We start from the raw sequence: 60948 nt of genomic DNA, 5'->3' as shown, positions 1-60948 counted from the left end.
CGAAATAGGTTGTGCTATGGTCTATATCATTAACACATGAGAGATAGACCGTGAAACAACCTATTTCGCTAACACATGACAAATAGGTTGTGCTATGGTCTATGTGCTTTGATAACACATGAGAGTTAGTTTGTGCAGTGTTCTAAAATTTTAAACTCAGTGTTGAAATTTTAGAATGCAATGGTGGGAATGAGTCCATTCATTAGTAACTAGAAGGCACTTTAACAGCAGATAGGAGTGAACAAGCTATTAATGTTTTTTTTTTTTAGGTTTTTTTAATACCTTTGTGACACTTATTTGTCTTTTTACATTTTTTAACCTATGGTAACTTTAAACCCTATTTGATCCTTTATTCTTTGTAAGGATATCCTTGTCTATCCCAAGCATGTTTAAATTGCCCTACTGTATTAACCTCTACCACCTCTGATGGGAGGCTATTCCACTTATACACCACCCTTTCTGTGAGGTAGTTTTTCCTCAAATTTCCTCTGAACCTCCAGTTTCAGTGCAATTATGTTTAGTTTCAGACTGTATTCTGTAATGTATCATGTATTATTGCTGCGTGTGTTGTACACTACAGTAAATTTCATGTCTGGAGCTGCAGAACTTTAGTGGCGCCTTATAAATAAAAAATAAATAAATAATAATTAAACGATGGATGGAGCAGCCCTGCAGTCTTAGAATTGCCAGTTGTATTGAGCCTGATTTAAGGCAGCTGCTTGTGGTAGAGTGCAGCTTGGGGAAGGTTTTGCTTCTTTAACCTCCCTCGAAATTGTCGCTGCATAGGACAGTGTGGCTGATTGGAAGGAAGCCACAGCGCCGCAGGATGAGGTGGCAGAAATGAGGTATTGCCCTATACTTTTAATTTGGCGCTTCTTGTACCTTGCAGATGCATTTTATACAGGACAGTGAATTCCAAAGCACATATCTACTAATATAATGAAAACAGTCAGTGGTACAATATGCGTATTAGTCCCGCAGCCCTCTCACGCTCTTGATTTATTGAAGACATAAATTAGGTTAAACTGATCAGTATTTTTGGAGAAGAACAAAAGTGGAAATGAATGAAGGGGTGGTGGTCCTAAAGTGATACTAGGATGGGAGTTTGAAGTGATGTTTTTACCCTTTCCACCATTCTTCCTTCCAACTGGACCTGCAAAACTCGCTTTGCTCTGTATTATAAACAAGGTAGTCAACTAGGGGGTGAATGTATCAAGCTGAGTTTTCCGGCGGGTTTGAAAAACCAATCAGATTCTAGCTGTCATTTATTTAGTACATTCTACAAAATGATAGCTAGAATCTGATTGGTTGCTATAGGCAACATCTCCACTTTTCAAACCCGCTGGAAAACTCTCAGCTTGATACATTTACCCCTAAGTGTTCTAATAATGGCTCCAACTTCTTTTCTGAATGCAAATTATCCTATTTATACAGACTCCAGTTTTAGCGTCACAAATATCGCATCCGTTAACAACCAGAATTCAGATAGCGATCCCTAACATCTAGACACTTATCCACTCTCCATACGTTTACCGGTAAGTCCAGCGCAGAGTACCCCTACCCACTTACCGGTATTTGCTGTTTGCAACCTGACGCGCTCTCTCAGCGAGGTACATTGTACACAATTGCAGGCACCATATTTCAGTTTAATAAATTATTATTAGTTCTTAACAAATCTTGGAGACAGATTTTTCATTTTAAAAGGCCACTAAAACTAAAATGCAGCCACTTTACATAACAGAGCAATCATCGATATCCACAGACATACATACGTTTTTGCAATGTCCTAGAAGTATATATATTAGAGATAAAACTTCTATCATGCTGAAAACTGACAATATAAAGAAGGTACTAATGGCATGTACAGAAATATTTGTTAAGATTCCTATACCTTCTAGAGGTGCACACTGTACTTACATTTACTATGTAGTAGAGTGCAAGCTACTGCTCACTGTTATCAGTCATTTCAAGCTCGGTGGGATTACAAAGATGCAGTTGTGTATAGTAACTAATCTGTCTTGTAGACTATAAAAGGTCTCAAATATATTTGTTTTTTCAACGCCATCAACATGACAGATGCCCACAAACCACTATGCACAAAACAGCAACAGAAGTCATGAGAACAAGATGTTGGTTTTTTAATAACTATTTCACATGTTTTACCATTTTCAAAAGCAGATATTTGTGACATTAGTTGTGACAATCGACAGCAGCATTACCCATGTAGAGCTCACAGAGTCTTCGCCTTCCCACACGTGAAACATACATAGTATTGACTTCATTTTGGCAGAAAACTTTGGTTCACAGACCAATAAACAGTCCACTTGTCATAACATACAGCAACATTCTTCACACACACACGGTACAAACCATACATTAAAAAAAAAAAAGGAACAGCAATCATGTGGAGAGATGGACACTTATTAAATAAAAGCCTACAGCGCTGGTAACAAGATTAACAGACAGAATAATTAAATGCACTACTAAGTAATAAATGGGGAACAGTAACATTGGAAATAAACAATGTTTCAGTGCAGAAAAGACCAGCTTATTGGATTATGGCAAAACATATTTTTCATTTTAAAGCATAACCATTGCCCGTGCAAAGTGGAGGCAGGCGTTCTGTGATATGTACCAATGTTCATGAGGATGGAGAAAATTAAGTCATTAGGAACGGAGGCAGAAAATATTCTGGGGTACATTTCTCAAACCTTCTAAGAAGGAAAAGTGGAGGGTGTTGCCCATAACAACCAATCATGTATTAGATAAATTATAGGTAAAATCTGATTGGTTGCTTTGGGTTACACGTCCACATAGCTCTCAACCGACCTGATTTAGGCGGGACAGTCCCAATTTAAGGGCTCTGTACCGCCAATGCCGATCGGGGGGAAAGTTGGGAGGTACTCTGTTCATTGCTGCTCATGGCGGTGAACTCTTGCCGTGCGGCAATGAAGCGGATTGGGGGGGGAGAATAGGGCAGCTTCAAAAGTGCTAGGCACGTCCCAGCGGTGTGCGGTCCCGATGCTGCCCACCCAAATGTTGCGAGTATGCCTCCACTTTTCCTTCTTTAGAAGATGTGATACAGTTACCAACCCATATCTCATGCCTTAATGTCGTCTCTGGCTCCCAATGACTTCATATTCTCTGGCATAATGGTTCCGCCCACGCAATGGCAAAAAAAAGGCAATGTGTACAATTTGATTACCTTAACGAAATGTTTAAAATTCCCAAAAAACTAAACAGTACAAATTGGTTCACTTAATATATACTGAGCATTTCAAAAGACATTGGTGTTCACAAGACAATTAACTTCCTTCATCCTCAGTCACTAACTGAGCTGGTGGTGATTGTAGACCGACAGCAGCTAGATCAGTGTTGGCTGACCTGTGACACTCCAGGTGTTGTGAAACTACAAGTCCCAGTATACCTTTCCAGCAATAAGCTGCTATATATTGGCAAAGTATGCTGGGACTTGTAGTTTCACAACACCTGTCACAGGTTAGCCAACATTGAGCTAGAACATGGCAATTACCTGGGGTATAGGACATTAGATTAAAAGTAGGACGTATATTAAAACCAGAGATATCATCACCTGTAACCATTGCTGAATAGATCGTGACGTTTGTGCTAGAAAACCAGAGAACAGGCTAAGCAGACGTACACATCATCCTGTATGAATGATGGGAGCTCATTCTGCACATCTGATCAGATATGTTACTCAGTCACTGCAAGCAGAGAGCAGAGTGTGGGACGACATTCACACTGAGTCCTGGGGGTAAATGTATCAAGCTGAGAGTTTTCCGGCGGGTTTGAAAAACCAATCAGATTCTAGCTATCATTTATTTAGTACATTCTACAAAATGATAGCTAGAATCTGATTGGTTGCTATAGGCAACATCTCCACTTTTCAAACCCGCTGGAAAACTCTCAGCTTGATACATTTACCCCCAGGTCTTTGCACCTTTTGTTCTATGCTCTCTCCCAAGCATAGAAAAATATATTATTTTTTTTAACATAATGCACTAGGCACTATGTAAAACAAGTAGTACCTAAAATGTGACAGATTCGCTTAATAAAAATGTAAAAGATACTTAGAAAAAGAAAATAAAAGTTTATCATTTTGCATATTTCAAAGCTCAAACTGCATACAACTCAAAGTTATAGCCGGCTCCCAAACAGCAGCGAGTATTTGGATTGCTCCGGATCAGAACTCCTCTGTGTTCCAGGTTCTCTGCTCCAAGTTCCATTGTCTTCTCAGAGGCCCAAAGTACAGTCAGGCAGCACTGTGCACACACTACATGGTTACAATAGAACAATGTCCTGGGAGTTAGACACAGAAGATACGGAATGGGCTCAGAAGAGCAGCACAGAGAAGTCTCACAGCAAGTTTGTCAATGTCCAAATTGCAGGTGAAGCTCTTGTGATTGTCAGTACTGAAAAGATATAAGGGTGTTGATTTTATATACAAAATAGGACCGGTTCCAAAATACTCTGGTGAAATAGTTCACATATGGAGAGTAATTCATTTTGATTTCATGGCAGAAACGTCCATATTTCGAGTAGGCATAAATATCCCCGTCTTCATTCACCACCTGTCAGCGAAAGAAGAGGTTGCAGAATAATTCATACACAGAATATCATATGACCTAAAGATAGAAATATTCAACATGTGTTTGTATAAAATACGGTTAAGCTAGAGCTGCCTGTAACGTGGGTGGAAGATGTATCAAGTAACTGGTGTACAACACTCTAAAGATAATTTACTGGTATATTTTATGTTATATATTTCAGGCTGTGACAACATCTTAATTAATTTACTGAAAATTATTATGCAATTATGCATAACCAAAATAATATATGCAACTTGTACACTTAATGTCAGCATGTTCGATTGCTCATTTAAATATGTAACCGCAAAAACACTATAGAATTTCTTTTACAAAATTCTTTCCTTACCCTATAGTAGCAATTGGGACAATTACCTGGGTCACTCATACTATAATGTGTTACGAATGCCGTCACTCTGTGTGTTCTGTTCCATGTATGTTAAGGAAAAAAAATATCCACTCCTTTCTTAAATTTATTTTTGTGAACTGACACAAAGTCTAAACTGCATCAGCAATGTGTTATAAACAGCAAAATTATAATTTTTCTCTAATAATTTTCCTTTTAATGCACGATAATATCATGCTGGCTCTGGATGCAGCAAATGGACATCAAGGAGTATATTTACTAAACTGCGGGTTTGAAAAAGTGGAGGTGTTGCCTATAGCAACCAATCAGACTCTAGCTGTCATTTTGTAGAGTGCACTAAATAAATGACAGCTAGAATCTGATTGGTTGCTATAGGCAACATCTCCACTTTTTCAAACCCGCAGTTTAGTAAATCTAGCCCTAAATGTTGCTGCCAAAATGAATACCTACAATAGTACTTATATCCTTCATCATAGATCCACCCAATAGTGTTCTAGCTCGGCTGTCACAGACACATGTTCTCAAGACAGAACCCTGGAGTAGAACACTCATCACCTAAGTCTAGTTAGAGACGGACTCATTGAGAAATCTCTGGACATTTCCTTTTAGCCAGTTTTCTATCCAGTTATGTATTGTATATTCTAGAGCAGTGTCTTATACATTAAGTGCTTGCGAGGCACAATACCACTACATCTACTGCCAACCCTCTTTCCAATATCCTATTCAATTCTTCATAGAATGCATGTTCATTTGTCTGACAAGATTGGTCTTTCATAATTCCATGTTGCTCTTTCTGAAACGTGTGTTTGATTGTGTCACCTAACAACTCATCAAAATATATTTCCCACTACAGATGTTAAACTTTTGGTGCCCTTTAACATCCAGAATATAAAGGACAATACACTTACATGGTCATTTGCTATATCCAGCAAATCTTTTACCCTGCAGCCTTTCATTCCGACCACCTCGTTGCAGATTGAATCTTCAATCACCACATAGTTGGCTTTATAGGAGGTGAGTATCTTGTAGATATCTTCTGCTGACCTCATGCTATAGATTTGGTAAACCTGCACGAAAACAAATATTTCACTTATTAAAAGTGTTCTCAAGAGGACGATATTTTCACTTTGGACGGCCTGTTAAGTCTAGTGAACAGCGAAGCAGAGCTGTCATTCATCCAGTAAGTGATCTGTTTCCCTCTAGTGGACAACAGGAGAATATTCTGCTGAGCCAGTAAAGTGTGTTAGAAACCATTCTTCATGTAGAATATTAACATGACCTTTTTTTGAATGGACAAATGCCTATACCAATCCCCCAAGCAGGGCTGGATCAGCCATAGGCCCCATCGGGAGTTTTCCATGAGGTCATGGGGCTGCTTAAGGTGTTTTATTTTTGTTTTGTTTATAAAGTGTGGTGTGATTCTTGTTGGCTGGCCCGTAGCCCACGACCAGCCACCTTACTGTGCTGTTCAGATCAGCATGACCTGACCCCTTCCTGCTATGTGACTACTGCATGGAATTTGCTTCTTTATTATCCATTACTCTGCTGCTCTATCTGCATGTCCTGTTCAGATAATCCAGGATGAGGCAGCAGCCCCAGTGGGGGCATATAGATGTGGGGGCATATAGATGTGGGGGCATATAGATGTAATTGTTTAGCTATTAATGTAAAGGGGGGTTGGCAGTGGCCATTCATATATTGTAAAGACTTTTAATGCAATGTAGAGTCTTTGTATTAAATGCTAATAATGTAATATCAAGGGACATTACGGCAAATATGTCTATTTGTTAACTGTAAATGCTATTTAATGTTGGGGCTGGTAGGGAGGAAACAGACCTATTTATTACTGTGAATGCTATTAATGTAATGTTGAGGATGGTTGAGGAGAAGAGGCCTATTTGTTAAATTTGAATGCTAGTAATTTAATGTTGGAGCCAGTTGGGAGATCAGTCGTGGATCAGTTTCCCAGGAAGTGAATAGGACTTATATCCCTTTTTCAAACCAGGCCTCAAGTTTCAAGGAACGAAGCAGCGATTCAGCTTAAGACGTCAGCAGTTAAAGCTGCAAGAACAGGTAGGAGAGAGCAGCACAGTCTGACAACTGTCCTGATTCTTGTGGGATAGTCCTGATTTGGGGGGACTGTCTTGCACAGTCCAGACTTTGTCCCAACTGCAGGAACAGTTAGGAGGTATATTGCTCTTCAATCTGCTTTGCTCATGAAGGGTGAAGCCATCTGCACCTAACAGTGGTGCACACAACGTTGCCAGTGTGTTTGAAGTGGAGGGGGTTGGAAGGCGCCAAACATCTAAAGCAATAGCCACATATAATTCTGTGGCACAGCAACACCCACATCACATACACCGCTCCGACTCATGTCACTTGGGCCCAGACGACAACATGAGACCACTTTCACAATATTTTTCAGGGCCACTTTAAATTCCCATTCTGCCCCCAAGTCTGCCGGATCTATTGAGGGCAATGTGAAAATGCAAAAGTATTAACACCCTGGGTGCTGGACAACCTCAGCAGCCAGGTGTCCTGTGCTAAATAAGTACTAAATCTCCATCGGGTAGATTCCCCCAGCTGATGGGGAGATGCTGCTAATTTAGGCCAAGGATTGGGTCTACTCACAAAAGATGGGTAACTTCGGGTAAGTCCACACGTACCTACTTGTCATACCTGCCTTCCCGGAGATGTGGATGGGAGACCTGAAAACAAAAGCTAGGTGCGACTTGTTGACGCAAATCTCGTCATCAAGTGGGCGGGATAAGGCATATATATTTGCGTTAACATAGCTCTTCCCCACCTACAGGTAGGCACGCACCTTTGTTGGTAAATTTGCCTCCTCTTTTGGTCTCCCGCATGGATCGGGAGTTTCCCCAGATATTCCAGGAAAATACGCAACTACTTCTAAATGAATACAAACAAAATGAGAGTGTTGCCCCAGTATCTGGCAGGCAGATGCAAATTTAAACTGGCTTGACCCTGCTTGCATCGCTGATGGATAGACCCAATCAACAGTCTAAATAGCAAGAGCCAATATTTATTTAGCCTGCAGACTCCACCTAGCCATGTTTCTCACTGTTAGGCCCAACCTGGGCCAAAATTAGTACTAACAGGAGGTTGGGGAAGAGTAGGTGGGAGAGACGAGGAGGCAGGGGAGGGGCTTGCAGTAGGGATTAGTGTGGCAAAAGAAGGGAGGATTGCGGCAGAGGTCTTATCTGTCCAGCAAGTCAGGGGTGTCTGAGGAGACCTGATGAGTGAGTACAGAGTGCATCTGTAGGTGGGGTCTTGGGATTGGTAGGTTTATGTGTTTGGGGGACCTGTGTGTTAACCGCCATAGTTTTGCCAAGATATGGTAGGTTATTTACTGTTTACACTTTGAGCTGTATAATATATATATTATATGAGGTTAAGAGGGTAGTCCTGCAGACAGACAGTTGCAGAAATAAAAATGTATACCATGGTTTTTCAATTAAATGTTACACACAATGGATGCAGCCATTTTCAGCCCAACCAATACTGGTCAGAACGCAGCCTATCACATTGTGCCTCAGCAACATTACTGGTTGTAATGAATTTACAGACTACGTTCTCGTAATGATTAGTTGACCATACAGAATGGCTGCAGACACTGCATAGGTGACGGGTACACTTTATAGTAACACTACTAGTGGATGCATTACATTATCTCTTTAAAAAAATAAAAAGTGTGAAAATCAAAACAGATTTGCTGCGTGCACAAATTAGAACAGAAGAACAAAATAAATGTAAGTCGTTAATGCTAGAGGAATGCTTTGTGTTTGAGTGATCATCACACCTGCACTGAATAGAAAGCAGCCAGTGCCAATGTCATCTCTGCAGGTCAACAGCACAATAAATCTACCAAGCTCTTCTATGAGGGAAATAACACCGTTCGTCTCATGCAGTTAGTTTTGGCCTATTGCAACTATTGACTTATCTGTAAAACTAAGTCTCGTATAGTTACATAAATAACAAGTGAACCCTAAGAATTACATGTTCATTCCTCTTCATCAGGTCTTCATCATTGTAGACTGGAAGACTTGTCACCATCCACCCGGTGCAGAGCTTAATTGCACCCATGAGCTGCGGACTTCCGGCAAACACTGCCGCAAGCGGAGCCTGGCCTCTGCGAAACAAAAATGACATGTCATTAATAAATATAACTAAAACCATACTCCTATACTCAAAATAAGCCCAATGACTTTTTGAAGGCACATCAGAAGATGGCTGTATGAAACCTTTAAAAAAGCAGCAATCTCCTCTACAAAGTGTGTTCTCTCAACAAAAATCAATCTGGTTGCCTGTAAGACACTGAATTCTTCTTTTTTCCTTAGTATTTTGATTCAAGCTGCTATTAATGATTTACAGTTTTCCAAGTGTCATGCAATAACCATGGCAACCACAGTCACATTAACTATGATGCAGTGAGCAGAGAAGCTTCGGAACGCCCTCTTCTCAGCATTCATGTTCATAAAATAAAACACAGGCCCCTCCATCCCTTCCTCTGCCATCATGTGACAACCGAGGAGCTTTGTGAGTGACTGGCTCAGACTCTTAGGTCTGTAGCTTGTCCAGTAGGTAGGGAAGAAAGATTTGGTGCTTTGTGATTGATACGAGGAGCTTAGAGTGTTTTTTTTTTTTTTTTTAATATTAAAGTGGAGCAATGTTGAAGAAAAGTATAGATATAGAAAATGTCCTGTCAGCAGTCAGGTACAGATGGAGTAAGTGTTAAACCAAGATTCAATACGCAGCAATTTAACCACACTGCACTTGTTCTTCCAGCAACAATAGACAGGACTGTGGTTCTACCTACACAGTAATTGTTCCACCACAGCGTCTCCTATATAATCCACTACCTTTAATAGTGGAAGGGAATGATTTTATAGCTGTTCCAGCCGCACCTTTAAAAGGACTTAGTCGGGTAGAGGCGATACATGTCTTAAACAAAGTCGTAGCGGGCTCCCAAATCTCCTGCAAAATAGCCTCCATCGACCCGTTATCAAAAGCTAATGAGGATTCTTTTTATTTATTTATTTTAGAGACCTTGGCGAGGGAGTCATCCAATTACTAGTACCAATACCAAAACGTAGTATCTTCTAATTCAAAAAAACACCTGCGCTCCACGTTCTTATGCCAACAGAGTCGTCTTTCAGAATGCTGCCACTAATTCTTAATAATAATAGTACTAGTTCTCTGGTGAACAGAATAAAACAAGCCTATTTTCCTCTTCCAGCCTACTAAACATCTGACCTTGAACAGGCACTACTATGACATTCACATCATGTACAAGGATTATTGATCAGGTTTGCACGGAGGCAATGTACAGTAGATCGAGCGCACGCACAATCATCCAATTCAAGCGCGGGGCATCTCTTAGGTATTTGATTTTAAGCTGAATCACTTGCACCAGCTACAGGGCAGGGAGTGCTGGCTGATAGTGATGATGGACGCATACGCATGCCAAACTATGTGTTTGCAAGTAAGAGAAACTAAATAAAAATGCATTTTATAAACAGTACACATTAAGAACTTGAAAATATGCTTTAGAAAAGTGTGTATGTGGCATTAACCTTTTCTTATTTTAAGTAAACTTGAGATCCACTGAACATTCTCTTCACACTTACTTTATCCAGTTCATGAGCTCTATGGTGTCAGACTCGTAATGTTCCTCCAGTTCCGACAGCTCATTAACTATTTTGGGTAAGAACTGTTGAGGGAATCGAAATAACATGTAACAGACTGGTTAGAATTCTCAGGTCAACCCTGCACATATAATACACATGGTGGAAGATCTGCTTCATACCCTTTATATGATTTCTATTTTATTTTAATATGTAACAAAACACTTGTAAAATACACTTACAGTTAGGGTAAAATCCTCAATTGCCTACAACAGTAACATAAAATATTGTTACATAAGAGAATACAGTACACATTAACCAAATTATGTCTGTCAAATGGGTCTCTAATCTATTATACGGCTTAGGATCTATATACAAAAGGTGTCCCACCGCATGTGTGGTCCTCTTCATACACTCTATGGTGAAGGAAGCACAATAGGAGTTTGACAGTAACTAAAATACGAGTTAGGCTTCATTCACCCATATGTCACTCCCCTCTAGCTTACCTTTCAAAATGAATGTTACTTCTACATAAAACAAATAAACCACTGAAGTCCAGAATGAAGAAGGGGTAAGAGACCTTGTATTATGCAAGCTATTTACTAGTCATATAAATCTGCAAATATGTGTTTGTGAATTAATTCATAGTACTAGCTTGATGTGGTTCAGAGGAACTATGTGTCCAGCCATTCGTTAAAATCTGAAATCTGAATCTAAATTAATGTATTGCTTTAATTGTTTCTAAACTCTTCTGTTCTCCCCTATGAGGTATTTATGGATGAGAGAGACCAGACACATGGCTACAAACGAGTGCCCAGTACCAAATTATGGCACGGGTCGTAAAACTGAGGTCTTTGAATCTCTCCTTAATCTCAGGACATCTCAAGAAGGAGACCAAAGCAGCTGGGATAAGTGTGAATGAATGGAAATAAGGGCACAGGAAAATTCATACTTACAGGAGTCATGTTTGGTATGCAAAGGAAAGGGAAACTTATGACCTGTTGTGTGAAGGTAATATCATCTTTGTAGGACATTCTGGTGATTAGTTAGGCCAATGTAACGAAAACCTGACTTGAAAGGTGTTGGAACAGAGGTCATAAACAACTAATTTGCATTTACACAGACTTTCTAGTTCTGACATCACAGTGTAAGGGGGGCTGTGGGTACCTGCAGCATGTTAAAAATGTCCGGAACTTACAAAGTTGCCCACTTTTGGGTAGTCAATGTTATATCGAGCAGTGTCCTTGTTCTTGTTTCTCCAGGCAAACAGAAAATGGTTAATTCGTAAGATTACCATTTGCGTGTTTTATTCCATATTATTTAACAATAAACAATTCCATCATATCTTTGTATGTCATTTTGTTAATTGTTTTTATCTTAAGCATTGGAGGATTTATTTTTCATATTAAATTACACTTAATAAGTTCAAGTCTCTCTGTTCTTACGAATTCACGTGTCTGAGTTAGCTTAGTACTAGAACGCTACATAGTTGAAACAGAGGAAATCATTTGGCTTATAATAGCGCTGATGAAAGTAAATTGCGATAGATTAGTTTAAGGGGAGACCCGAAGGCTTCCTTAGTAAGAGTGTCAGGTCTTCACAAAAAACCTTGGTGGTGGCATAATTAGACAATGTTAGTGTGTTGCATAGACAGGGAAAGTTTTTATCATTTTCAAACAGACCAGGTGGATGATGAGTGCCGCATAGTGACTGGCATTCAACATAGGGGCCATTTTTTCTCACCTCTCTCCATAAGCTGAAGCCGATCACAGCAGGGACAGCTGCGCTTAATATGAAAGCCTGCAATATATACGCAGAGACAACAGTAAACATTATGCAGCCCTACAGGGATATGCCAAGACTGATACATGGAAGCACACAACGTTTATTTCATGTCTTATTTAGCTTGGTGAGTATCAACCCTCCAAATGGAAGTATGCAGTACACAGGCATCTCTATGCAACACAAAGTTGCACCGTACACTTATAGAATGTTTCTCTCAATTTCCATGCTGCGTATAATAAAATCTTACCAGAGAACCGCTGCTGCCACCTTGTGTACAAAGCTGGAGCTGCAAGTTCAAGCAGTGTACTGCTCTGTGTTGCATCATGAATATTACATACACCCCTTGTATTGTCTCCATGAATATACAGATTTATTATAAAAACAATGTAAGTTGAATACAAACTCTTTTTTTGGGACAAACGCATATCAGAGAAAACTTGTTTAAAATGTATTGCTTGGTCAAAAGTCAAGCATTCTAACATTTGAATACCAATTTTACCACTAGGCTTCCATAGTAAGCCAAGCTAGCATTAAATCTTATTTAATTAAAAAATATATATATATAAATACCTGAAGAATATGGTGGCTGTTCAGAGTGCCTTACACCCCAAATAGACTAAATTTACTAAATATACCAAACCACTATGCTTCCCATAAAGAGCCCAATAAAAGTGTGTGTGTGTGCCTGTATGGCTAGTGTCCTTCAGTGAAATTACTGGCCATGCCAATATCTCTCTCCACAATCACAAATTTATCTCAGATACATGACATAAGCGGATTGCTCACCAGTAAAATTGGATGTACGGTTTTCAGACGTATCCACTTGAAAAGCGTTATCCAAAGTTCAGGGGAGCAAACTCCAAAGCCGGCGAGTACACAGACATAGGGCGTCCACAGATACTTCATTCTAAAATATATACTAGCACGCTTGAGATTCTGTCATACTGAATAAGGATATACCACGAGTGTCCCTGTATTATTTTACATTTTACCACTATACAAATCAGAGATAGACAACCTTTACCTCTACTGTTGTGGAACTACAAATTCCAGCATGTCCTGCCGATCACTGCATAAATCAGAAAAGTAGACCCAAATCCTTGGACATACTGTGCCTTGAAGTTCCACAACAGCTGGAGAGCCAAAGCTCGCCCAAGCTTGATATTAAGTCATTGTCTGTGCTAGTGACATTTTTAAATTTGAAAAACTACCTCAATTGAGGTTATCAATTCTGTTAATTGTAAGCTCACTGTCTGATGACAACGATGACATCAGCAAGATCACAGAATAAAACAAAGAATATGAATTGTATTATTTAGATGCAGGAAATAAATAAAGGAGCACATGTTTTCTTAAGCAATATTTCAATCCTCAGCGTACATACACATCAGACCAAGTTTTAGTCCACTCAACCAGTTTACCAAAAAACCAAGGGGTAAATGAATCAATCGCCGGTTACTTTAAACCACCGATTCTTGGTGGATTAGTCATAATTTAAAACAGCAATTTTATTAAAGACAAACCCTGACTGGCTTTGCCTTTATTAAAATTAATGCTTTAAATAATGACGGCAAAACGCCGGTTTGAAATAACCGACAAGTGTGACCTTTACCCCTAAATCTATGCCCAATCAGGGCAGTCACATATTCGACCAAACTTCACAGATCTCATTGTTTGGTGGTCAAATTGAACTAATGGATGCAGAGAGGTCAGTGAATGACAACGCACACAAAGATATGGTCATCAGCTGGTCATAGTGATGTACTTGCCTGCAAACACCCTGATCTACTATGAGGATTTTGTTCAGGTCATGCGATAGTTCTGGACAGACACTCACTGCAATTTCAGGCCAATTTGGTAAAAAAACAAAACCACGAGAGCTGGTGAAATTGCCCCATGATTTGATTGGCTCTCGGATTTCCAAGCATATAAACAATGAGACTCATTAACTGTGACCACTGAGATAAATGTGTCACCATGAAATATATTTCAGACCTCACCCCTCAAAGGTCATGGCTAGTGTGCCAAGAAGAAGAGTTTGGACGACATGGTAAATGACCTCTGGCTTCTCCCCTATCCGTCCTTCCTCAGGGGCGATATTGCTGCTTATTGGCACACCGCTGTAAGCACAAAACTGTAGTTAGAGCCGAGAAGAAAGTTCGATAAAAACAGCATTCTGAGACGGTCATCTGAGAACAGGAAACAGTATATCCGCACACATGTAATCTAAATACAGTAAAGTCCCATTATGTATATGGATTAAAAACACTCCTATCTGTCCTTTCAGTGTTTTTCAATATAACAGGCCTCTTTTCCCTATTCTTTCTTTTGTATATTGCGATTAACATTCACACACCTCAGTTTTCATCACTCCAGTAAACTTCATCTAATTTTTTTAGGATTTATAACATGACCATCATCTTCCCCTAGATTCTAGAGATGCTAAATGACCCCCATGAACTGGCTTTGAATTTGGATTAGCTTTTTGTTTTGGTTTTGGCAAAACCGCCCGCGTGTGTTTTGGTTTTGGATTTTTTAGAAAAATTCCTAATATATGGTAAAATCACGTAATTTTGCTCTTTTTTTGTTCCTACATTATTATTAACCTCAATGACACTAATTTCAAGTCATTTGCAGTCAATTTTGACCACCTCACTGATCACAATATTATTTTCATACACTTTCGGTCAAATACTGCAGCGACCTAACTGGATGGTAAGCGACAGAGCAATGACACAAATTCACAACAGTTCCTAGCACGTCTAGGACACATTGGCACACAGCAGTGGCAGAAAAGAAAAATGGTGCAAGATGGAATTATCTTTGGACCCGCCCTCCTTTCCACCCACCATTATCTTAAAAAGGAATCCAAAAATCTCGAGCTCTGACGACGTAACGATGACGTTTTGCCTCGTTTTCGATTCCGAAAAAGCGCGAAGCACCGAGCCGAGCCAGCTCGGTACTTTCGCGCCTAAGTTCGGGTGTGTTCGGTTCTCGAGGAACCGAGCCTGAGCATCATCTCTACTAGATTTTCCATTATGAAAAACACCGACTATGCCAACCTCTACCATCTTCTTTGTATACAAATCCCGTTAGTCTCTCCTTGCTTAATCTACTCCATAACTATATAAGCATCATTCCCTACTCAAATCACGTATGCCGCAAACACAAAGTGACATTCTAACGTTTGATTCAGAAAATATGACATGTCCTAGAGAGGAGGGAAAGTGAACTCACTCTCCACGTTCACCATTAGCCCCCATGGCCATTCCAACCCCTCCGGCCGTCGCAGGTCTCCATACGCCAAATGCTAACCATATCCCATATAAAATAGAATCCGATTACAAATAATATATTTTGCATAGTTACGCCGTCATGTGTCACCTACCTCCACTGCAAGCGCGGTCATACATCAAATGAGAAAAATAATAAATAGTAAGAATGCTGGGTGCCAAAATGAATCCATGTCATCAGCAATCGCTTACCGAAGTCTTTTAGCAATTCCCTGGCATATGGAAAATAGGCAGATAAAGAAGACCAGGATGTAAAAGGGTAGAAGAGAAGACTGTGTGAGCCGTAAGATGTAGTCCTGTGAGGGCGGCTGGAACGATTCCTGACACAGCAACCAATTCACTGTGAAGTTTCTACATTACAGAACAAAGGGAATACCGTAAAGAGCAAAGTACAAACAAGTGTGATATGTAAACAATGCTAAAATTACAGGTAACTTACTTGGTCATGTTCAGTCCAAACTTTACTTCAAGAAACTTTAGAATCTGATGGTTTTCCTTATGTGGAACTACAGTCTGGAGAAAAATAAAGTTTAAGCTTACATTAGGGAGGATTGTTATACATCTTCCATCCACAAGCCATCAGTACCTGTCAATAACCTATACTTCCATCCTCTTGTCTACGACTAAACCGTATGTGATTATGACTGTGTCTGAGGAAGTTTGAGTTGAGCAGTGCGCCACCTAGTGGGAGATGAATAACACTTTCTGTCTCCAGCACGTAGATACAGAGCCCGATTCATCAAGGAACGTAAATGCTGATAAATGCCATATTTAGCGCATGTCCAGGACCGGACCATACAACAGTGAACGCAGCAAAGTACAATTCATCTTCGAGTGCAAAGGACCCTTACTACAGCCTATGATTTCATGTGCGTAAGGGGGAGGGAATGCATTTTATGTACAGTAGACAGTAATAACATTCTCATAAATGTATTTTATTTGGGAAGGGGAATTATAAAAGAAATATATATATTTTTTAACATTTTTTTTCACTATATTATTAACAGATGACATTACTAGTTTTTAAGGGATTTTTCTGTGCGACCTTTTGGATCTTTATATTCCACATATGTATTGTGTGTATCCTGCGGTGTCTTGTCTGTCAGAGCAGAGCACTAGACCCGTAGTGAACAACAGACGTATCTTTTAATCTGCTCCTTGTTGAATACAGTGATGTCTATTCCCGATTAACATGTGTTTTTTTTTAAGCACAATACTTTTGTTTTGCGTGCCTTAATGAATCAGGCCCACCATGAGAACATGAAGAAGACCAATGCATTTATAGGGGATGTTTAGAGGGTGGCAGCTTAAACATCTATCTTTAAAAGGAAACATTTTTTACTTTTTTGTTTTTGTTTTTAGAACTCTGAAGTAATAGACACAAGGTTTTTTTTTTGTAAATTATAATACCTGCCCATCTTACGTCATTTGTTAGATACTACCACCCAGAGTGTATCTAACTTATCCTGTAATATAAACATTTTCTTCCTAAAAGCTGCTCTGAACACAAGGCTGTGTCCGCTGCTACGTCACCGACACAAACGTGGACATTTCCCATAAACAGTCGCTGTAATCACACTGTGACTTTCACATTCTATGTAACACAAGGATGGTAAGGGCAGCACGGTGGCTAAGTGGTTAGCACTGGGGTCATGAGTTCAATTCCCGACTATGGCTTTATCTGTGTGGAGTTTATATGTTCTCTCCGTGTTTGCGTGGGTTTCCTCCGGGTGCTCCGGTTTCCTCCCAACCTCCAAAAACACACTGGTAGGGTTAATTGGCTGTTATCAAAACTGACCCTAGTCTTTCTCTGTCTTTCGGTCGTCTGTGTGTGTGTGTATGTCTGTGTATATGTTAGGGAATTTAGACTGTAAGCCCCAATGGGGCAGGGACTAATGTGAGTGAGTTCTCTGTACAGCGCTGTGGAATTAGTGGCGCTATTTAAATAAATGGTGATGATGATGATAAACCGTTGGTCTCTGCTGTGTGTTAGTGCTCGATTCATAAAGTGACCGGACTGAAAGAAGAGACATTATAAACACTATATTACTTACCCTTATTAAAAAATGCAGCGAAGCAGCAATGGTAAATGCCAAATAAAAATACATTATCTTCATCAGCTTTGCTCTGAACGTGCCCCTTTTCACACTGATCTGAGAAAAACAGGAAGTGTAAGTTAAAGGGAAACTCAAGAGAAAAAAAATGTTCTTATAATGGGGACTGTGCAGCAATCAATGTTACCAAAAAAATAAAAAGCCAACTTAATGCTTCACTCTCTGTTTTACTGATTTGGAATTGCAGCAAGTGCAGGCTTGTTGTGTCTCTAGAATAACTCTCACCAGGTGATATTCACTCATAGGGGGAGATTCAATAGAAAGCGCTGTGTTTCCGTAACAGTCCACGGAGACACTCTAAGGAGATGTCCGAACTGAAATCTGCGCTCATTTTGCCGCACACTCCATAGAAATGCACAGGACAATGAGATGATATTCTTAACTCTAATAGGAGGTAATAGGCGCAGCCAGACATCATAGAATCAGCGACTATGATATAGGCAACACTATAGCCTATAACCCTATTGGTAATATAGCTATGTAAAGTTTTACAGCACTGCAAGAAGTGACTGGGGAAGGAAGCCACAGCGATAACATCTGCACAATATTCCAAAAATAAAACTAAACTTCTGTGCAAAATTGTATCTACAAGAAATCTCCTACAACACCCTCCTTAAATATATATTGCAACACAATAATACAGCATACACAACTTTGTCCTTAGTATAAGCAGAGTTGTACGTTTATATACATAAGACAGCTACAAGTCTTCCATCTATTACCTGGAGGCTTTTGGCAATCATTGAACCTACTACAAGGCATAATAGAGGAGAGGTCAGCAGAGCCAAATTCTCAAACTGGAGCAAATATCCCAAAAACACAGAGAATAAGTACATTTTATGTACGTCATGCACCTAAGAAACAAAACAACATTTGTTTGATCAGCAATGAACATGATATAAAATCTGATTCTGTCTGTCTGAGCATAATGACTCTATATTAAATCATCTCCAGCAACGGTCCAAATGGTCAATTCTGCTAGGACCAAACTTAGAGAGAGATGCATTTTAATTAATTATGCACTGCATTTTATTTTAATCTGCATTGAATCAATGCTTTAGAAGTTCAAATTTATGTAAATATGTCTTCAAACCACACACGATTTTAGAGCGGTCCTTTACTTGTGGACGAGGAGTGTGATGGTGCAAATGAACCATTTAGTGGCGATCTTCGAGAAATTTGTGAGAAATAAATAGGTGTCAAAGTTGAGCAGTGTTTAATAATGTTGTATGATCCGTCGAAAACCCCCCCCCCAGCAAAATACTGACATATAAACAAACATATTAAAATGTACCTGTCCTCTTCACACACAGTGTAGGCGGCCATTTTGTGAACTGCATTAATATTCATCAGAATGCAGCCTATTAATTCACTAGGAATCAGTGACATTGCTTGATGACTGTGTTTCAGTTTAGTTGCAAGTAATGCCAGCAGAAAGTATCTCATTGCCTCAGTTATATATTAATTGCTAGACTGCAATCCCATGTTTACTGGTTCAAATACAACATGGCTGCCTTCACTTTAACGAATTACAATGGTTTATAAAACACTTATTTTGTTGAGAAAAATAAACTTACTAATGTTCATAGTTTAGCAATTTGCACCAGAACGGACCATGTATTAAACAGAGGGTTTACCTTTTCTTTCTTGACAAGCGACAGGCCGTCAAGTATACACAGAGATAAGGCCTGTATGAAGAGCAGGTAATGGCTGTACTCCCACATCATTATAAAAGTATAGGTCGATGCGCTCATAAGCAGGTAACAGAACCTCTGTAAACATAATACAAAAGTCACAGATTATCCGGGATGTTGTCCCTCCCAGAAGAGGGAGACGAGCAAAAGTTGAGGGCGTCTGTTACAGACTAAATATTTTATGGTAAGTATCACTTATGTTTCCAAAACACGTAATCATCAAATATTTACAGGCAGTAATCCACTGAAAGCACCGGAAAGACTGAACAATGACAACAATGAAGCTGCGAATGGGAAAATATCCAGTAAAAGCCAAAAATAAAATAGTATAACTGTTATCTCTGGAGTATGGACATCACGGCACAGTAACATGCACGTTCTGTTTCATGGTATACTACTGTTAATCATGGCATGTTCAAATCGTTTCCCTGTCTGTACTGTACTGCAGGATATGTTGGTGCTACATAATTAAAGCATAAGAATAATGAAAGCGAGCTACCAGTAATTTTAAGACATATTAGCTAGATGGTGTCTAGCCCGGGATACAACAAAATGGAACTACAAGGATCACATATTTAAGATACACATTGCAACTGCCAGAATATAAATATATAAAATTGGTAATTTGTCGTCATGTAGGGGGCGTCAGGTGGGGCGGCGCGCCAGGCAGCGCGTCAGGTGGGGCCGCGCGCCAGGCAGGGCCAAGCATCAGCTAGGACATCAGGTAGGGCCGGGCATTGTGCAAGGCATCAGGTAGCGCCTCGCATCAGGTAGGGCCGCGTATCATGCAGAGCCTCAGGTAGGACCGCGCATTATGTTTTCCTAGATGAGTAACATCCTCTGCCCTATCGGGTGCTCTCTGGTAGGGGAAACATCCTAGGGGCAGCTAGCAGCAGAAGGATACGGGATACAAATGTTCTACAATAGAACTCTTGTGCGCTCTTACCTCTATAGCTAAATTTCTGTTGTTCCGTAAAAATCCTGTGAGCGCGGCAACCTGACACGCAAAGTATGGGAGAGCCCAGTTTTCCCTCAATGGAATGGAGTCGTCCATTCGGGTGGTGTCTGTCCTGAAAGAAAATGCAGGAGGCAGCAATATAGAAACATATTAGTGACTCTGCTCACCTCTATCCTCCCCAGTCTGCAGAAGAAGTAAAAAGAAGCCAACAAACATCTCTCTATGGACATAGACATACTAACCAATACCATTACATAACACGCTGCAAGTGGCTGAAGGGTAACTGCATTCTATGCGTAAAACGTGATTTGCTGCAACGGCACGAAAATGTAGGAGTATTGTCAGCTTCCCTGAATGTGCCAATATGAAGTGAACGAGCTTCCTGGTAGTAACTTATAGACACAGATATTGGATTTTTTAGCTTGCTGCCCTGCACAGAAACACCAGTGTCCTCTCGCCATGACAGGCGGGTCACACCCATGCGGTGCCATTCCATAACGCTGGCAGCGCGAACACTTCAACGGACTTTATTCTTTGAAATCACAGGTATGCTTGTAGCTTTCTTTACTGATGTCAACACGTATAGCGCAGAAACAACGGTCAACAGACCAATGTCTAGAAAAAATATATATGCCAATGGCGCTTACCCTATGGACATAACAGAAGAAAATTGCATCAATATCAGTTACAGCAGGCACTACCATGGGTGGGAGTAACCACAGTGAGCACAGAGAAGGGGAGTAGTTGAGCTTTTTACATAAAGTAAAAATCCATTTTGTGTTTGGTAATGTGTATAAAATGGTATTTGAATAACCCATGCTTAGGCTAATTAGAAGGTAACAAGTAATAAATGAAATACTCATATATGGCAGCAATTGTTTAATGGTCTAATTGTGGCCTGGCCAACCTGTGGCTCTCCAGATGTTGTGAAACTACAAGTTTCGTACCCTGAGCGCTATCAGCTGGCAATGCATGCTGGGGCTTGTAGTTTCACACAAAACCTGGAGAGCCACAGGTTGATCAGACCTGGCCTAACTGATAAAACAATAATTGAACAGAACATTCATGTTGTGTGTGTGTGATGTGGAAGTGACGCTTCCTGCAAGAGACTGGTATTAAGCTGAAAGCCAGTGTGTGCAGGAATTAATGGCTTCTCATACCTATTAATAATAAACCAGGCTGCCGTCAGCATCCCAGCCAACCAGGTCCCGCTCATTATCCAGCTGGTCACAAACAAGGCACTGATATAAATCCCTTGCAGGCCAAATATGATCCCGATGTAGAAATAAACGGGGTCCACAACACCCTGCGATGAACAGACACAACGGTAAGACAATACAAGCACAGCCTTTTCTCTGTATAATATTCCAAAATGCTGAGTTTAAAATCTTACCAGTTTCTAAAGACTAAAAACTGGGGGACTTTAAATATTTTAAAAGTAAAACCTTTGCGTGTGAGCCTTGCTTTACATGACATACAGAACACGGTAGGTACACATAGGTAACGGAATGCAGCGTTCACCTGACTTCCAGACATCTGATACAGGGCACTGGCTATAAGCTCTGGGTACAGCGTCATCTGCTGCACGGCATTAATGGTCTTCATTGGCACAGTCTTATTGTTGTACGCCAGCTCAAATACACCTGGAATGAACAGCGAGTCAATGAAAGTCCAACACAGGTCCTGGCCGCCAAGGAAGCTCCCCCTTCCCCAAACCACTCCTGTGTTTACAGAAGAGGGTACGGAGTTTTATTTCAGTAATCCATTTTTTACGTTGAATATTGAAAGCTCCCTGAGCAATTACAATAGTAGTAAAAGCTTTCAATATTAAGCATAACCATATGGATAAAAAAAAATGAATTTGCCACTAAATTGAAGACATCACAATCTCTATCGATATGGTAATAAAAAAAAACAAAACACAAACAATTAATGCTCATGGGGAAAAGATAAGAAATAAAAAAGCAGGATCATGAAGAGTACACCGTACACCTCCATTAGTATGCAATATTATTATTAATAATAATAATAATAATAATAATTTGCCATTTGGTCACAGTAATCCAACTAGAAGTGAGTTTGCTGTATCTGGTGTTCATAGTATTTGAAAGCCCCTTGTACCTCTCTCAAATGAAGGTGCCCTCAGCATGTCCTTATAAAAGGAATAGTAAACGGCTCCATCCCCCTGAAATGTAATTTCACGCTCAAGGTCCTAAAAACAAAAATAAACAAACAAACAAAAAAAAAAAAGAGAAAAAAAACAAAACAAAAACACAGAACAGAGTATTGTCGTTACTATTAGGCCACATGCTCACAAATATTTGTCTGACTCAAACAACTGGCACATCTTTCACACATTAAAAGGGGGTGTAACTAACATTTTTCGATACAGATATAGATGGACGGTTCTGCTTTTGTACCACACTAGAACAGAATAATTTGGGCAAAAGATGATATCTAGACCCCAGTTCTCTAACGACACAAAAAATGTAAATATTGTAGTGAAGGTGAAGTATAACCAGTAGTTACATGGTGGATGATGCCATACTTCTGCAGAAGTGATGATAAAGAAATTTAGATGTAGCTGTATGGAAAATGTAAGTGAAGTGAATGGAATCTATGGAATTGAATAGTTTTACAACCATCAAAGCAGTAGGAGAGGTGGGGAATGCCATACACACACACAAAGTATATCTATCTATATATATCTACACACACACACACACACACACACACACTTTAAGTATATACACCCCATACATTGTAAGCTTGCGAGAAGGGCCCGCTTACCTCTCTGTCTGTTTTACCCAGTATTGTTTATTTATTGTGTTTGTCCCAATTGTAAAGCGCTATGGAATTTGCTGGCGCTATATAAATAAATGTTGATGATGACACATCAGCTTTTAGGCCATTATAATAAATATAATGTCTATATTTTTGCTGTTTTTTACATTAGTACCTTGTAACTCATTACCCACTATAAATTACATTATTGTATTGATATTTTGTAAAACAAATGTACATAAACCTAGTGGATAGTATGGCAGCGGGTGATTTTTAGATTTATTAAACGTTTGTGTATAACAATTTCCAGTGCACTATAATTATTGCAAGTTCCTGCATTGTGGTCAGAATGTTACAATGTAAATATCATGAAGATCGTTACCACTTCCTCCACTGTGCTGCCAATTCCACTATCTCTATATTATTATATGCTGCCATCCTCTCCACTGTATCTCTATACTGTTTAGACTGTTACATTAACCCCTGTACAACACATCAGCATTGTACCATATTGTACACAAATTACAAAGCAGTATCCTTACCCTGCGACTGGAGAACCAGAACTTGCGCTCATGATAGGTGGACAGGTAGACTGCGTACATCATGCCGCTGGTAATCGTTACTAGGCAACCGACAAAGAGCTTTGCAAACCGCTGCACCGCAACACCTGGACAGAAGAACAATGCATGAATCAATAAGAACTATGGGATACATTTATAAAAATGGTCACACAGAAATAAAAGCAAAATGAAGAGCATCTGAAAATGAATGAGCAGAAATGCCTTTCGTTTCTAAAAAGTGCACTATAAATGTCCTCCCATGAGCACCACGTACTTTTCTTACACCAGGTCTGACCTGGCATAGGAGAATTGCTTTACTAGCAGAAGTTTTTTTTATTGTTGCAGGTGCTACATCCCTTTAGTAAACGTAAAGCCGCAGGTCCTGGTGATTAAGCCCCATATCTCTGTAAACTGAGACTTTGACTACACTTAGATTTATAGATATAGAGCTTTATTCAGCACCATTACTGCAAAAGATTTGTCACAAAATATCTGTAAATAATGTATAGTATATGTATACATAAATGTCTAAAAAAAATCACTTTAGACCAGGAACTATAAAGTGGAGCCGGCAGCATAGTGCCTGCAATCACCAGCTGTCCAGGGCCAAGAACTGGCACAGTTCAAGTAGATGTTTGTATTCACCAACTGCCTGGTGCCAGAAACTAGCACAGAGCCTGTAATCGCCCACTGCACAGGGCAGGGAACTAGCACAGTGCCTGTAATCGCCCACTGCACAGGGCAGGGAACTAGCATAGTGCCTGTAATCGCCCACTGCACAGGGCAGGGAACTAGCACAGTGCTTGTAATCGCCCACTGCACAGGGCAGGGAACTAGCACAGAGCCTGTGATCGCAAACTGCAGGGAACTAGCACAGAGCCTGTAATCGCAAACTGCAGGGAACTAGCACAGAGCCTGTAATCGCCCACTGCCCAGGGCCGGGAACTAGCACAGTGCCTGTGATCGCCCACTGCACAGGGCAGGGAACTAGCACAGAGCCTGTAATCGCCCACTGCACAGGGCAGGGAACTAGCACAGTGCCTGTAATCACCCACTGCCCAGGGCAGGGAACTAGCAGTGTGCCTGTAATCGCCCACTGCCCTGGGTGAAGAACTAGCACAGTGCCTGTGATCGCCCACTGCACAGGGCAGGGAACTAGCACAGAGCCTGTAATCGCCCACTGCACAGGGCAGGGAACTAGCACAGTGCCTGTAATCACCCACTGCCCTGGGCGAAGAACTAGCACAGTGCCTGTAATCGCCCACTGCCCTGGGCCAGGACTAGCACAGTGCCTGTGATCACCCACTGCACAGGGCAGGGAACTAGCATAAGACTTGTAATCACCTACTGCCAAGGGCAGGGAACTAGCACAGTGCCTGTGATCGCCCACTGCACAGGGCAAGAAACTGGCATAGGACCTGTGATTGCCTGTAAGCACCAACTTCCTGGAGTCAGTAGGTAGCAGAGTGCCCATATGTAATGTACACATAGTGCAGAGAAATACATCCCTATTGAAATGCAAGGACCTCCCACATGATAGGACCACATTGCAGAGAAACACCTCCCATTGTCAGCTTTAACTTGCACAGAAATCCACCAATTAGCAGCCATAGACACCCCCCAAATGCCTGCAATACAATACAAATATCCCCAATATACCATCCATATGCACAGATACAAACTGCTGCCAAGCATAAATTGCTGGGGCTGTCAGACACCTATCACACAGATAACCCACAACTTCCAGTCATAGGTTGCACAGATTATCTTGGACAGCTCCACCCCATGCCCCAGCAGCTTAAGAGTTAATACTCATCAATTTCTACCAGCATCTTCACGGCGCTTTCTAGATATTGCGGGCTATAGGCGAGACTTACACACCTGGGAGGTGAGTGCATCTGATTTTAACTGCATTTAAATGGTGCCTAATGCATTTAGGTAACTGTAGGACCTGCATACAATAAGGTACCATTGACGCTGGGATGCAGGCTTAAATGTTTTGATCAAAATATGAACCAATGCCTCAAGTTTTCATTCTGCTGGATACCCACAGATATTCAGTGTTATGGATAAGTACTGACAATAACTGTCTTTGTTTTGTACGGGTGAGCCTTAGTTTGTCCTGAATAGTCCCGGAAGTGACACGGAGCTGCCAGGAAGAAGTGCCTGGTTAGTGCTATACTCAGAGTCTATTGCGCATAGAGGTTTGGATAATCGTGGCAAGGTGCGGAGATACAGTATCCGCACCCAGCAAGCGGATACTTTGGATTGGTGTGTGGAAGGAAGGGTGCGCAAAAACGGTGCTCAGCCATGTATAGAGGTTATGTTGCTTTCACCCTACAATCCATCCAAAATGCTGTTTGAGGAAGCATTTTACTTTCTGTACCAGTAGGTTTTTTACTAATTGTCATGTTAATTGCCCATTGATTAGTAGCCGTCGGCTTTATGATTTACATACTATAAAAGAGACCTAAGATTGCTCATTGGTTATCCCCTGATGAAGTCATACGACGAAACGCGTAGGGTCCAATGAGAGTGAAGGACTGTTTCCTAGCAACAACAATCCGGAAGTAGCTGAGACGCCGGGCGGTGAGGAGACAACTGACGAATTGTTAAGGGGAGAGTGTGAGATCCAACCCCGAAATACAAGCGTCCGAGCCGGAGAGATAGGGAATAAACCTTTACATACACATCAGTACTTACTAAATATAAGTTAATTTTAATTGTTATTGGAATAAATGTTATTAGCTTTATAACACCATTGGAGCTCCTGTCTCTTTTCTCCCTTCATTCTTTGTATGAGACACCATGGAGAGACCATGAGATCTTTAGGAACACACTACCACGCCACCCTTTTGGAACTGGACATTTCTGTTTTAGCATTGCTATACTGACTTCACTAACCGATTGGCAATTGTGATTGTAAACCGGCAATTATTTTATTTGTGGTTTTATATTTTAATCCTTATTGCATATTACCTATTCTATATAGGGTCACATTACATGAGATACATACACAATTCCATTGGCACAGTTTTTATCCCTTCCCTCTCTATATCCCCTCCAATTACACCATCCCTTTTCTGGATATTGCACAAAATTCTGCAAATATTAACGGTGCTTCTTATTCCATTTCTGCACCTACTTTACGGACAGTTCTCTCTTGGCTGCCTGTTAATCTGAAGCTACAATTCTACTGTTGTACAAAGCCATCCCTTCCTCTGCACTCTGTATAATTCTTCACGCTCTCATACATGGAAAGATCTCTGCTCCTCTTTGGTCTTTTCACTCACTGCTCCGTAGACAAATTCACCTTAACGCCAATCCTTTTCATTAAATCTTTTTTCCAAAATGAGTGATATAGAAAACAAAAAGTAAGTGGGAAATATATACGACACAAAGGGGAGGACAGTGGTACAAAGTGTGTGGGGGCAGAGGGACAGTTGCAGAATAATTTCATGTAATTGTCACGTAACTTTGTTGAACAATCAGACCAGTAAGAACTGGTTGCTGAACTATAACCGATACAAGTGTTGACGGGTTGTTAGCTGTGAGTGCTACAATTCACCTTCTTTAAGCCCTATTTAAAGGCTCATCTCCTGGTAGACCTTCCACAGGAAATCTACAGGACTGAATGATCAAGTCACCAATTTATAATCCTCCATCATGTATCTGTGTGTCTTATCAATATACCATTTAGAGCGTAAGCTCTTGGGAACTCTTATTTCCTCTTGTTACTTAGTGCTGCATTTCCTTATATTCTGCCCTTCTGCCTTGTCTATATATTGTAGTTACATAAAACAAGAAGCCAGCTGATTACCATCTATATGTGGCTGGGTATAGTCAATGAACTGAGACACTGCTGTAAAACAAAGGACACAATACAATGAAAGTGCTGCTTGAAATTGACCAGTATAGCAGACCCTTTCCATACCAGTAAATCTGTCTCTATGAGGGATAATTATCCATTCTTTCAAGCGTTGCCTTCCCAGGAATCGCTGAAACGGATCAGGCTGGATATTTGCTGCTCAGACCCCCCTACCCACCCCCCTGTCCTAGAAACTCTGACACCCCAAGCATGTTATACAATGGGTGGTCTGTACATGCATAGTGCTGCAGGCTGTACTACTATCAGAATTACCTGCTAATACTCTATGTAACATAAGACACAGTTACTTTACTTCCTTAGGCACAAACAAAAATCAGGATAAGTTTGTGGCTTTTTTTTAAATCAATGTTATCAAAATGAACAGACTTCTCCTTTAATTAAATAGATATGTAGAATTACATAGGGGGAATGCAAGTCATGAAGCACAGACTGAGAGGAGTTATGGAATTCCCAACTGGGGGCAATCAAAGTGGAGCACTAATCCTTTGGAATCCAGATCTGTCTGACAATATGAGGACACGATTGTCTTAACCTTCCAACATCATTGTCCTCAGCTTTGCTTTTACGATTAGTTTCCTAAGTAATTTGATAAGTCTGCTTATTAAAACATAAAGAGTATATAAGACCAATGGGTTAAAGGGCTGATGCAGCGTTGAACGTCTGCCGTTGGCGTGATTAAGCCTATGCAGAGTTGCACGCATCCACACTTGTGTCTGAAGAGGCGTGACAGAGGAGGGAAGGGGCGGACCTGACCGACGTATTATTATTTGCACCAGGCCCTACATGCTGATGATAACAATCGCCAGCACTAGTTAGACGCTTCTGATTGGCCGATTGTGACTTCACTTCTGAAACTGCTGATTGCTTCCTTCAGTGTTCCTGCATATGTTATAGGATTTTGTGTGTGTATTCAAAAGACAAAATATGTGTTACATGTATTCATACGTGAAAAGGTTATATCTGCTGTATTATATGAAGCCTAATTATATGAAGCCCCTTTAACACTCTTGATATCTTCAGAGGCAATTACCATGTGTCGATAGTCTGTGTTCATTCAATTTACAATTTAAAAAAAAGCTGCAAAAATCTGCAAATCAACCATATATATATATATATATATATATATATATATATATATATATATATATATATATATATATATATTTTATATGCAGTATATCAGAACAAAAACACAAAATGTCCGTGAGACTCACAAAATTAGGGTCGTTCTCACGGACTCCCAGGAGAGCAGGCAAGTCTCCCGCAACTGCCTAGCCTAAATGACGCGATTTGAGGTGACTTGTGTCATTTTGGCCCAGCCCCCGCAACAAAACAGCATTTCCGTCGCGGGGGCGGGGCCAAAACGACACGTTTGGCCGCACCCCGCCCCCTCCCGCCCTCTAGTCACATCCCTCTCCCGGAATACACTTGCCGAAAGTTGGCAAGTATGACATAACCTCCACAATCATTAAGCATTGTATTCCAGAATCTGATCATGCGACTGGAAGTGTCCATACAATATATACAGACGTGAATCATGTCATACAACATGACTTTCACAGTTCAAAGTGTTCAAAGATCAACTGCACATATTATATTATTTTTAGAAAAATAGTTTTAACGGCTTACTCCATATAGTTTCTCACTCATTTTTAAATTTATATTTTTAATTTCTACATATCTTCTACCTTTACGTATATTTCCATCCATATTCCTCCTCATCTTTCTCTTTCCTTTCACTATATAACTTCTAATACCCCTTCAGCTCGCCCATTTTCATATCTACTTTTACATTTTTCTACTTTATATTTAAGTTACATCCATTTCCTGTTTATACATTTCCTGTTTTGTTCCGATTATTTATTTTATCTATACCACTATCTGTGGTCTCATCTCTGCAACACTTCTATACTGGTTATACCAGACTGCCCCTCCATCCGAACCCTGTTTTACTGCTTTGATCAATTTGACGCTTTTGCTCATCCCTCACATGTGCCTGTGTCATGCATGGCTCTCCACAGAAGAGACACCGGGCAAACTGCATACCAGTGAGATAAGACGCTGTAAGTAGGGGTTAGGGTGAGGCTGAGGATGAAGAGGAAGCTAGAGAAGGGTAAATGAACAAACAGACTGGATTTCTCCTAGAAGCCCTAGTAAATGTAATGCTGGTACAAAATTGTTCATATCATAGAAGAGTTTACAAGGGTGTCTTTTCTGTTGTGTGTATGTGTATATAAAACACACAACTAAAAAAAAAGCTGCTAAAATCTTTCAAACTCCTGACCACCAATTACAAGGCTCTCTCCCAGTCTACCGCCCCCTATATCTCTAACCTCCTCTCCATTCACACTCCTGCCCGCTCCCTGCGCTCGGCCAATGACCGTCGCCTCTCCTCCACTCTTATCACCTCTTCCCACGCCAGAATCCAAGACTTCTCCGGTGCGGCCCCCTTCACTGGAATGACCTCCCTCGCTCCATCAGTCTCTCTCCTAATCTGTGCTCCTTCAAACGGGTACTTAAAACTCATCTGTTCCTCAAAGCCTACCAACCATACACTTAACCCCCTCATCTCCTCCGCTCGTTCTCCCCTCTTTCTCTCCCCCATGATTCAACTGGCTCCCCTTTGTGCCTGATTTTGTTATCCCTCCCTTAGAATGTAAGCTCGTATGAGCAGAGCCCTCTTCCCTTCTGTCTCCTTACCTGTTCTTCTGCTCCGCCTCTACTGCATTAGCCTGCCTGGAGTTTCTGAAGTATTCGTATTTTTTGTTTATTGTTCTGTACTGTTTCACCCTGTATAGTCTACGGCAAGTGGGGAGGATAGTCTAAATAATACGCATGGAGCAGGACCAGTCCTGGCACACATGACCTCCAATACATCACTAGAACTTCTATGACTTCTTTCCAAGGTAAAGTGTAGTTCGGTCCTTTTGCCGAGAGGTCTGGGAACTCTCCGATGTGTGGACAGGCATCCTGGATTCGAGGCCAAGAGGCCGGTGTGTTGTCTGGAGCCACAAGTGCTGTATGTGCCCCTGGCAATATTTTTGTTTTAGACACGTACAAAAGAGTTTGGGTGAGACACTTATGGCAACCCACTGCCCAAGTTTTCCCGAGGCTCCCTCCTTACAGGGAGGGATTCGGAAGATCCAGTTCCCAGAGGGAACTTTCTGCACAACTTTTTGCTCTGCACCAGGAAATTTGGAGCACTATAACTAAATACGCTCACAGACTCATCAAAAAACACCATCCCGTTATGGCAAGCACATCAACAGCCCCTTATTAAATAACTTATACACACATACTGCAAAACAAGGACCGGTTGAGACACTGATCAGTTTGCTGAAAATTGAAAACATAACTCAGTCTTTAGCTGGGCAGCATGCTAGGATTTTAATCATTCAGATTTATCCCACTAGATACAAAATAACCAGTCAACTGATTACTATACCTATTCTGCAGAAGACAAGAGGAGAAAGATCACTTTTTTTTTGTCTTGCAAGGTTCCCCATTGTGAGATAAGCAGGTTGGTTAGTCTCTCACCTGGAACATTGACCATTTCTGAAAGGCTACTCTCACATTTACATTTTGAGACATAAAATGAAACAATTAGGTGATAGTCATGCGTTAACCCTTAAAGAGTTCGGTAAACTGCTAGGCTATAAACGCCAAACAAGTAAGTATCATCTGCTTGGCTTTAGTCACTGTCAGATTCCACAGTACAGGTAAATTAGACAGCGATTCTCAGTGATTGGTTCATCAGTGACATTACCAAGGTCCTGGCCCCACAATTACATAAGAACCAGATGTGTCACAAAATTATAGGAGCAGAGTATCCACTTCCTATTCCAGCCATAAGAAAGGTGTTCACAGAAATTAGACCTGAACTGATGTATAACAGAATCTTGTGAATCAGCCTGACATGGAGACAATCTGCCCAGACTCTCAAAAGATTGAGCAAGCCAACAGAATGATAAATTCCTGCTATAAACATAGTACCCAATCAGGTATATAGTAGTACTTGTGATTTTTTCAATACAATACTATTAAAAAAGGTTAAATATTGTTTTTTTTAGCTTGTTTTACAGAATCCTTAAAAACTAGAACAGTGGAAAATATAAACGTATGATCACTTTACCTAAATCATATGTTATTGTAGTAGTCAATCTTTTATCTATCCCAAAATATTTTATGTTTTTACTGGTAGTCTATATTGATTTACATATCAATATTTGTTTTTATTGCAGCTTACAGAACAGGGGCTGATCTACATCTCCCACTACAAAAATATTTGTTCCTCTAGGATAACCCCACCCTTTTAAGCACCTGCCATGAACCAATAAATTGATTGAGCAACTCCCACTTCTGTATTGTTTGTTTGAGAGGTATGTTGGTGTCAGTAGCTGAGGGGGAGTGCTGCTGCTGTATTGTTATTTGGAGGAGTTTGGGGTACCTCTTGCTACGTTAGCTCAATTTAAAAACACATATATGTATGGCTCAAAAATAGGGACTCATTGATTAGAGTTAGGACCATCCTATCAGCAGAAGCGCTGTGAAGTGGCGGGTGGCTTTCCATACATTTGCAAGTGTGTATAACTGAGAATTCTGCATTTTTATGTACAAGTAGAAATAGCAGCTCCTTTGCTGGTTACAGCAGTGTGTTGGGGGATTTTATCTGTATTTGTTCCTCTCTGGATAACTCCACCCTTTCAAGCACCTGTTATGAACCCATAAATTTATTGCATTTTCACAGTAGTGCAAGTTGCTCAAACATGCCACTCAAGGTGGAGCTACTGAACAAGAAACAAGAGCAACCAGGATCAGCACACACATATGATCACAGAAAACAATAAGTGCACTCTAATCAATTGAACAACTTACATTTTGCAGATAGTCCCACTTTTCGGTTGCCTTTGGGTTTTTCAGTTTGTTCAGTATCCTTTGTTTCTGAGGGGTGAGCCTTGTTTCTTTGCCGAAGGTCTACCTCTGGTGAACCTCAAAAACAAATATATAATAAACACATTTACATACATTGCTTAAAGCACATTACCTGCACGAATACTTTTAAAGGAGTAATTCTTCATTCCCCAAAAACATGAGGCAAGCTGCCTACAGGAGAAAATACAGCAAATCATCGTTACTTATGCAAAATTTTATGAAATTAGTGTGGGTAGATCATGTTTCCATTTCATCCACAAGCTGCTTCCATAACGTGTTGGTGAAACTATCCTGAAATGATGGACAGATTATGGAGAAATTATCCTGGGGCAGTGTAATTTCAACTTTATTTGCTCAAAACTTAGAATATAAAATTAATATAGATAGGTGTGTTCCTACCTCCCCCCCCCTTTTTTTTTTACTTTCTGTACCCCCATTTACTTGATAAAACTTAATGAAAACAATTTTCATTAAAAAACAAAAACAAAAAAAAAAAACCTTAACCCAACTATAAATCTGTCCCCACATTTTAAATTTACGTCCCCCTCTAATGCAACATGGTTTTGCCAAGGTGCAAAGTTACTCTTTTTTTCCCCCCTTTGCTCTCCTTAATGACTCAGGCCCAGGGAGTGGAGGTGTATGAGGGGTATTCAATTAAGACAGCAGATCGCGGTTATGCGCAGCTGCGTAAATAAAGTGCCAATACGTTACTGCAACATTGCAGACATCGTGGATTTGCCTTTGATGTTGAGGTAACGGAAAGCCGTGCATAACCGCGCTCTGCCATCTTAACTGAATACCCTTCTATGAGCTTTCACAAACAGGTCTTTTGAGCAGGAGAAGATGGGCACAACAAGCCATCCACCTAGTCCTTACACCACCTCAACCATCCCAAGTTATGTTCTGTTTCCTTCCTACTGCGTTACTATATCTGGTTTTATATCTCGGTTATGTTATGTATTGTGTGTTCTAGCATAGATGCTCAACTTTTGTCCTTTGAATGTATTCTGCCTTAACTATATTCAATAAAAACAGATCAAATAAAACAATACATTTTAAAAAAGAACTTATGTTATGCCATTTACTCTATGGCATGCCTGGTCAAGCTGTGGCTCTTCAGGTATTGTGAAACTACAAGTCCCAGCATGCTTTACCAGTATATAGCCAGCAAACAGATGGTAGGGTATGCTGGGACTTGTAGTCCCAGCATGCCACATCACCTGGAGAGCTACAACCTAGCCATACCTGCTCTATGCAAATTCTCTGGCATGCTGTATGGCTGGGCCGTAGGGGTCCATTCATATGTATGCATTTGGTGTTTTGAAGAACACTCAAATTAACTACACGAAAACAAATACACATTTATTTTTTTGATGCTTTGAGCAAGAACTCATTCGAATTAATGGAAAAACACATTAATTTATGAAAATGGAGCATGCAGCTTTGGAAAGTCTAATAAAATACACCGAATGACGTGCAAAGATGTAACTGGGGCTATAGTAATCATTTTGCATGTCAATAGTAGTAAACTGTGCCCGTCACCTACGCAGTGGAGGCAGCCATCTTGGGAGCTGATACTACGGTCAGCCTATCAATACATGGGGAACTAGTGTCACAACTTAGACATGAGACATAGATTTCCCAGTGAGCCAATGGACAGATTTGTGCCAAATTTCAGTTCACCCCATAAAATGGCTGCCACCAGTGTGGGCAGCTTATTGGTTCACTTTAACACTTACAGCATCAACCTGAAGCATTTAGCATCAGTTGTGTTATTTATTTTTCTCTCATTAAGCTATAATAATACACACACATTAGCAGAAAACAATATTCAGTCTCTGTTTACCTTCATCCTCCATTTTAAAAAGTTTGCAGCGCTTTTGAAAATCTCAGTCAGTTGGTGTCACACGGCCCATGTGGAGATTCTGGCTATAAACCACACAGTTAGTAGGAAGTGTAGTTACAACATGAGGGGGATACTAGGTGTTGGGCACAGCAGTATATTATTCACATTCAGTCCTTGCAGACCTAGAGAAAGAGAAATAAGCAGACATCAGACAAAAACAACAAATAAAGTCCCTTACTGTAAAGCGGTATGGTCCTCCACTGAAGTGGCACCTGTATCATGGGGCACAAAGATGGCACTCACTTCACAACTGATAAGAAACTACATGGTCCACTTTATCAAGTCCACTCACTCACATATTGTCAGGGCCTGATTAAAGACTCAGGCCGATGTAGGCTAATAGGCTTGTAGCCCCCCCCCCCCTATACGCCAGGCTAAACTGCAGTAGGTAAAATGCGGCTTCCTTCACCCCCCCCCCCCATGTTTATATTCCCGTTTTTGAAGCTTTACTTTTAAAAGTGTCTTGGACAACTTTATCACACATATCATTTCCATTAATCAGAACGGAGGAATGAACGAGCGCTACAGAGGGTGAAGATGTGAAGGGACTGCCACACCAGTGCCTGTTGCCATCCTTGTGATGACTCCATGCCTTCAACTTATCACGTCAAGATTAAAACCTTACTTTATATTTCTTCCATGTTTTGTTTTTTTTACTTTGAAGAACAACTATCCTTTTTTTAAAAAAATAGAAATCTACAGGTAGGTGGGTACAATAAATGAAGAGAAAAATGACAACTTACAATTGAACAAAACATAACTATTCCCTTATATTTTAAAATAAATTTCAGTTTATACCTCTCCCTTTCACAATCTTGCAACCACCCCCAAAAAAGCCTGGTGCCCTAGGTCTGCCTATTGGATAATCATTCCCTGCATATTGCAATTACTGTAGTGCAGTGGATTCCAAACTTTTTCATTTCAAGGCACCCTTAGGGTCTCCAAAAAATTTTCAAGCCAAAATTATTATCAATTAGTCCCCCGCCTTGCTTACCACTGGCCCTGGCTGAGGCACCCCTGTGAGATCTCCAATGCACCCCAGGGAGCCTAGGCGCACAGTTTGGGAACCACTGCTGTAGTGTAAGAGAACTGAATATTTGTCTGAGAAGAGTTGGATAGAGGATCATTGAAAAGTATCATATTGCTAACAAGGGGTTTCTGTGTGATATGGATGGAGTAAGCAAATCCCAATAACATGAAAAACAAAAACAAAGCAAAACTAAGTATTATTAAAGAAAATAAAAAAAAAGAGATCCCCATCAATTTGAAACTTAATCAAGCAAAAATGAAGAGCTGCAATGTCACCGGGACTACAATAAAGAAGCTCACAACAAGGAGGCAGCCAAGTCAGAGCTCTGGAAGACAAGGGGTTAAAGTGCACCTCTCCAGCACATACCCTCACCTTTATCTCAATGTACCCCGGCCACCCCTAGATCTCCCCCTATTACCAGCTGCAAGTCCTGCTGAGCTCCCCGTCTGCACTCTGTAGGGCAGGATCTCATTCACAGGCATTCAAAGCAGGAAGTAGACAAACTCAATCAAATACCTATTGAAGGATCAGTCTGTTCATTCTCAAAAAGGATTGAACGTAGCTTTCATCCAGACACAGTGGAGTGCAGATCTGGGGAGGAGTAGTGTCTAAGCCTGCTGACACACAGCTTTTAAATAGCAATATAATATATCCATCTTAAGAGAAAAGTTCTCTAAGCAGTCCTATGGTGCTAAAATCAGTATTTATATATGCAAAGTGACAGGCATGATAGCTGCCTGAAGTCCCCACTTTCCAGACACTTTCCTAGGTTTTAGTTTTGTTCCCTATAATTCTTTATAATTATTAAAATGTGCATTTTAAAATGCACAGACATGCACACACACAAACTTTATTGATAAGAATGTATCACTGAACGCCACTGACATTACTACAGGAAGACAAGTTGAATGCGGCCCACGTTTTATTTTATTATGTTAAATTACATCGCTGGGGTCATGAGTTCAAATTCCCGACCATGGCCTTATCTGTGTGGCGTTTGTATGTTCTCCCCGTGGTTGCGTGGGTTTCCTCCGGGTGCTCCGGTTTCCTCCCACACTCCAAAAACATTACTCGTAGGTTAATTGGCTGCTATCAAAATTGACCCAAGTCTCTATCTGTCTGTGTGTGTCTATATTAGGGAATTTAGACTGTAAGCTCCAATGGGGCAGGGACTGATGTGAATGAGTTCTCTGTACAGCGCTGCGGAATCAGTGGCGCTATATAAATAAATGGTGGTGGTGGTGACTGAATATGAAAGAACAGTTTGCGTGTGAGTTCAGTCAACCTTACCCATCAGTGGCACATGACACGTCTGTACGCCGATTCCGCTCGTCTCCTTCCACCCACGCTGTATGCTGTCTCACGCATTCAGAGCAGTAGGCTTTTGTAATTCAAACAAACTGCTTGGTACTTGGTAATCTGTGAATGTTTCTGCTCAAAACATTGTCATTATTTGTTTGGTGAGTTGGTGTCCAAGTACATTTATATGACAGTTTGTCGATTGTTTATCAAATGTATTACCCGTTTGTGCTGACGATGGTTATTTCTGTATTTTTAGTTTTGTTGCTGCCCGCACAATCTTAGACTTTGATTATTTGGGCCAATTGGGGTTTACGGGAGAGAGCATCCTCATTTTTATGCAAAGCTCCTGGTCTATGCTCTTTACTGAAATGAAAGGGCTGCAATGCTAAGAACCACCGGGTCGCTCCTCCTTATTTACCTGCATCCATTTTAATGGAGCATGGTCTCTTACTAACGTGAACTCCCTACCCAAAAGGTAGTATTGTAGGGCTTCCACAGCCCATTTGATGGCGAGGCACTCCTGTTCTTCAGTCGCATATTTCTTTGCTCTTGGTAAAAGTTTGCGACTTCGATACAGGATGGGTTTTTCCTCTCCTTCTACTTTTTGTGACCACACCGTGCCCAGACCAACTCCCGAGGCATCGGTTTGCAGATCAAATTTCTTAGTGAAATCGGGTGTGTGTTGCATCGGTGCTGTACACAAAGCCATCCTTAGGTCCTCCTAGGCAGCTTCTGCAGCCTCAGACCAGGCTCTGGACAGGCTTTCTTGAGAAGCTCTGTCAGTGGTGTAACCCGTGTAGCAAAGTTCTCTATGAATCTGCGGTAGTATCATACCAAGCCCAGAAATGTCCTCAGTTGGGTTTTCCTCTCTGGCTTTGGCCAATTCTTTACGGACTCTACCTTGTCGATATCCCAGGTATTTTGCCTCTGGCATGGCTAATGCACATCTTTCGGGATTAGCCGTAAGGCCATGTGCCCTCAAAGACTCCAACACCGCTTCCACTTTAGGAAGATGTGACTCCCAATCGCGAGTATAGATAACTATGTCATCCAAATAGGCAGTGGCATATGCTCTATGGGGTTTCAAGAGTTTATCCATAGCCCTCTGGAATGTGGCAAGTGCCCCATGCAGCCCAAGGGGCAACACTTTGTACTGAAATAAGCCTTCAGGCATAGAAAACGCAGTTTTTGACTTGGCAGAGGCTTTTAGGGGTATTTGTCAATAGCCCTTTGTGAGGTCTAATGTGGACAAATACATACTCCCAGCTAAATTCGCTACCAATGCATCTATTCGTGGCATGGAATACGTGTCAAATTGGGAGACCTTATTTAACTGTCTAAAGTCGTTGCAAAAATGTATCGTTCCGTTGGGCTTCGGGACCAATACTATCGGACTATTCCACTCGCTGGTGGATTCTTCCACAACGCCCAGTTGAAGCATGTTTTCCACTTCCTTCTTTAGCGCGGCTCGTCTGGCCTCGGGTATACGGTATGGCCGTGGTTTAACTACCACCCCTGAGGGTGTGACTATATCATGCTCTATCAGAGCAGTACACCCAGGGACAGGAGAAAAGACATCCCTGTTTCGAGCCAACATTTTTACCACCTGTTGCTTCCAAGGTGGCGTCAGGGAAGTCTCAATGGGTACCTCACAGGCCTCTGTTTTAACAGCTAGCAACGAGGGTCCAGGATTGTCCTCATGCCAAGGTTTTAGTAAATTGACATGGTAAATCTGTTCCTCTCGTCTTCTACCCAACTGGCGGACCCTATAGTTTACCTGGTCAACCGCCTCTATGACTTCATAAGGTTCCTGCCAGTGTGCAAATATCTTGCTTTCCTGGCTGGGAATAAGAACCAAAACCTTGTCACCTGGGCTGAAGGAACGAACTACTGCCTGAGTGTTATAATGCCTTTGACGCTCTTGGGCATCCTCTAAATGTTCTTTCACTAAAGGTCCTATTTGTCTCAACCTTTAATATGGTTGGGCAGCAAACTGAACCACATTTGGCTCTTTGCGTTTTTGTTGTTCCCAACCTTCCTTAAGGAGGTCTAAGATGCCCTTTGGTATGGTCGTCCATACAAGAGTTCAAATGGACTAAACCCCGTTGAGGTTTGTGGAACTTCCCATACCGCGAACATCAGAAAAGGGAGTAGCGTATCCCAATCCTTCTCTTGTGCCACCGCCCTCCTAATTATTTGTTGTAGAGTATGGTTAAAGCACTCCACCAGCCCATCCGATTGTGGGTGATAGACTGAGGTTTGGAGAGGTTTTATGCCAAGTAACTGACTCAACTCTCATCAATTTTGACATAAAAGGGGTACCCTGGTATGTTAGAATTTCTTTTGGAATCCCCAACCTCATATAAAGTAGAAGTAGCTCCTTTGCTATAGTACTTGACCTGATGTTGCGTAAGGGAATGGCTTCTGGAAAGCACGTGGCATAGTCCAGAATCACCAAGACAAACTGGTGTCCACGAATCGATATATCTAGTGGACCTACCAGATCCATTGTTATTCATTCAAAGGGTACTTGAACAACTGGAATAGGAATTAATTGGGCCCTAAAATCAGTTTTTGGGGAGGTTCTTTGACATACTGTGCGGGTTAAGTAATACCTTTTTACTGCCATACCTATGCCTAGCCAGTAAAATTGTAGTAGAATCCTTTCTCTAGACTTATTCTCTCCCAAATGACCCACACTAAGATGTGTGTGTGCGACTTCCAAGACTAAAGGTACATGTACTCGCAGTATTAACAGTTGTTCCACATTTCTCTCCTGAACAACCCCCGCTCTATACAACAAATCCCCTTTAACAAAAGAATAAGGTACAGCATCTGCCGGCCAGGCAGCTTTTATCACACCATTAATTTCCACAAGAGCTTTAAATGCAATTTCTAGAGAGGCATCATTATGCTGATCCCTAGCAAAGTCTTGTAATGAAAACAGCCTTGGAATTGGAGACTAGTCCTCAACTTCGTCTGGTGGCTGCACGTTTTCCACGCATAGTCACCGGCAAGTAATTGTCTCGATGGTTCATTCTGTTTCCTTCTGTGAGCCTGGACCTGTATTCAGTATCCATAGGCGACAGTTCTGTTGTCACTTTAACCCGGGCCTAGTGAGAGTTGGACAGGTTCCTTTAAGATTGGACTTTTGGCCGGTGTATCAGTTGCTGACATGTCCAGCTGGATCCAGTCACTAAGAATCTCCTGGAACATGGGAAAGTCTTGCCCAAGGATAAGGCGGTATGGTAGTTTAGGGGCAACGGCAGCCACTACCTCAATTGTTTGGCCTTTTATGGTAATTGCAAGGAGAGTCCGCTCATATTCCTCAGTAGCTCAATGGATGCATAACACCTTCACCTTAGGTAACCTTGTCGTTACATCTTTCGGAACCACAGAACTGGAGACCAATGTCAACTCGCTTCCTGAGTTTACCAGGGCCAAAACAGCATGTTGATTTATTAAGAAAGCCACCCGAAACAGTACAGTTTTTCCTGTGGAGGGGGACATGGTGCAACAAGTAGGAAAGGTTGGTCCTAGCTGAGTAAACAAACAATTCACAGGTTCTGGTTGCTTTGGACATTCAGCACGGAAATGCCCAGGTCTGCCATATTCAAAGTGCTGAGACGACAACTTTGTTTTGGAGAACAGTTTTGGATTCCCCCTGGAGCTTTAGACATGTGTTGCAGGGCCGAATAACGGTCTATCACCATAGCAAGTTCCTCATAAGACTGTGAATCCGCTTGTAGCACCCATCTCTGTAAGCTCCTCTCCAGCCCACGGACACAATGGTCAATTACTAGTATCTCCACCATGCGGCCAGGTGTATTGGTATTTGACTGCAACCAACTCTATGAGCGAACCGATTTTCCTGGGAGATAACGCCAGTCATTGTAGCGCTGAACTCTTCCAGCTCCAGTCACACCTATCCAGACCAAGATTTCAGCTATTACTTCCAGATAGACAGCAGCCTGCTTATCAGATAAATCAACATAAGCACGCTGAGCTTCACCGCTCAAATAGGGCACCAGCTTCTCCGCCCAGGTTCCTGGCGGCCATTTTAGTCTCGTGGCGACTTTCTCAAAGGCAAAAAGATATGCCTCCACATCATCTGAGGCAGTCATTTTTTGCAAGACAGGCACCTCAGACACATCATGCACCTGTCTCACTTGTGCTAGCTCTTTACGCAAGAGCTTGTTATTCTCTATCTGAGCCTCTGCAACCTGTAGCATTTGGACCTGCTGCACTTGTTGTGTAGCAGCTACAGCTAAGTAATGCCTCCTTCTGCCTAGTGGACACATTCACCAGAGCCCTCAAGAGTTCTTCCATATCCCTATTTTGGTGTGAAGGAAAATTAAACTTTGCTTCCCTAAGCATAAATTAAACAGATGTGTTTGTGGGAAAGGCTGTCACTTGTAGTTCACAACAAACAACCATCGATCAAATTTCATACACCTGCTTTGTGGTTAAGGTTTGCATCACCTATAAACTAGTTATCATTTATTTAGTACAGTCTACAAAATGATAACTAGAATCTGATTGGTTGCTGTAGGCAACACCTCCACTTTTTCAAACCTGTAATTTAGTAAATATACCCGTTAGTCTGAGGCTTATGCATTTATATGGTTACAGAACTCCATTGTGACTTCAAACATGCTTATGATTTACAGCAGGGGGCTCATTATCCCATATATGTGGATGTAAGTTCACATGTAAACCAGTAGTTGGAGTGGTTGACCTGCCCTGACTCATGCTATCCAGAAAAGTCCAACACTTAGTCCATTACTTAGAGGCCCATTTATTAAAACGTTCCTGATCGTGGAGAAAAGTCTGATTATTGATGCAATTCCATTTTGGCTTTCAATTACGCTTGTTAAAATGTATGCATTAAACATGCTTATGAAATAAAGAATTAATTTTTAAAATTCTTTTGGGTCTGTTATCTGAGATGATGAATCCAGAACAAGACACCCAGCAGCACAAGTACCGCCACAATACTTGTTAAAAAGGCTCCCAATGCAAAGGCACGGAGAAGCATTCACTGGGGAATGTTGGGGAATTTTATTGCAGACAGGATTATCATGGGCGGCATCTTTGCGGAAATGGGAAAAAAAGTCCTTTGATAAATCTGCCCCTTAGAAATAGCAGTAAGTGATTGCAAGTTAGAATTGGTAATGGTAATGGTAAGTTAATCAGGTACATAGTATGCTTGTAAACAATATGCACTACCAAACGTCTGCTACAAGGGTACCAAAACAGGCACATCCAGAAGTAACTCTTTGTTGTAGCTTCAATTTTATAACATCTTTAGCAAAATAATATACAATACCTGCAACATTTTGGTTTGGGAAATCTATACACATTTGACACCACCCACTTCTTGTGGTCGAAAATAGGGACTGTCCCATGAAAGCATGAACTGTTCACTGGTATGAAAAAGGAATCCCACCCAACATTACCAACAGAAAGCAGATTATGATGGGTAGTGATAGAGAGGTTGGGAGGTCAGGAGGGGAAGATACTTTTGGAGGAGGGAAGACAACGAGTTCAGTTTTGGCCATGTTAAGTTTGAGAAAGCATAAGGACAACTAGGAGGAGATGACGGAAAGGCAACTGGACACCAGAGAGAGGGGAGAGATCAGGAGATGAGAGGTAGATTTGAGAAAGGCCAATGGTGTGAAGGGTGTGGAGTAGGAGAGGGTGATCCATGGTGTCTGAAATGGCCCCTGGATTTGACTGAGAGAAGATCATTGATGAGTTTGGTGAAGGCACTGTCTGTGAAGAGGTAGGTGCGGAAGCCAGATTGGAGAGGATCAAGGAGTGAGTTGTCAGAGGTAGTTGCTGAAGAGGTTGTAGACAAAATGCTCAAGTATTTTGTAGGTAGAAGGGAGAAGTAAAATGGGGCGGTAGTTAGGGAGTGAGGTGAGGTCAAGATTAGGTTTTTTAAGAAAGGGTGAAACGAGCATGTTTAAAGGATGAGGGGAAGATTCCAGTGGAAAGGGACAGATTGAAGAGGTGAGCAAGGTGGGATTAGAAGGTGGGGAGCGGGATCAAATGAGGTGAGAGGGGATTGGATCCAAGGGGCAGGTTGAGGGTGGAGAGGATAATTTAAGAGAATGGACTTCGTCACCCTTGGTTGGGCAGAAGGAGCACAAGAGGTGGTGGCTGGAGGAAGAGGAGGGTGGAGTGGCAGAAGAGTGATGGGAGGAGAAGATTTTGAGTGTGATGGCATCAATTTTGAAAGTGAAAAATGAGGCAAAGTCTGTGGCACTAAAGGAGGTTGGGAAGGGAGGGTGGCAAAGGAGTGTTTTGAAAGTGGTAAAAAGGCAGCGGGATTGGAGGACTATGAACAGATGAGAGACTTGAAGAAGGATTGTTTAGTGAGGGAGAGGGCAGAACTGTAGGATAAGAAGATGAACTTGAAATGAAGGAAGTCTGCCAAGAAACGAGACTTCCAGTGCCATTCAGCGGTACATTTTTGAAAGAACCAGGTAAATTTGGAGTGCCTAGGTTTGGGTTTAGAGCGGTGAAGGTGGACAGAAGAGGTGGGGGCAGCAGAGACAAGAGCAGTGGTGAGGTTGTGGTTATAGAGGCAGGCCACTTGGTTGGGGCAGGCCAGGGTGAATAGAGGGAAGAGGAGAGTTTCAAGTGAAGAGGTGAAAATAGCAGGATCAAGAACATCAAGATTGGGTCATTCAATGTCAAATCACACAGAAAAATGTCATTATGACACCCACCGACTCAGATTTTCATTAAACTTTGTACACTTGATACTGCCACATATCTACTAAACCATGTAAAATGTATCTTCTCTAGGCCTCATAGTTTCTGAGATATAAGGGGTCAAAGCTATGTAAAATTGCTTAGAAATACCACTCCTGATTCTTCGTTTTTAGTGATATGTCTCATAAAAATATTCACATCTCAGTGCCTAATCCACATATCCAGAAAAAAAATCGTTTTATCAATTTTGCCTGATTCTGAGAGTCATTAAAAAATCATTTAGTAAAAAAATCAATTTTTTGAAATGCAAATATTCTTGTGTTCAATAGGTATTATAAACCTGTGTAATATATGTGTGTAATATATATATATATATATATATATATATATATATATATATATACATACATACAAGTTAACCGTGCATGATACTCATGCATTCTAGTCAAATCAAGCTACTTAAGGTGTTAAAAAGGTTCTTGTCATGCATTTGGGCCATAGCCCAGGCCTCCTCAGGGGAAGAGCGTTACTTCCCGACGTAAGCACCCTTTTTAACGTGGTTTTGTCCACATGTCACCACCTCATCATTCTTCTCCATCACCTCATCCTTCATTTTCATCGCCACATCTATCCAGATGTCTATCCAGACACAGGGATCTCTCTCAGCGGTCCTGAGTATCACACTCCTCTCACTCTGTCACCCCCGGCAACCACCAACCACTCCCCACTGTCACCCCCGGCAACCACCAACCACCACCAACCACTCCCAACTGTCACTTCTCCTTCAAGAAATATATATATATTTTTTTTAAATCTTTATAAACACTTTTAACAATTAACAAATTAAATTAACAAATTAAAAACATCTTAGTATACCAAATTTCAGCCCTTTCTGAATTTTTTTTTCCACACACACTAAGAATTTAGTAGGTCAGTGTATAACTCCGTCTAGCAGGTGGCGCTGCAGCTTGGTTTTATTTTTTACACACACACACACACACACACACGCACAGACAGACTAACACACGCCACTAGACATTTATATTATATATATATATATATATATATATATATATATATATATATATATTAATCAGACTAATGTTCTAGTTTGCGGCACTGCATTTAGTACTTTGTCCTATTGGAGATGGCTGGGAATGGAGAAGACATTGTGCTGGGAAATGACTTTATAATGTTGCGTAGTCTGAGGACCTCACCAAATTTGCTATTGGGCCCAGACTTGTCTAGTTACATCTGTGGGTAGGTACAAGTTTGAAGGGACTACATATATGAAAAAGTATAAATGGTGTCGAACGTACAATAAATCCCATTTTCTAAATGATACGTGAAAAAGAGCCAATGTCCAAAAACCAGACTCTAGTTACATCACTGTTCAAAAGGATTATGAGCACTTGTTTTGGATAATTTTCTGTATAACTGAATAGCAGATTGATCCTCATTTACTACCATCTTGTGGGGTGAATGCATCAAGCTAATTTCCACTTAAAAGATGCGGAAACGGCGGTTTCTGCATCTTTTAAGTATATTTGCTATACATTAACTGCCTAACGTAGGAAATGTCACAGAAATCTCCTCCGTTTAGGCTAATACTGTGCAGCATGCATCAAGCTTTGCTAAGCTTCGCTATGCTGGGACAGGTAACACCATCTCAGGATAGCGTTACCTGTCATTTCCTATGGGATTCTGCTGAAGCCTCTCTGGCTTCGCAGAATCCGATACAAGGTACACTTCCTCCTGTCACCGGCAGCGCTAAGCTACCGGTAAGCAGCAAAATGAGATTGCAGGAGACTGGTCACTGCGCCGGGCCCCCCAGAGTAGCCCCAGCATGATACACCTTAGCAGTACCTAACTATGTATCACTGCGATGTGCAGTTATGCATATTTATACCGCTTTCATACTGCCGCCCCGGCAATATCCCGGGTTTTTCAAGCCGGGTTTTTGCCGGGGCTCGGAGCGTCCCAGCTTAGAAACACCATTCATACTGCACCTCGGACCCGGGAATTTCCCGGGTTGACCCCATTCATACTGCACAAGTCTGTGCCCTGGCAATTTGTGGGAGTCATCACCAGAGCAGTTTTCATTGGCTGAAAAATGGTGATGTCATTGAAAGGTGACTGGTCTTTTGACGCATAAACTTTTTCAGTGAAATAAAAGCAATTTTCTCCAACAAACTCCGATTCTGCTTCAGCTTGATCTGCACTCCACCATCCACCATTTCTCCTAAACTCCTTCTCGAATCTTCCACGGGCTCCCACCGATGACATCATCCTCCAGAGACAGGCAGACAGCCAATCAGCTTGTTTTCTGTGCAACCCGGGTTGAAAAACCATTCATAGTGCAGGCAACCCGGGTCTGACCCGGGAATTACCCCTCGATAAATCCCGGGTTGAAGACCCGGGTTTTTAGACCCGGGATTTTTGACTTGTACCATTCATACTGCACCAAGACCCGGGTCGTTTGAGCTCGCCCCGGCAAAAACCCGGGATTTTGGTGCAGTATGAATGGGGTATAAGTTGCATCGCATCAAATGGATGCATAGACCCCTGTGTGTTGTTAGCTAGTTTCCACTCTCTGTACCAGCAGATCACTGTCACTAGATGGCAGCAAAGATTGTTTTATAGAGATTATTTCATGTTTTCAGCAGAGATAGGGCTAGTTTTATATGAAGGATGTTACTGCTGGTGATCGGTACACTTAACTGTACTGCTAGTTATGTCCAACTAGTTGTTTATTTGGCTTCCTCCTATATAAGGGGTGCTCAACTCCAGTCCTCAAGTAACACCAATAGGACATAAATGTCAACTGTCCACAAATTCCAGGGAGAGTTTTAAAGATTTGTCCTTGGAAATTTTTGTACCCTGAAATGTCCCTATTTTCCAGTACTTTCCAACTGCACAAACAATCCCTCTTTTTCTGCACATTAGATACATTTCTTACCATGTATTTCACTGGGCTTTATAATTTGATATGTCTTAAAAAGTGACGTTTAAAAAGCAAGCATGTATTTTACAATTAAATTTAGCCAGCGTGTCTCGATGGGGATTGTCGTGCTCTTGCGGTCTGTTGAAATGAAACAGTATCATGCATAATGAGCCTCCATGCCCTGGCACAGCGGCTAAGTGTCCCTGGAACTTATTTTAAAATGTTGGCAACTACGCAAAACTGGCCGTGGTCTGTTTGTTACAGTATACCTTGTTATGTCTGTAAAACAAAATGTTCTGCCCGACTTTGCTGTCAGTAGTTTGATCAGATTGAGCAAAGATCTGATGCAACAGGGTTTTAGTAAAAGAGAAGAAGTTGACCAACAAGATAAACGCTTTCTGACTTAACCCAAATATTATCTATCTGTTTTATATAAATATGTGTTGGACTTTTGATGTGGGTGTTCAGGAAGTGCCCTCTGTATTATAGATATGTTGGTTTAGATAAGCTGAGTACACTGCAGGTACAAGTCACTTCTTGATAAATGCTTTTCACTTGCACTTTCATTCTTCCTTTCAGTCCCAGTTACATCAGTCATGTTGCTCCATCTTCTAATCCACATGTCAACATATGAAAAGCACATTAACTGTTTCAGAATCTGTCGGTGATTCGGAAGCTTCTTCTAATGCATTGGGCTGTGGTAGAGACATAAGTAGTTTCCAGTAGCTGTCAACAATGGAATTTAATGTTCTGAGGCACTTTGCTATTGGTGCATTATTATCACTTATTTCATACTTGCCGACTTTTTAATGTTTGATGTCTGGGAGTTCCTGGAGGACAGGTGGGTGGTATGGGTGGAGGGGGTGGAGCTTGGCAGATTGCATCTTTTTCGGCCCTGCCTACGTGACGTGATTACACTTACGCATCATTTTACAACAGGGGCCAGAATTACACAATTCCCTGAGAATCGCATCATGGCAGCTCTAATCCTGCCCACTTCACTAGGAAGGATGCAGGAGGATACCCTACTCTCCAGGGAGTATGGGAGACCTACTCGGAATTTGGGAGTCTCCCGGACATTCCATGAGAGTTGGCAAATATGACTTATTTATATAATGCATTGTGCTTTACAGAGAATATGTAATCATTCACAGGAGTCCCTGCCGCACTGGAGCTTACAGACTCAAATCCCTACCACAGATACACACTAGGGTCCATTTTGTCACATGGCAGTTAGCCTACCTATGCTTTTGGACTGTGGCAGAAAACCCTTGCCAACATGTGTAGAGCATACAAACTCCACATATATAAGGCCCTGGTTGGAATGGAACCCATGATCTCAGTGCTGTGAGGTATCCATGCTAACCACTATGCAGAAGCAGAACTAGCGAGCAGTGGGCTCTGGTGCAGGAGGGTGGGGAGGAGGAAACTAGGGCCCCCAACCCTCTGCATCTGCCATGCAGTAATCCCCATTATCTCCATCAGTCCCGAAGCGCCGCTCCTGCCGCACCAATGGTAGTTCCGTCACAACCACTTTGCCACCATGATGCATTCTCCATATATCATGTTCGGTGCACACTCAAATTGTTCTTTAAGTTATTGCTGTCAATGAATCTTACCTGGAACACAGGGGCAGATCAGTGCATCACCATAGCAACACTTGGGTAGAAGCTTGGTGACGCAGCTCTAGCATCCTAGACTGACAGAGGGAGGGGCTTTTGGGAAAGGGGCCCCTGAGGGGTCTGGGGGGGGGGGGGCACACCTCTTTATATGAAGACAAACAATAATTGAAGCAGCATAAGAGAAGATTTTCTCTGTAGCCAGTCAGTAGTGAGATAGTGGAGACAATTAAGGAAGAAAAAAGTTTGTAGGGTCAACTGTTCAAGAACTGGCGCTATTAAGCGCAAGTGGTGACATGAAATACGCGGCAATACCCGGACCCACTGCCTGGATTACATTATACAACCAGTGGATCCGGGTATTGCCGCTTTAAAAGCGCCGGTTTCACAGTGTCTATTAGAAATTACGTCATTTCTTCATGTAGATATCAATGAAAGTCACATTTTCCATCTGTACATAATTAAAGGTGCTGGACATAAAGACTGGTATATGGTAAGTCAGTATTGTCATATGGTCGCAGTTATACCAAACAGTCGTTTGGTAGGCCCTGTCGCTGAAATGATTGGTTTGTTAAAGTGTGCATGTCCTTTTTACGCAACATAAGGGTGGGTGTGAGGGCCCAAGGACAATTCCATCTTGCACCTCTTTTTTTTGTTTGCCAGCTCGTTTTGTGGGGGTCCAAACAAACCAATAATTTCAGCCACAGTTTTGTAGGCCCTGTCGCTGAAATGATTGGTTTGTTAAAGTGCACATGTCCTATTTCACCAACATAAGGGTGGGTGGAAGGACAATTCCACCTTGCACCTCTTTTTTTGGCATTATGTGCTCTTTGGGGCCTAGCTTTTCAAACTGCCATCCTGTCTGCCACTGCAGTGCCTCTCCTAGATGGGCCACGTGTTTGTGCCGCCCACTTGTGTCGCTTAGCTTAGTCATCCAGCTACCTTGGTGCAACCTTTTGGCCTAAAAACAATATTGTGAGGTGTGAGGTGTTCAGAATAGACTGGAAATGAGTGGAAATGAATGTTATTGAGGTTAATAATAGCGTAGGAGTGAAAAAAAATAAAAATCTGGATTTTAGCAGTTTTTATGCTTTTTTTAAAAAAAAATCAGAACCCAAAACCCAAAACCCAAAACCTTGAGGGGGGTGTTTTGGCAAAACCCATTAGAACCCAAAAGCTGAAGGTAATCAGAACCCAAAACCCAAAACACCCCTAACAACAACAAGATTAAAAGTGCACTTTACCTGTTGCAAAGTTCCAGCTGGATACGATTTGTCACATGACCACATTTAAGTCTTATAATTTTTTGGGTATGAAGTGAAGAGTCTGGATCTACGTAGAAAGGAGTAGGGTAGAGAGTACCCATTTGAATATCTGTTATGGACTTGATGTGTATCGTAGCCCAAAACATTTTTTTGGGGACAGGTCCACCAAATGTGCCATACCATCCCCAGCTCAGGTCTGTAGAGTTTGGGTAGATGGAATGAAGGCGAGTTGGGACCAGGCACCAGGCACCATCTATAGAAAAAGTTTAAATTAGCTTTCTTTAATTCTTACAGATTTGGAGGTTTGGCCAGATTAGCTTTAACTGTGTCCCATTCCTCAGGTTCCAGAGTCTCCCCGACGCCCCCTTTTCCATGCAGGTCCGCTTCTATATGAAGCTATGGGGAAAGATAAGCGGATTATTAGACAATGACAACAGAATAGCAATCTAGTATAGGAATACTATTATACATAAGATTATTATTATAATAATAATATACTCGTAATATCCCTACTGTAAAAATACAAAAGAAAAATAGAAGAAATCAGGGTGGATGCATAGCTAAAGTGCACTGCACATAGAATAGGGCTGTAATTTGTACTGATATTGCTCTAGACTTTGTGAATAGCCACATCATACAAATAGTTAGTTTGTACCCACATGTTCTCTCAAACAACCTCTCCTACTTGTAATGCCGCTGTCCTTGTTAAGTAGGCTTCCTAACAGAGATCGGTGTTAGCTATCACTGACGGTACCTAGTGATAGCTATTGCTGGCGGTGGGCTTTGGTAAATTGAGAAAAACCCTATCTATGGTAAAAACACCTGGGGCTAGATTTACTAAGCTGCGGGTTTGAAAAAATGGGAATGTTGCCTATAGCAACCAATCAGATTCTAGCTTTCATTTATTTAGTACCTTCTACAAAATGACAGCTAGAATCTGATTGGTTGTTATAGGCAACATCCCCACTTTTTCAAACCCGCAGCTTAGTAAATCTAGCCCCTGGACTTAATAAATAGGGCCCATAGGCCTTGTTGTCTAACATGACATGGGTGACAAATGCATGAAGAATTCAGGCATCAGTCATATACTGGCCAGGAAGATCTTTTAAAAGCTGAGAAGATGTCCATCCATTGACAATCGTGATATCTCCCTACTATTAGGCGTCAGGAGCCCATTTTTAGGAGCATTGTAAACTATACTTGCCAGCTGTAGAGTGCTCCCCACGGATGCCATAGGGGGCGTCAAATGTAGGGGGGGGGGTGGAAATTTGAGGGATTAGGGCAATAAAGCGAATCGCAACTTTTTGGACCCTCTATAGCGCAATGCTGCATTCTTGTCAGCACATTGTTGGGGGCAGGGTCAAAATGACACGAATCGCATCATCAAAACCTCCGTTTAGAAAGTAGGCAGTATGTGGGAAGATGGTCAACTCTTCCGGGAACTACCCAACATTCAAGAATCTCCCAAACATTTCAGCAGAGTTGGAAAGTGTATTGTATATGCAGCCTTGCCCAGAATTGAGCATGCACAATCCTAAAATCCCATATCATAAAAGTATTAATAATTATAATACATTTATACTGCAAATAAACTAGTGAAAAGTAATAACAGGCTAAAGTTATTGATATGGAAAACCCTACACAGAATCACATACATAGAATCACATTTCTAAAATACAGTCTGAAAAACAATACTTCTGGTAAGGCTTTTTCGATCATCACAAAATATTTACACTTCAAAAATATTCCAAAAATGGAACTAATGTGCGATTGCTGTGCAGTCGGCACGTACATTTCTAACACTGTTTACTAAACATACCTAATACTAACAATTACTATAATCTAGAACATCTTGTTCTATAGGGAATACATTCCTTAGTTGTTTTCTTCAAAGCTTGTTTTCACTAACTGAGCAGATTTAATGAACTCACACTGAACCTGGCCACTATCACAGCATTTCCAAGGAAGCTGCACGATCAATGATTGTACTTTAGTCTATCTAAATACCGGCACTTTTTTCATATTCACTGTACACCTGCAAATCTTATCTCTATGTGATACTGTCCCTTTAATTATAAATTAGAGACTTTGGGGTCTATTTATCAAAACAAGGCGAAATCCTGATTTTCTATCATTTCCTCTTGCCTTAATTTATCAGTAAAGTTGCAGCGGGGCGGGTGAGTGATACTCAGCTCCTCTGGTTGGCAGTGTTAAGAGGAATCTTACCGATTCGCCAGATAGTCTTCTGAGTATCTGCGCATGTGTAAAAGGCTTTGCTGGTTTACACATGCGCGGTGGAGCTGTTCCACTTTCATAAAAACTAAATAAATAGAAAAAAATATTTTTAAAAATAGAAAAAAGTTATCTCTTAATCAATTTAACTTTGGAAAAAATGGTTTCTTAGAATAATAAAACATGTTTTCCTTGGCTGACTCTCAGCTATCCTCATCAGGACAGTGAAGGTCCTGTACCGCCTCTGTCCTTGCTAAATAGGCTTTCCCGTGCTAGGCATAGAGACACAGCGATAGCTGCTGCCGGCGGGAGGCCCTGATAAATTGGGGGAAACCCTATCTCCGGCGAAAACGTGTGAGCAGTCCAACAAGTTGGGAGGCAGGCACTGCCGGTCCTGCCCGGTATCAAAGGGGAGCAGAGAACAGTGGATATATATGTTATATGCACTGACAGCACGAGCGCTTGGACAGATTTTAATGCATTACAGTTACGTTTCACTACACAAGTCTTGCTCTGTACAGGGATGAATTCTGACATGGATGCAACCATCATCGAGCAGCACTGAAAAGGAATCATGTAGACCGCAAGCTGGCTTAGTAGTTAGCACTTCTGCCTCACAGCACTGGGGTCATGAGTTCAATTCCCAACCAGGGCCTTGTCTGTGTGGTGTTTGTATGTTCTCTCTGTGTCACTGGTGGTTAATGTCACGAGCCGCGGCGGCTCGCTCTCTTCTCTGGCCCAGTGTCGCGGCCGTCGTCAGGGCAGCCGGGCGTGTGCGCAAATCATCAGCCCCCTGTGGCTGATGATCCCTGCTGTGCCCCAATGTTCCCATTGGCTGTTGCTGGTATATTATGCAGGGAGGGCAAAGCCTCCCTGCCGGTTATAGTCCCTGCTCCCTAGCATACTTCTCCTGCTGTGTTGCCGATACTTCTATCGATATTTCTGCTGCTGACCACTTGCCTGGATACTGACGCTGCTGATTTGCCTGTGACCTTGACCCCTTGCCTGGATACTGATGCTGTTGATTCGCCTGTGACCTTGACCTCTTGCCTGGATACTGCCGCTGCTGATTTGCACGTGGCCTTGACCTCTTGCCAGGATACTGACGCTGTTGATTTGCCTGTGACCTTGACCTCTTGCCTGGATACTGACGCTGCTGATTTGCCTGTGACCCTGAAACCTTTGATGGGATCCTCACTCCTCCTCTTTGGTAACTCCTGCACCACGTTCTCATGTAATCAGCTCCTACTATTACAGAACAAGACCTGGGGGTATCCGAGTACCTGTGAGCATGTCTAGCTCTATGGGAAAGGCAGCTGCTATAGGCGACGACCTCTGAAGCGGTTCTAGGAGTTGATACCTGGGGCGTGAACCCTAACATTTGAAAACAGTCTTTTGACTTTATTTTGATCAATATAAAACATCGTCAGTGGCCCACGCAGGGGGGGTTTCTGAGTCTCCAGAAAACCCCCCCCTGCGCTAACCAAGTGGCCACCATAGCGGCACTGTCCTATACAGCAACCGCGGACGATTCTTTGACAGCGCCGCGGCTGCTGTATAGGACAGCGCTGCTGAAACGGAGCTGCTGCGCAGCTCTCTCTCGTGGGTTTTTTTTTTTTTTTTAGAATTTATGTACCCCCTCCTGCGTGCGCCCCTGATCATATTATGTAATTCCATCATATATCACGTGTTTAGAGATATAAAGATCTCACATACTTTGGACTCATTCACAAGTAAAAATTTAAGTGGATCTCATTTCTCTGTGGACTTCACTTCATAGTATGGTGTAAGTTGTTTAAAATTTGTTCATGTTTATTTCTTATTTAAAGATTATCCTCTTCCATTGCTGTGTCCATTAACCAGTAATACATTGGGATAAGCGCTAAGGAATTTGCTGGTGCTATATATATATAAATGATGAAGTTGATGATGATAAAGAGTAATGTTTTCATTCCGTAACTCTTACATCCTATATTCCAAACATTCTACAGCCAGAAGTCTGAGCAGTCACAAGGTCATTACTCAGAGACCTGGAATGACAGAACTTCTAACAATGAGACCCAACTTCCTTTTCTAGTATTGCTTTCACATGATGAGTGTCCTGTGTACACAGACATAAAACGGTTTTGTATACAGTAATAAAGCAAGCTGTGTCCAGAGATACAAACATAAAGCTGTTATAACAGGATCTTGTTATGGTGAGTTGTAAGCATACTTCTGCCGGATCACTGTGTTGTAAACAACTTGGCCTATAAATAAGTAGTGAATACAAATGTGTATGAGTCAGCGTCATGATAGTGAAAATCTATTTCTGTAATAATGAATGGAAAATGTAAGATATGTGTAGACTAATAAAATTACATAAACAGATCTATTATTAATGAAGAAGCACTGGCTGAGTACACATGTAAATAATGGATGAAAGACTCACATATAAATATGCTTATTTTATATATTTAATTTAACTGCGCTCCCACTTGTGTTGATGTGTGGATGCTGCTAATTTTGGGAATGGAATGGAAAATCCCCGACCTTTAGAGATAATGGTATAGTTTGTCAAAATCTCAAATCAATACAGTGGCTACACGGTAAAAAACTATTTCCAATAAGGTGGATCCCTGTCATCAGCCAAAATTTGCACTAGTAGAAAAGAGGTGCAGAGTCTAATGAGCCAGAGCTGGATTCAGGCTCTGGGGGGCCCAGGACAGGGGGGGGGGGGGGGTCCCTATGTTATAACATGGCTATCATTTTAGACAAATACTCAGGTAATACAGTGTGCACTACAGTTAGGTGCACGCAGCTCTGCCTTCTCCAGCAGAGCAGTACAGTGTGAAGCCGGACATAGCTCTCAACCATCCTTGCAGTCGGACTAAATCCTGACTAAGTGAGTCAGGCACCAAATTCAGGACTGCCCCACCAGAATCAGAACAGATGGCAGACCGTCCTGCTCTCTCCTACCTGTTTTTGACACTTTCACCACCTGTGGCTGCTGGTGTCTTTAGCTCACTTGCTGCTTGTCTGGATCCTGGAATGTTGGGTCCCTCTTTAGAAAAATTCAGGTATATGAAACGTAGAAATTCCTAACTAGCACCGACATTAAATCAATAGCACCCACGTTTAATATAGGCTTCACTCCCTTCAACCAGCCCAAAATAACTATTTCCTGCAACCACTCCTGACATTAAATAAATCATATTTAGGTTTAATAAATAGCCTTCCCTCTCCCCAAGCTCAGCGCTTACCTTCAATTAATAGCCCCCAAAGCACCGCAGCATTAAATTAAAGGTCACATCACCCCTCTATAAACCCCACAAATAAATTAATTTACACCCACCATTAAATAATTAGCTCCCACTCATACTTACCATTAAATTAGTAGCCCACCTCCCACCAGTGTTAGACTGGGACATGAAGGGCCCACCGGGGGACTGCAATGCTAGGGGCCCACCAGAGGGGGTGAGGCCAGCCATCATAGAGGCGAGACCAGAAACTAGAGGGGGAGTGGTCAGCCCACGAAGGAAAGCTAGCACCATAGTGTAGTATATAAAGAATGCAGTGTGCATATAAAGAGTACACAGTCTTTACCTGCCCCCTAGATTGGGCAGAACAGTCACCAAAATCAGGATTGTCCCACTAGAATCCGAACATTTGATAGACTGTCCTACATGTTCTTGTCACTTTCACCACCTGTGGCTGCTGTTTTTTTTAGTTGCGGCTTGTCTGGATCGTGGAATGTTGGGGGCCCTATTTGAAAATAAAATGGGTACATTTAGAAAATTCCAACCAGCCCCAGCATTAAATCAATAGGACCCACGATTAATACTTAGGCCTTCCTGCAGCCCCAAAATTAAAGTAATAGTATTCCCATTTAATAAATAAACCTATTTCCCTCCCTCCAAACAGCCCCAGCAATAAATTAATAGCATTTACGTAAAATAAATATACCTATTTCCCGCAACCGTCACTGCCATTAAATAATTCATATTCACATTTCATAAATAGACCTCATGCTCCTCAAACTCAGCCCCACATTCAATTAATAGCTCCCAAACCACCCCATCTTAAATTAATAGTCCCCACTATAAAATTAAATTGCCCCACCATCACCCCACAAACAAAATAGCAGCCATTAGTTAACCACTGCCTACCACACACACACACATTACATTTCCACAAGCCCCCTGTGCCATCACACACACAACACTGTGCCCCTTCATCACCATGCTGTGCCCTCTTATGATCACACTGTACCCTCCATGCTGCTTTTGCTCCCCCCTTCTCCTGGCCCCCCTTCATCACCCTGTGCCATGCTGCTTTTGCCCCCCTTCACCCGGTGCCATGCTGCTTTGGCCCCTCTTCACCCTGTGCCATGCTGCTTTGGCCCCTCTTCACACTCTGCCATGCTGCCTTTGCTTCCCTTTCTTCCGTTCCTTCACTTACCTTTTCTATCGGCTTCTTTCTTCTTCTTTCTTCTCTTCTTCTGTCTTCTGTCTTCTGCCTTCTTACCGCCTCCTCACTGCTCCTCACTGAACGTCGGGCTTGATGACGTCACACCCAGCATTCAGTGCGAATAGAGCAGAGAGGAGGGAGGATGGGTGCCAGCGTTGCGATCGCGTGAGAATTTTTTTATTATTATTTATTTATTTATTTATTTTTTAAAGTCCCCGCTCCCCCCACCAATGAAGAGGGGAGCGATCAGGGTTGGGGGCCTAGCAAGGAATATCCCGGGTCCCCAGTGGGCTCGTCCAACCATGCCTCCCATCAATATTACATTAAGACTCCTCCACCACCACCATTAAATTAATAGCTTACATTACATCAAGATTTCCTCCCTTCACACTTCTTTTATGCGTTGTGTTGCAGAGGCAAACTCTTCTGTCTGCCTCTCTTGCAGCCTGCACACATGCGGAGTCAGGTGGCACTCGTCTTGGGGAAAGGAGGCAGCCACACAGAAGAGATGACACAGGGGAGGGAGGAATGGAGCTGCAGTCGCATGAAGAAAGGTGGCTGCTCCGGGAGGAGGAGGAGCAGCCACCAGGAACCGTAAAGTGCCACACTGATGGGAGTACCTTGTCCGGGGAGCTCCCTGAGAGAGGGGGGCCCAGGGCACATGCCCCCTGGGCCTGCCCCTTAACCAGCTCTGTAATGAGCCCTGCAGTTTTCACTAGGAACCTCTGTAAGGTATGGGCTTTACTACCAGGAGCCTGCAGGTCACATCATGCCTTCTGGCATGATGAATATACGTGTGAGGACCGTGCATCCTATTAGGTTCTCTGAAATCACCTAGGCAGATTGTTACAACCAAAATGCTGTTTATTCGGTAGATGGCAATATGGACATGCGGATAAACAATCACCAGACAATTCTTTGCAGGTACAGCATACAAATCTGCCAGATGCACATTTCAAAGTCACAAATCCACAAACACAGTTCAGTACTCTCAAACACAGTTTATATCCCCTTCAATACTCCGATGTTGAAGCTAATGGTGGGTGGATTAGGGGCGGAATATGGACAAAAAAAGATACTTGGATTGTACAGTATTTAAAAAATGTCATACAATTTGAGCTATGGAGGCAATTTTGTGTTACCTTCTCTACAGTTGTCAGCTCTGTGCAGGATTCATCTGGGTACTCCGACCATGCCAAAGGACCTTTTTGCTGGTGAAACCTACTTTCGATTTTTTAAATTTCGCCCGATACATCAAAAGTTTACTCTGGATGGCAATAACAGATTAAAACCATAAAAAAATGCTTTATCCTTTTAATAAATCATATTTTACTTAACAAAAGTTTTAACATATTTTTAATTTTTTTTAAAATAAATTTTATCTTTTTTCCCCCTACATAATGGAACTGAATCTATTATTTGAGTTCTGTGTATGTGTGAGCCGGACAACACCAGTTAACTCTGAATGCTCTGGATAGTATCGCTGATGCCGGTGAATATCAATCAGTTGTCCCAGTGATGTTTCTTTTTCAGTTAAATTGCGCTGATAATTCTTTATTGCCGCAATAAAAAATTCAGTCTTATCGCTGCGATTGGGGCTCTATTGATGAATAGGCCTCTGAGTTCTGCATGAACAACAATATCATGCCTCAATGTGACCAGCAACTCAATGTTCCTGCAAACTGTGCCTAATGCAAATACAGATAAAGAAGGGTGTGTGGCTGCAAGCACAGACATGATAGAATTCAGGGTGTAGCTATGAGTTTAGGTCCTGACATGGGAACAATTAACTGATCTTGTCCTAGTTCTGCAACTTCCTTATTAAAGGGAAATTATCATGTAAACATGTTTTAGGGTTTCTATGTTTTATGCTTTTAAATGTAGGTTATATGCCACAAATTAAAGTATTAAGTTACTGTTTTGTCTTATTGGTTTGTAATCACCGTGGACCTGATTTACAGTTGGATCCAAGTCCATATATGGTGCATAAAAAGTGCGCAGTGGGTCTTAATTTAATGTGGGAGGTAGGCTATTAATTTAATTTTGGAGTGCAGGTGGGAGCTAATTATTGGGTGCTAGTTTATTTGGGGCGTGATGGTGGGGCAATTTAATTTAATAGTGGGGCCTATGAATTTATAATGGGGTAATTGGACCTATAATTTAATGCTGGGGTGGTTTGGGAGCTATTTATTGATTGTGGGCTATTTTTGGAAAATGAGGTCTATTTATTAAATGTGAATATGTATTATTTAATGCCTGTGATTGTTGTGGGAAATGGTAATATTTGTTAAACGTAAATGCTATTTTAATTATTGCTGGGGTTGTTTTGAGGGAGGGAAATTGGTTTATATATTAAATGAGTTTGCTATCTAATGTCAGGGTTGGTTGGAGGGAAAGAGATCTATTTAGCAAATGTGAATATTATTATTTTAATGTTGTGACTGGAAGGAGGCCTAATTATAAAACGTGGGTGCTATTGATTTAACATTGGGACTGGTTGGAGTTTTCTAAATTTTATGTACCCATTTTTTTTCCAAATAGGGCCTCCAATATTCCAGGATCCAGACAACCAGCAAATGAGCTAAAGTAACCAGCAGACACAAGTGGTGAAAGTGACAAGAACAGGTAGGAGAGAGCAGAACAGTCTGCCAACTGGGAGGTATGTACTGCTCGTGAAGGCAGAACTATGTGCACCTAACAGTAGTGCACACAGTATTGACTGTGTATTTGTCTAAAATAATAACCATGCTACATCATAGGGGGTTACCCTGTCTAAACTGCCCAGGCTCCCCAGAGCCTTAATCCAGCTCTGGGCCTGGGCATAAAAATATATTTATATGAATTAAGCAACACTAAAATAGCCTCTTTTTATATAGATAAATATATATTGTACCAAAAACCACCCTTTAAGGATGGGCCGCTACTTTTGGGCCAGTGCTGTGTGCTTGTCCCCTGGGCTAAAGTCTGCCAGCCCTCCCCTGAGTAGGTAGGTGCACACATGTTTGCAAGCCCCCTGGAGAAGTGGCCTGTTTAGGAGGCGTTTCATTTGCAGCTCTCGAAGCTCTGGTGTAAAATGATGTGCTGATGATGGTGATCAGCAGCACAAAGTTACTAGTTAATAAATTAATAAATGAATGCATTAATTAATTAATTAATTAATATATAAATTGCCTCTTCCCCCATAAAGAAAAAATAAATAGCCAGCATCAGTGCTGAAGCCTGGGCATGTTATTGCTAAAACAGGGGGACACAAAGCATGGAGATCCCCTGCACAAAAGCAGCGGTACGCACCAGGCTATGCCAGGCTGAGCTGGTCACACTATACCAGGGCGGTCCGCAGCCAGCTGTCCCTCTCTTATAGTGTGACACCAGCCCCAGCCTAGTCAGCACAGCATGGTATTCCTTAGAGAAATCAGGCATGTGTAAGAATTTTTAAACCCCCCCCATCAGGGTAAACCAGCCTTGTGTGAGGATCACTGGGCCTCTTCCTTGCACATAGTGGTAATAGTTTAAAGTCAATAAATCTAATTGGGCATGCTGGCTCTTCCTTGTAGAACTATTACCAAGTGCCAGCATTCACATGGCTGCCAGAGCATGCTGGAACTACACAAGTCACCATACCCTGACGGCCTGGACCCGCTGGAACACGTAATTCCACAAATGTACCGCATACCGCATACTTGCCTATCCTCCCAGTATGTCTTGAAGACTAAAAAAATAGACCTTTCTCCTATTTCCTGCCCACGTCCCTTAGTAATAATGCCTCTCTTATGCAAGAAAAAGTACATAGTGCAACTCTAAGTGAGCCCCTGTAGTGTATATTGCATTGTGTAGAGATCACTGTAATGCCCTCTGTACTGTACAGATGTCACTATAAGACTCTATGTATTGTATAGATGTCACTATAATGCCCTCTGTACTGTACAGACAGGGCCGGATTAACCATAGGGCTAACTGGGCTACAGCCCAGGGACCTTGGGCATCCAGGGGGCCCTTTTAAGTGCTTAGCAGCAGTATTGATCGGTTGGGGGCGGGGACGCCCCTGGTGCGATCAGTGCTGCTGAGCACTTTCACTGCGGTCCTTCCCCGGCGCGCTGTAGTCTCCTAACTGAGGAGATCTCGTGAGTCTCACTCTCACGAGATCTCCTCAGTAAAGAGCGCACAGCGCGCTGGAGAAGGACTGTAATGCCATGAGAAAGAAGCAAGTGCCTTGGGGGCGGCTTGGCTCACCGAGGGGCAGGGGGGGCAGGTCAGATCACGGGAAGGGGCAGCTCAGATCACGGGGGGGGGGGGGGGCCTCACGGGGGAATGGAGGCCCCCTTAGCCCAGGGGCCTCCATTCCCTTAATCCGGCCCTATGTACAGATGTCACTATAAGGCTCTCTGTGTTGTATAGAGGTCACTATAAGGCTCTCTGTACTGTACAGATGTCACTATAAGGCTCTCTGCATTGTATAGAGGTCACTATAAGGCTCTCTGTACTGTACAGATGTCACTATAAGGCTCTCTGCATTGTATAGAGGTCACTATAAGGCTCTCTGTGTTGTATAGAGGTCACTATAAGGCTCTCTGTACTGTACAGATGTCACTATAAGGCTCTCTGCATTGTATAGAGGTCACTATAAGGCTCTTTGTATTGTATAGAGGTCACTATAAGGCTCTCTGTATTGTATAGAGGTCACTATAAAGCTCTCTGTATTGTATATAAGTAACTATAAGGCTCTCTGTATTGTATAGAGGTGACTATAAGGCTCTCTGTATTGTATATAAGTCACTATAAGGCTCTCTGTATTGTATAGAGGTCACTATAAGGCTCTCTGTATTGTATAGAGGTCACTAGAATAGTCTCTG

General features: G+C 41.7%; 1 protein-coding gene across 3 annotated transcripts; it reads right to left on the bottom strand.

Annotated features, from left to right (window-relative positions):
* Positions 1-2114: 2114 nt before the first annotated feature.
* Positions 2115-36053, bottom strand: DPY19L4 (dpy-19 like 4). 3 transcript variants are annotated; one of them, XM_075213820.1, is made up of 21 exons: positions 35983-36053; positions 34475-34656; positions 32572-32685; positions 23790-23914; positions 22585-22675; positions 21985-22106; positions 21624-21769; positions 20452-20575; positions 19449-19583; positions 18534-18665; positions 17752-17850; positions 16137-16210; positions 15890-16048; positions 14405-14524; positions 13191-13311; positions 12363-12419; positions 10862-10885; positions 10623-10705; positions 8992-9124; positions 5883-6041; positions 2115-4592 (listed from the first exon to the last, which is right to left on the bottom strand). In XM_075213820.1, exons 2-21 carry the CDS (start codon positions 34485-34487, stop codon positions 4428-4430), a joined length of 2196 nt encoding a protein of 731 aa, XP_075069921.1. In that variant the 5' UTR covers positions 34488-34656; positions 35983-36053; the 3' UTR covers positions 2115-4427. The 3 variants fall into 3 exon arrangements, with proteins under 3 accessions (XP_075069921.1, XP_075069920.1, XP_075069922.1); XM_075213819.1 differs by having other exon boundaries at positions 35937-36038; XM_075213821.1 differs by lacking the exon at positions 10862-10885 and having other exon boundaries at positions 35937-36038.
* Positions 36054-60948: the final 24895 nt, after the last annotated feature.

Source organism: Mixophyes fleayi, chromosome 5 (assembly GCF_038048845.1).
Source record: "Mixophyes fleayi isolate aMixFle1 chromosome 5, aMixFle1.hap1, whole genome shotgun sequence".
Classification (NCBI taxonomy): domain Eukaryota; kingdom Metazoa; phylum Chordata; class Amphibia; order Anura; family Limnodynastidae; genus Mixophyes; species Mixophyes fleayi.
This window is presented reverse-complemented; position numbering and strand designations above follow the sequence as displayed.

Excerpts from the sequence above, each read along its gene's own strand:
- DPY19L4 (XM_075213820.1), bottom strand. Across the intron at positions 22,676-23,789 it reads TCTGGTTCTCCAGTCGCAGG|GACCTTGAGCGTGAAATTAC; the intron begins GTAAGGATACTG and ends TTTTGTTTTTAG. Across the intron at positions 19,584-20,451 it reads ACAGAAATTTAGCTATAGAG|AGGTTCTGTTACCTGCTTAT; the intron begins GTAAGAGCGCAC and ends TTATGTTTACAG.